Source organism: Sus scrofa, unplaced genomic scaffold (genome assembly GCF_000003025.6).
Source record: "Sus scrofa isolate TJ Tabasco breed Duroc unplaced genomic scaffold, Sscrofa11.1 Contig292, whole genome shotgun sequence".
Lineage (NCBI taxonomy): Eukaryota > Metazoa > Chordata > Mammalia > Artiodactyla > Suidae > Sus > Sus scrofa.
Window position 1 is genome coordinate 14,432 of NW_018085168.1, and position 65,763 is coordinate 80,194.

General features: G+C 42.6%; 1 long non-coding RNA gene across 1 annotated transcript; it reads right to left on the reverse strand.

The window, feature by feature from the left end:
• Positions 1-11,592: 11,592 nt before the first annotated feature.
• On the reverse strand, positions 11,593-59,791 carry LOC110258686. The gene is made up of 3 exons (XR_002341221.1): positions 59,623-59,791; positions 57,340-57,420; positions 11,593-11,892 (listed from the first exon to the last, which is right to left on the reverse strand). It is a non-coding gene; the product is annotated as an uncharacterized LOC110258686 (long non-coding RNA).
• Between the last annotated feature and the right edge of the window lie 5,972 nt (positions 59,792-65,763).

Genomic DNA, 65,763 nt, shown 5'->3' on the forward strand with positions numbered 1-65,763 from the left:
ACCCCCAAGGATATTCTCCTTTGCAGTGATTCATACAGGAAGGGGATTTCTGGGAAGCGTAATTCAGCCAAGCCGAGCTGACATACTGCAAAGCCAACTCAGAGAAGGACATGGCTGAGGCTTCTATACCTAAATTTCAGTAGCGGCATCTTCAAATGCCCATAAAATTTCCCATGAATGAGACTGCATTTCCTAGTCTCCCACACAAATAGATGTGGCTTTTTGGTTCAGTTGTGACCAAGGAATAGAAGCAACGTATTACTCCTGGTTGATAGCTTTTGGAAATGAAGAGGGATGGGATTCTTCCTCTTTCTCTTCTTGTGTTCTGCTTTCTGGAATGAGTATGTGAGGGTTGGAGCCTCAGAAGCCATCTTAGTTCAGGAGGCATGGTGGAGGGGGGGCACAGGAAGAAGCCTGTGTTCTTTGGTGGTTCATATACCAAAGGGATGTCTGGGAAATGTAATTCAGCAGAGCCAAGGGGCCACATGACAGTGGTACATCTGCATTTTTCACTCTGATTTCTCTGCGTTCATGTAGCAGCAAGACCAGCACCTTGCCTCTTGAGATTGGAAAATTGGAACTTAGATAAACCCAAACTTCACCGAACTCTCGTCTACTCGAAAACCAAAACTGGCCTACATCTGGATGATGTTATTTTATAATGACTGCATTGGCATTAGAAAGATGCAAAGGAGGTGGCAGGACTCGCCTTCATAGGTAAAAGGATTCAAGGCAGAAAGTGGCTGGGTACGTAAAACCCTCCCCCTCGCTCTTCCCCTATTTAGATTATACCATCCTGGTTGGGAAACCTGGCCATTCTATCCTACACGCTTAGGGAATGCATGATAGGCACTCACTTTCAATCAATACACATTCCACTTCAACTGATACACATTCATGTTTAAAAAGCAGATCTTAGAAAATATATACACTCCAAAAGCAGATCTCAGAAACGGGGCTCTGTGGAATCTACCCAGTCTTTTGAGATTCCAGACAACTAACCTAATTCTTCCATCAGATCATTTAACATTTCCTTTTTGAGTACATGTTTATCTTTTACACACACACACACTGAACCTTTTTTCTTTTCCTTTTGTTACTGAGTAGCTGGAGGGCTGATAATTACTCTGTATATATTTAGCAGCAAGTATCATTACCATTGTGAATTAAAAATAAGATTAATGATTTAATTTCAATCTTGTCAGGATGACCCATTTAAAAAAAACACGGATGTGATATAATGCCATAAAAGATTTAAGCATAATTTATTGATAAAACCATTACAAGTGAAATGAGAGAGCTATTTGTCTACATAATGGTTCCTGAAATCACAGAGAGTACTTTCCCATTATTTTGCTGTAACATTTATAATTCCCTTTTAGATTTCGCATTTATTTTTTTTCTAACAACCACATGTGGTCTTTATTAAGCACCAGCCACTCTTCCAAAGGTCTTGCAAACAGTAGCTCCTTGAGGGCTCAGAATGGTCTTAAGAGGCTCGTCACTGTTATCCCTACATTCTGCCTAAGAAGACGGAGGCATGGAGCGTCTGGGGAAGCTCCCCAGTGGAACACAGCAGGTCGGTTTGGGAACTAAGATACAAACCCATAGATTCGAGACCCTGACTCTAGCCTTATAAGCACTGCCTGACAGCACTTTTCCATTGCTGAAAAACCAAGGGGAACTTGCACTGAAGACAGTGGCAAATGTCCCTTTCATATGGGAAAGTAGCCAGGTGGCAAGATTCCTGGGGTTAAAAAAAATGGAGATCCTGCTGAGTGGTATTGAGAACTATGTCTAGATACTCATGTTGCAACAGAACAAAGGGTGGGGAAAAAATGTAAATGTAATGTATACATGTAAGGGTAACTTGATCCCCTTGCTGTACAGTGGGAAAATAAAATTAAAAAAAAAAAGAAAGAAAGAAAATGCTCTCAAATATGAAAAGTCAATATTCATCACAGTCAGATCAAATATCACAGAGATCTTCCCCTAACAAGGACTTATGTCATTTAGGTGAAGAAAGTCAACTTAGGACTTCTGCTTCTGGTGGAGAAGGAGAGGTACCTTCCCAAGAGAAATCGAAAGTAAAGCAATGGTTTTCAAGACATGGGATATCACTGAACAGTAACAGTGATTCCGGAAAGATGGAGGAGAAATGAGATGAGCTGCTGTATGAAGAGGGATGCTAAATCATGGTGCCTGGAGGGGGACCCAGACAGAACCCAGCAGCCTGCCTGTTTTGAGGCAATAGATCTGAGAGTTTCTAGAGAACAAGGCAATTAGAGTTGTCAGGGTAGTTTGCAGGAGATGATGAGAGCTGTAGAGGGAATCCCCTAAAGTTGCAGCATGCCCCCCTAGGTATTTAGCAGATGAGTAATCACTGCCTGCATATGGTCTACACATGTGGGTGGGTATATCCATCCAAAGGATTACACAGAACTCTGCTCACTGCTCACAGAGGACCACAAAGAGTGCTTGGCCCCATCGTTGGGAAGGCAAACATCTAATAACACCTGGAATGTTGTAGAGTGTTGAGGAAATCATTCACTGTAGCCCCATCACTGCTCAGCATCTGCTGACCAAACCAGATCCGCCAGACGCAAAGAGATAAATCTGCTTCCAAGTAGCTCAACTACATCCCAGAAAAAGCCCAAGACTTTGACAGGGACACTTACCCAACTTCAACGTGGGAACATTCAGCATGGTCTATGTTCAAAGATTGGAGAAGGGGAAGCTTAGCAGAAGAAACTAGTCAACGTGAAATACCATTGATCCTGTACCAACAGTGGTTTGAATTTTTCAGAGATGAGCTGCTGTATGAAGAGGGATGCTGGACCAACAGTGGTTTGAATTCAAACAGTGGTTTGAATTGAATTGTACATAGGTTTTTTTTCTTTTACTTTTTTTTTTATTTGAGTTTTATTGAGGTAGAGTTGATTTACAAGGTGGTGATACTTTCTGCTGTAAAACCAAGGGACTGATCCATTCTCTTTCAGATTCTTTTCCCACATAGATGATCACAGCATATTGGGTAGAGTTCTCTGTGATAGACCACAGGTCTCCACTGGCCAGTCATTCCATAGACCTCAGTGTGAATATGCTAATGCCAAGATTTTTTTTTTTTTTGCTTTTTTAAGGGCCACACCCAGGCCAGGGGTCGAATTGGAGCTGCAGCTGCCAGCCTACATCACAGCCACAGCAAGGTGGGATCCAAGCTGTGCCTGTGACCTATACCACAGCTCATGGAAATGCCAGATCCTCAACCCACTGAGCAAGGCCAGGGATCAAACTCACATCCTCATGGATACTAGTCGGGCTTGTTTCCACTGAGCCACAATGGGAACACCCCAAGATTTTTAAAAATAAATACTGGAGTACTATATGGTCTGTGGTTGGTTGCATCTGCAGAGGCAAAACCATGGGTATTTAGGGCAAACTATAAAGTTACAGGGGGCTATTCCAAATGTAACTGTCCCTAACCCCTTAAGTTCTTCAAAGGTCAACTGCATACACAGAGAAAAAAGAGCAGAAATGAACTATAGTACCATATCAAATATCTTAATACATGGGTGATTGGAATTGCCAAAGGAGAGGAAAGAGAAGAGGACTGAAAAATAATTTGAATGAATAATGGCCAGAAATTTTCAAGACTTTAAAAAAAAAAAAGCTATAAGGCTATAGATGCAACAATCTCAACAAACTCTAAGTGTAAAAGATGAGAAAAAAATTTCCCAAGGCACATCATAATGAAATTGCTCAAAACGAATGATAGATATAAAGTTTTTACAAGTAACAGAAGAAAAGAAAATCATTTTGTATGGAGAGACAAAAATAACTTTAGATTTCTTCTCAGTAACAAACATATTTAAAGTACTTAAAAACAAACAAACAAAAGGAAAACAAAAATCATCTCATAGAGTTCTATACCCAGCAAAAATATCTTTAAATCAAGCAACGGTGAAGAAAATGCATTTTCAGATATACAAAACTTGCAAGGATTCATGACCAGCACACCAGCACTATAATGAATGTCCAAAGAATTCCTTCAGGCAGAAGGAAAATGCATTTACATTCTGCATTTAAACAAGAGTGAAGAACACTGTGGTAGCTCCTTGATAAAGCCATCTATTTGTTCTTATTTTAATACCTTTAAAAATAATTGGTTTACTAAAAAATGACAGGAGTGTAATGGGAAGTTTATAATGTACATGCAAAAGTAAAACATATGACAACAACAGTAAATGCTGTCACATACCACTGGAAAAATGAAATACACTGTCAGTCAAATTAATGCCACAAGAACAGAAAGCTACAGACCAATATTCATCATAGAGTCAGAAATTCTAAATGCATATTTAGCAAGCTGTATTTAAGCTGTGTAATAAAGATAACATATCATGATGAAGGAGGATCATTCCAAGGATGTAAGTTAACATTCAAAATCAATGTCATATTAAACAATTGAAAAAGAAAAAAGGATCACCTCACTATTTGCAAAAAAAAATTGTTGAAATTCATTATTTACTTTTAATCTAAAAGTTTGCTCAAAAAGTAAGAAACACTCTCTCCACCCAATAGGTCACCTACATAAAATATATAAAACAAAGAATATTTTTTCTTTTGTCTTTTTAGGGCCACAGCCAGGGCATATGGAAGTTCCTAGGCTAGGGTCAAATGGGAACTGCAGCTGCTGGCCTACACCACAGCCACAGCAATGCAGGGTCTGAGCCAGGTCTGAGACCTACACCACAGGTGACAGCAACACAGGATCCTTAACCCAGAGCAAGGCCAGGGATGGAACCTGTGGCCTCATGGATACTAGCTGGGTTGTTAACCCTCTGAGATACAATGCAAATAGCATTCTTAATGGTGTGTTCTTCACCCCCCAAATTTCTGAGAGAATTTGAAAAAGCCGTAAATAAATGAAAAGATTAAATGTTCATAGGTTGGAAGCCTGTCGTACTGCCAAGATGTCAGTTCTCTTCAAATCACTTTAGAGACTGAACATAATCCTAGTCAAAAGCTCAGCAGGACTTTTTTCAGGCAAAATTAATCCACTTCTTCTAAAATTCACAATTAAATGTAATGAACCTAAAATAAAGAAATTTTTTTTTAATTTGAAAAAGAAGAAACATTTGGAGTTCTCACATGAACTATAACTAACAGCATTCTTTTTCTTTTCTTTTTGTTTTGTTTGTTTGTTTGTTTGTTTTGGGGGCCACTCTATGAACTATGTTGGAGTTCCTAGGCCAGGGATCAGATCCAAGCCACAGATGTAACTTAGGCTGCAGCTATGATGACACCAGATATATGACCCACTGTGTTGGGCTGGGAATCGAACCTGTGTCCTGGTGCTGCATTGATACCATTGAACCTGTTGTGCCATAGCAGGGACTCCATGAACAGCATTCTTTTTTTTTCTTGCAGCTGTACCTAAAGCATATGGAAGTGCCTGGGCTAGGGGTTGTACTGGAGCTGCAGCTGTGACCAACACCACAGCTTGCAGCAATGCTGGATTGATCTTTAACCTACTGATCGGGCCAGGGATTGAACCCAAATCCTCACAGAGGCAATGTTTGGGTCTTAACCTGCTGAGCCACAACGGGAACTCCACACTAATAGCATTCTTTTTTTAAAATGATTTTTATTTTTTCCATTATAGCTGGTTTATAGTGTTGTCAGTTTTCTACTGTACACCTAAGTGACTGCATCACACATACGTACATACATTCTTTTTCTCACATTATCCTCCATCATAACTGACTAGATATAGTTCCCTGTGCTACAGCAGGATCTCATTGCTTATCCATTCCAAGTAATAGCATTCCTAATGGTGCATTCTTCACCCCTAAAATCAGAAATAAGCCAAGTATATCGGCTCTCAGCCCTTCTATTCACCACTGTACTAAAGATTCTAGCCAGTAAAATAGGAAAAAAAGTTTTTAAACCTCCAGATTAGAAAGAAAGAATTAAAACTGTATTTGCAGATGTTAAAATCATCTGTGTAGAAAATCTAATGGTATATATGCAGCTACTAGAACTATAATGTGCACTTAGCGTGCTTGTAAGTTAAAGAACCAGTATCTAAATTATATTTCTATATGCAATGAACACTCAAAAATTGAAATGAAGAAAACAATCCCAATTACAAGAATATCAAAAGTATGAAAACTTTGGAATAATTCTGAAAAAGATGTGCAACGCCTGTGTGCTGAAAACTACCAATAATTGCTGAAAGAATTTGAAAAAGCCCTGATTAAATGAGGTTAATATGTTCATGGGTTGGAAGACTATGTATTATCATGATGTTGATTCTCTCCAAATCAGTCTGCAGATAGATTCAACACAATTCTAGTTGAAAGCCTAGAAGGATATTTTATGGTCAGAACTGATAAACTTAGAGTTCCTATTGTGGCTCAGTGGATTAAGGACCCAGTGTTGTCTTTGTAAGGATGTGGGTTCAATCCCTGGCCTCGCTCAGTGGGTTAAGAATTCAGCATTGCTGAAAGCTGCTGTATAGGTCATGGATGTGGCTCAGATCTTGTGTTGCTGTGGCTGTGGTGTAAGCTGGCAGCTACAGCTCTTATTCAACCCCTGGCCTGGGAACTTCCATATGTCACAGGTGTGGCCTTAAAAAGAAAAGACTAAAAAAAAATTGATAAACTTATTCTAAAATTCACCCATAAACTTAATGAACCTAGAATAACCAAAAAAAATTTTTTTTTTTCAAAAAAGAACAACAAATTTAGGGGTCTCACGTGACCCGATTTCAAGACATATTCAAGCTATACAAATCAAGACTGTAGAGTTCCCTGGTGGATCAGTGGGTTAAGGACCTGGTGTTGTCGCTGCCATGACTTAGGTTGGGGCTATGGCATGAGTTTGATCCCTGGTCTGGGAACTTCTGCATGCCACGGGCATGGCCAGGAAGAAGGAAGGAAGGAAGGAAAAAAGAAGGAAAGTTATATTGGCGTTAAGATAGATGAATGGAATGGAATAAGAACTTGAGCAATACATCCATATATGTACAGCAAACTTCCCTTCACACACACACACACACACACACACATGTTAACTTGACTTTTGAGGGTTGTTAGGAAAAGTATTTGGGGCACCTGGCACCAGATGATCACTTGACTCCCACGTAGAGCACATGATCAATATTGCTTCCAGCTAAGCCTTTGTTCCTTCTCAACAAAGACTATGATGACACTGTTTCTAACTGCTGGCAAATCCCACCTGCCATCTGGGATGCTGACTAGCCCACATCTCTGTTTATCAGGGAGAAAACCAGGCTCAGGCAGTTCAGGATGATTCGAGGTTGTCCCTTCATTCCAATCCAGCCTGGAGATGACAGGCCAGAGGGCAGAAGAACACCCAAACTCAGTGGCACAGGTGGCCGAATTGGGTAAAAATAGATAGAAACAGCTAAACTGTCTAAACTTAGACTGGCACCACAGGATACTTTGATTTAACCTGTCTTGGAATCTGCTGATGTAAGAAATTTCGGCTCCAACAGCATCTTTAACAAGAATGAAACTGGGAATGCTAATCAGAGTTTATCTGTAAACATACACAACTGACAACGTGCTCTTTTATGCACTTACTGGTTTATCATACTCTGTAAAACGATTTTCTGATTTGCTAAGTCATACGCTTAAGAAGACTGACTTGCTTTTATAAATGCATTTTTTCTGATTCACCTACATGATACTCATACATTTTTTTCTTTTCTTCCTTTCTTTTTTTTTCTGGCCACACGTGAGGCATATAGAAAGTACCAGGCTAAGGTTCGAATCCGAGTTATCCATGCAGGCCTACCCCACAGTCATAGCAATGCCAGATCTGAGCCACATTTGCAACCTAGGCCACAACCCACAGCAATGCCAGATCCTTAACTCACTGCGCAAGGCCAGGGATTGAACCTGCATCCTCATGGATACTAGTTGGGTACTTAACCCAGTAAGGCACAATGAGAACTCCCAGTAATACATTTTAAAATGATGTGTGTAGATCAAATACACTTTATATCATTCTACAAAGGATATTAAGATTTATTTATAAGGAGTTCCCACTGTGGCTCAGTGGAAACAAATCTGACTAGCATCTATGAGGACGCAGGTCCCATCCCTGGACTCACTCCGTGGGTGAAGGATCCAGCGTTGCTGTGAGCTGTGGTGTAGGTCGCAGACATGGCTCAGATCTGGCCTTGCTGTGGCTGTGGTGTAGGCTGGCAGCAGCAGCTCCAATTCAACCCCTAGCCTGGGAACCTCTGTATGCCGCAGGTGCAGCCCTAAAAAGACAAAAGATCAAAAAAAAAAAAAAAAAGATTTATTTATAAAAAGAAGATATGCAATTCAATAGGTACAGACAATTTATTAATGATTTATATCCACCCGTAGTCTTTTCAGAATAAAATTGTTTCAACTTATTTGAAGAAAATTGAGAAGCCTAAAGAATAGGACAAAATAGGCCTCCTAGGTTTTTAAGGTCTAATTTTTTTTTTAAATCCTAAGATATTTTCTTTTTCCTCATAAATGTCTTTATAAAAAGAAAATATTTCAGGGTTTGATCAGTGGCTTTCCATTGGTCAGGATCTTCCTGTAATTATGCAGTCCTAATTACTGTCAACCGGAGATTTATCAGAAAGCTTTCCAGGAGTTCCCGTCGTAGTGCAGTGGTTAATGAATCCGACTAGGAACCATGAGGTTGCAGGTTCAATCCCTGGCCTTGCTCAGTGGGTTAAGGATCTGGCATTGCCGTGAACTGTGGTGTAGGTTGCAGATGCAGCTCGGATCCCTCATTGCTATGGCCCTGATGGAGGCCGGTGGCTACAGCTCCGATTAGACCCCTAGCCTGGGAATCTCCATGTGTCACGGGAGCAGCCCTAGAAAAGGCAAAAAGACAAAAAAAAAAAAAAAAAAAAAAGCTTTCAACATGCCATTGCTGGAACTATTAAAAATAAGCATTTGAACACCTTGGTTGCAAAGGAATTTTCAACAGTATTTCCTAACAATTCATTATCTATTATACCTATGGTAATAAACAATTGAGTGCTTTTAAGAGAGCATATGTTCCAGTAAAAACATACTCCAGATACCTCTTACACATGGAAAAATTCTTGCAAAATATCTGGTCTAGACATATGGGCTTCTTGGAGACAGAATGTTTTTGGCTAAAAATGTACTTCCCCAGTACAGTTCAGATGAGGTTATTACTGGATACACTAATACGTAAAAACCTGCAACAGGTGGCTGTGTGAGACGGCCTGTCCACACTCCTGAGATTGATTGGACATTAAACTCCTTGGTTTGGGGGTGCACTATAATATCAGCAAGTCTTACAATTCTCTATCAGGTTTTTGTGTGTTTTATAAAAGAGGACACTGAAGCATTTCTGTCTAAAACTTTAATGCCCACACTGTTCAATCACAGAGGAGAACATTTAACAGTCTGGGTCATGGTCATGAAAAAAAATCAAGGAAACCCTGAGCATTTTTTTTTTTTTTTGGCAACACCCACAGAAGGTGGAAGGTCCAGAGTCAGGGATCGAGCCTGCGCTGCAGTTATGACCTGCGTCACAGGTGAGGTGGCAACACTGGATCCTTAACCTGTTGTGTCTCCTGGGAACTTTTGTCCTGTTCATTTTTGCTGTGCAAATATAGAATATGGGTGTGCATATCCCCACAGAGGTCCACCAAACCTCGCAGGAGAAATGCAGTGGATGCATGGATTGGAGACTGCTTGGGTAAAGATACCTCTGAAAGATTTTATAAGAAGTCCCCAAGGCCAAGAGCAGCCCTGGATCTAAAGGGTCCCACCCATTCTGATTGTTTTCATTTAAAAAGCATGTTTTATTGCCTCAGTAGACTGCCTTGGGTAACATGGTCATTTTGACCATATTGATTCTTCTCATGAAGTCAGACAGAGAAAGACAAATACCATATGATATCACTTCTGTGTGGAATCTATACTGTGGCACAAATGAAGCTATCTACAAAGTAGAAACAGACTCACAGACAAAGAGAACAGACTTGTGGTTGTCAGGAGGACTGGGGGAGGGAGCGGGATGGACGGGGAGTTCGGGGTTACTGGATGCAAACTATGACATTGAGAATGGATAAGCAATGAGGTCCTGCTGTACAGCACAGGGAACTCTATATAATCTCTTTGGATAAACCATGATGGAAGATAATATAAAAAAGGGAATGTGTGTATGTATATATATGGAGAGAGAGAGAGAGAGAGTCACTTTGCTGACCAGAAGAAATTGCCACAGCATTATAAATCAACTACACGTTGATAAAACAATACATAAAAAAGCATGTTTTACCCTTTGCTGTACAGCTGACATGAACACAACATTGTCAGTCAACTATATGCCAATAACATTTTTTAATAATGATTTTTATTTTCTCCATTATAGCTGAGGTACACTGTTCTGTCAATTTTCCACTGCACAGCAAGGTGACCTAGTCACACGCACACATATGCATTCTTTTTTCTCACATTATCCTGCTCCATCGTAAGTGACCAGACATAGTTGCCAGTGCTACAGATATAAATAAAAAGTTAAAAGTATGGTTTATAGTGAAAAGAAAGCTCTGTGAGGGAAGTCTAGTCACACTGGATATTAGGGTTTAACAGCCAAGGCTTTGTTATGATGCTTATGTTCATTCAACTGGCACACAAAAAAAATGAATGATGTCATGGAACAGAATAGGTAGTAGGGAACAGACCGAATGCCATATAGAATTCTAGTATAGGATGAAGTTAGACCTCCAATCATGTGTGGGATGATGGATGTTTTGACGGATGGTGTTAGGACAAATGTCTGCAGGCCTTTGAAAGAAGATAAAAATGAGACTGATTTGGGGAGTTCCTGTTGTCATGCAGCAGGTTACAAACCTGACTACTGTCCATGAGGACGCAGGTTTGATCCCTGGCCCCGCTCAGTGGGTTAAGGATCTGGTGTTTCTGTGAGCTGTGGTGTATGTCACAGATGTGGCTCGGATCCCTCATTGCTGTGGCTGTGGGCTGGCAGCTGCAGCTCCAATTTGACCCCTCACCTGGGGACTTCCACATGCCGTGGGTGTGACCCTAAAAAGACAAAAAAAAAAAAAAGATTGATTTTGTACTCCAGATCCAAGAATGAATCCCTGAGGGGCCCAAAATCTAAATGTAAAGGAAATAAAGCCACATGAGAAATAGTGGGAAAGTTCTTTTATGACCTGGGTATAGGCAAATGGCTTTGGGGGGCAGAAGGGGAGGGCATGCTCATGGCATGTGGAAGTTCCCAGGCCAGGGATCCATTGAACCGATGCCAGAGCAGCAACTTGAGCCACAGCAGCCAGACAATGCCAGATCCTTAATCCTCTGAGCCACCAGGGAACTCCCAAGAGTCTGTGCTGTTCTGACAAGGGGACATAACTGAGGTGTGATTACCCTCTAAGAAGTGAAGGCCCAGTGGCACTGGATCCCCTTTACTGCAGGTTCCTTTCCCAAATTTCAAGTCAGACTTTGCATTGAGGGAGCCATCGGAAGTACGTCAGCATCATGTTCACGGAAGGATGATGGCAGTGCTGTCTCAGACGACCACCACCGTCATCAGAGCTGAATCAGTTTGTGGTCCTGTGTCTCAGTGTCACAACTGTGCCTCAGTTGTGTCTCCGCTTGTGGTCTTAACTGATCATCCCCAGAGCCTATGCCTGTCACTGTAGCCACCCTTCAGCTGGGTTCTCTCTCCCTTTTGTATGCATCGCTTGATGAAATATTGGTACATATGGTTAAACTTACCCAGGCAGGTAAGGTGACTTTTAAATGCTTGGTAGACCTCAAGGCAGGCCATGGAAGAACTGGATGGAGTGTTTGTGGGCAATACCCAGGCTTCCTAAAGAAAGAGAAAAAGAGAGACAAACTGGAATTAGAATTAGTCACACAGAAGAGGGAGAAAGGAGAGAGAGAGGAACTGGAATGGATCACATGGGAAAATTCTGTAACTATCAAATATTGCCCAGTCTATTTGGAGATGCACAAAGAATAGGGTAACTTAATTGTGTCACTTCTTTTTAAAAAATATTCTTTAGGCGTTCCCATCCTGGCTCAGTGGCAAGGAAACCAACTAGTATCCACGAGGATGAGGGTTTGGTCCCTGGCCCCGCTCAGTGGGTTAAGGATCGGGCATTGCCGTGAGCTGTGGCGTAGGTCACAGACATGGCTCGGATCTGGCATTGCTGTGGCTGTTGTGCAGGCTGGCAGCTGCAGCTCTGATTCAAGCCCTAGCCTGGGAACTTCTGTATGCTGCAGGTGCAACCCTAAAAAAGACAAAACAAAAAAACTTTTAATATTATAGTTGATTTACAATGTTCTGTCAATTTCTGCTGTACAGCAAAGTGACCCAGTCATACATATATATATACACATTCTTTTCCTCACATTGTCTTCTATCGTGTTCTATTGTAAGAGATTGGATATAGTTCCCTGTGCTGTACAGCAGGACAATTATCTCTCTGTTCAAGTATCTTCTCTCAAATATTATACTGGAAATAGCTGGCATCTCCTTTTCATGGCTTCTGCAACCATGACATTCCTCTTAGGGTATATGTTAGGGGATGGAGCAAGATTCCTTTGTGTCTTAGTTTTGTACTTTTTAGCTAAAATTCACAGGAGATGTGTTCCATTTTACATATGTGGATTTTCTCCCGAAATGCTGGGTATGCTTCGTGTTTGGACAAGCCTCATCTTTCAGAAAGAGAGAGACTGGAAGCTCAACCAATGGAACTGCCAACACCTGCTGCTGGCTGCAGGCAGGGATAGCCTTTCTCTTAGATGCTGTTGTTAGGGAAACCAGAAAACCAGAAGTGTGGGGTACAGCTTGCCAGACACTGCATCAGGTCAAGTACCACATGGAGTTCAGTAGAAATATTGCTGTCTCGGAATTTCCCAGGATTAGGATGACCTGGAGGCTTTTGCTACTTTTGCTTTTCTGCTTGGAGTGAGAATTTTCATCAACTACGTCTCAACTCCTGTCTTCTCTCCTTTTTGGAATAATTTTCTTTTTTAAAAAATTTCTATATTTATGTTTTTAAAATTAGTATAGTTGATTTATTACCGTGATGTACCAATTTCTGCTGTACAGCATAGTGATCTGCTCATATATACACACATACACACACATTCTTTTTCTCATACTATGTGCCATTGTGTTCCATCCCAAGGAACTGGATATAGTTCTGCACTGTACAGTAGCACCTCATTGCTTATCCACTCTAGATGTGAATTTTTAATCACTGTCACGAGCTAATCGGCACAGAAGGGCTCATCTAGAAACCAGGAAATGATTTGTGGATTGGACCAACAGAAAAGGCAGGCATGTGGCTCCCACAACCTCACACTCCTTTGCGCCACTCATCACCTAACCACCCACATGATTTCTAGAGCAAATTGCTAATGAATTCTCTGACCGTGTGTGTGTGTGTGTGTGTGTGTGTGTGTGTGTGTGTGTGTGTGTAATTTTCATTTAGCTACATCTTTGCAAACAGCCTAGGCATAGTTTTGCAATTACAAACTTGATTGGAAAAATATCAATAAAAGGGAAAAGACCTTCCTAGGAGAGCAGTCATTAAGTGCATGCTTAGTGCACTCTTCTTTTAAAAAATTTTTTATTTCACTTTTATTAGAGTCTAGGTGATGTGCAATGTTGTGCCAGATTCTGCTATACAGCATAATGAGCCAGTTATACATATATATACATTCCCTTTCTTATATTACCTTTCATCATAGTCTATCCAGAGACACTGGATAGAGTTCCCTGTGCTGTACGCAGGATGTCCATTCTACTGCTACATAGTAGATTATCCATTCTAGATACAATAGTTTACAGTAACTTTGTTTCCTTTGATTTTCCTTCCTGTTCTTGGGCATTTTGTGAACACAGCTTCTAGGTTTAGACCCGTTTCTCCTGTGACCATTGTAAAATGTGGGTTTTTTGTTTGTTCACTTTTGTTTGGCCGTGACCGTGGCATGTGGAAGTTCTGGGACCAGGGATCGAACCTGCGCCACAGTGGCAACCCACGTTGCTGGATCTTTAATCCTCTGAGCCACCAACGCTACTCAACAATGGAGTCTTGTTAGTGGATGATTATGCTGGGGGTGGTAGCATTTGGGGCAGGGAATCTTAATTTTCCCTCCTTGTTTCCTTATTTTCCCTAGAGGGCCATGTCTTTAAGGGGACGTTATTTTGATTATTTCCCCAAAGCAATGCTGCATCACAGGTGCTACCCCTGTCCCCCTCACTTGGAAATCTGTTCCTGCCCATTCTGTGAGCCACCAACACTCGGGCTCAATATTTGGATGCTTACAATTTTCATAATTTATATAATATTTATATAAAATCTTTATTTTTTATTTTTTTGTCTTTTTGCCTTTTCTAGGGCTTCTCCTGCGGCATATGGAGGTTCCTAGGCTAGGGGTCCAATCAGAGCTGTAGCCACCGGCCTACGCCAGAGCCACAGCAACGTGAGATCCAAATCATGTCTGCAACCTACACCACAGCTCACAGCAATGCCAGATCCTTAACCCACTGAGCAAGGGCAGGGACCGAACCCGCAACCTCATGGTTCCTAGTCGGATTCGTTAACCACTGCGCCACGACGGGAACTCCTATATAAAATCTTTATGCAGTAGCTAATGTTCATATAAAATGTAACATCTTTGTGTTGTAACTGATACGATATTCACGTAAAACAGAAGGTTTACAATTTATGATTTAATGTTTATAACTACCTTGGGGGTTTTCTTTTTTTTTTTTTTTTTTAAATTTTATTTTCCCACTGTACAGCAAGGGGGTCAGGTTATCCTTACATGTATACATTACAATTACAGTTTTTCCCCCACCCTTTCTTCTGTTGCAACATGAGTATCTAGACATAGTTCTCAATGCTATTCAGCGGGATCTCCTTGTAAATCTATTCTAGGTTGTGACTGATAACCCCAAGCTCCCAATCCCTCCCACTCCCTCCCCCTCCCATCAGGCAACCACAAGTCTCTTCTCCAAGTCCATGATTTTCTTTTCTGAGGAGATGTTCATTTGTGCTGGATATTAGATTCCAGTTATAAGTGATATCATATGGTATTTGTCTTTGTCTTTCTGGCTCATTTCACTCAGTATGAGATTCTCTAGTTCCATCCATGTTGCTGCAAATGGCATGATGTCATCCTTTTTTATGGCTGAGTAGTATTCCATCGTGTATATATACCACATCTTCCGAATCCAATCCTCTGTCGATGGACATTTGGATTGTTTCCATGTCCTGGCTATTGTGAATAGGGCTGCAATGAACATGCGGGTGCATGTGTCTCTTTTAAGTAGAGCTTTGTCCGGATAGATGCCCGAGAGTGGGATTGCAGTGTCATATGGAAGTTCTATGTATAGATTTCTAAGGTATCTCCAAACTGTTCTCCATAGTGGCTGTACCAGTTTACATTCCCACCAACAGTGCAGGAGGGTTCCCTTTTCTCCACAGCCCCTCCAGCACTTGTTATTTGTGAATTTATTAATGATGGCCATTCTGACTGGTGTGAGGTGGTATCTCATGGTCGTTTTGATTTGCATTTCTCTTATAATCAGCGATGTGGAGCATTTTTTCATGTGTTTGTTGGCCATCTGTATATCTTCTTTGGAGAAATGTCTATTCAGGTCTTTTGCCCATTTTTCCATTGATTGATTGGCTTTTTTGCTGTTGTGTTGTATAAGTTGCTTGTATATTCTAGAGATTAAGCCCTTGTCAGTTGCATCATTTGAAACTATTTTCTCCCATTCTGTAAGTTGTCTTTTTGTTTTCTTTTGGGTTTCCTTTGCTGTGCAAAAGCTTTTCAGTTTGATGAGGTCCCATGGGTTTATTTTTGCTCTAATTTCTATTGCTTTGGGAGACTGACCTGAGAAAATATTCATGATGTTGATGTCAGAGAGTGTTTTGCCTATGTTTTCTTCTAGGCGTTTGATGGTGTCCTGTCGTATATTTAAGTCTTTCAGCCATTTGGAGTTTATTTTTGTGCATGGTGTGAGGGTGTGTTCTAGTTTCATTGCTTTGCATGCAGCTGTCCAGGTTTCCCAGCAATGCTTGCTGAATAGACTTTCCTTTTCCCATTTGATGTTCTTGCCTCCCTTGTCAAAGATTAATTGACCATAGGTGTCAGGGTTAATTTCCGGATTCTCTATTCTGTTCCATTGGTCTGTCTGTCTGTTTTGATACCAGTACCACACTGTTTTGATGACTGTGGCTTTGTAGTATTTCTTGAAGTCTGGGAGAGTTATGCCTCCTGCTTGGTTTTTGTTTCTCAGGATTGCTTTGGCAATTCTGGGTCTTTTGTTGTTCCATATAAATGTTTGGATTGTTTGTTCTAGTTCTGTGAACAATGTCATGGGTAATTTGATAGGGATTGCATTGAATCTGTAGATTGCTTTGGGTAGGATGGCCATTTTCACAATATTGATTTTTCCAATCCAGGAACATGGAATATCTTTCCATTTCTTTACATCTTCTTTGATTTCTTTGATTAAGGTTTTATAGTTCTCGGCATATAGGTCCTTTACCTCTTTGGTCAGGTGTATTCCGAGGTATTTGATTTTGTGAGGTACAATTTTAAAAGGTATCGTATTTTTGTATTCCTTTTCTAATGTTTCATTGCTGGTATACAGAAATGCAACTGACTTCTGAATGTTAATCTTATATCCTGCCACTTTGCTGAATTTATTAATCAGTTCAAGGAGTTTTGGGGTTGAGTCCTTAGGGTTTTCTAGGTATAGAATCATGTCATCTGCATACAGTGACAGTTTGATCTCTTCTCTTCCTATATGGATGCCTTTGATTTCTTTTGTTTGTCTAATTGCTGTGGCTAAGACTTCCAAAACTATGTTGAAGAGCAGTGGTGAGAGTGGGCATCCCTGTCTTGTTCCAGATTTGAGTGAGAAGGCTTTCAGTTTTTCCCCATTGAGGATTATATTTGCTGTGGGTTTATCATAAATGGCTTTGATTATATTCAGGAATGTTCCCTCTATACCCACTTTGGCGAGGGTCTTGATCATGAATGGATGTTGAACTTTGTCAAATGCTTTTTCTGCATCTATTGAGATGATCATATGATTTTTGACTTTTTTTTTGTTAATGTGGTGTATGATGTTGATTGATTTGCGTATGTTGAACCATCCTTGTGAACCTGGGATGAACCCAACCTGGTCATGGTGTATAATTTTTTTGATATGTTGTTGGATTCGGTTGGCTAAGATTTTGTTGAGAATTTTTGCATCTATATTCATCAATGATATTGGGCGATAGTTTTCTTTTTTGGTGGTATCTCTGCCTGGTTTTGGAATGAGGGTGATGGTGGCCTCATAGAATGTCTTTGGGAGTATTCCTTCTTCTTCAACCTTTTGAAAGAGTTTAAGGAGGATGGGCACCAATTCCTCTTTATATGTTTGATAGAATTCACCTGTGAAGCCATCTGGTCCTGGACTTTTATTTGTAGGGAGTGATTTTATGACCTCTTCAATTTCATTTCTAGTGATCGGTCTGTTCAGTTGGTCTGTTTCTGCTTGATTCAGTTTTGGCAGGCTGTAAGATTCTAGAAAATTGTCCATTTCTTCCAGATTGTCAAACTTATTGCCATACAGTTGTTCATAGTATTCTCTTATGGTTTTTTGTATTTCTGCTGTATCCGTTGTGATTTCTCCTTTTTCATTTATAATTTTGGTGATTTGGGTTCTTTCTCTCCTCTTTTTAGTGAGTCTGGCCAGGGGTTTATCAATTTTGTTCACCTTTTCAAAGAACCAGCTCTTGGTTTTATTAATTTTCTCTATTGTTTTTTGAGTCTCTATTTTATTGATTTCTTCTTTGATCTTTATAATTTCCTTCCTTCTGCTGACTTTAGGACTTTTTTGTTCTTCTTTTTCTAATTCATTTAGGTGGAGGGTTAAGTTGTCAATTTGGGATCTTTCTTCTTTTTGAGAAAGGCCTGGATTGCTATAAATTTCCCTCTGAGCACTGTTTTCGCAGCATCCCATAGATTTTGAGAGGTTGTGTCTTCATTATCATTTGTTTCAAGGTAGTTTTTAATTTCCTTCTTGATTTCCTCATTGACCCATTGGTTTTTTAGTAGCATGTTGTTTAGTCTCCATGGAGTAGGTTTTTTCTCTTTGCTTTTCCCATGGTTGATTTCTAATTTCATGGCATTGTGGTCAGAGAAGATACTTGAGATAATTTCTATGCTCCTAAATTTATTGAGATTCGCTTTGTGTCCCAATATGTGGTCGATTCTTGAGAATGTTCCATGAGCATTTGAGAAGAATGTGTATTCTGCTTTTTTGGATGTAGTGTCCTGAAGATATCAATTAAGTCTAACTTTTCTATTGTTTCCTTTAGGATCTCTGTTGCTTTATTGGTTTTCTGTCTGGAGGATCTGTCCATTGATGTGAGGGGGGTATTTAGGTCTCCTACTATGATTGTATTCTCATCAATATCTCCCTTTATGTCTGTTAATATTTGTTGTATGTATCTGGGTGCTCCTATGTTTGGGGCATATATGTTGATGATAGTAACATCCTCTCCTTGGATGGATCCCTTAATCATTAAATAGTGTCCTTCTTTGTCTTTCTTTATGTCTTTTGTTTTAAAGTCTATTTTGTCTGATATGAGCGTTGCAACTCCTGCTTTTCTGTCATGTCTATTGGCATGAAATACTTTTCCCCAGCCTTTCACTTTCAATCTATATATATCTTTTGTCCTAAGGTGAGTTTCTTGTAGGCAGCATATTGAAGGTTTTTGCCTTTTTATCCACTCAGCCACTCTGTGTCTTTTGATTGGGGCATTCAGTCCATTGACATTTAAGGTGATAATTGATAGATGATTATTTATTGCCATTTGATCCTCGTGTTCCAGTTGATTCTATGGTTCTCCATTCTTCTTTTTTTTTTGGTTGGATGGTCTCCTGTTATTATCTGCTTTGGGGTAATTTTTTTTTCATTTTTTGCAAATGCAATATTTGGTTTTGGCTTGTGGTTGCCCTGTTTTTTAAGTATGCTAACCCCTTCCCATAATTGTGTGTTTTAGCCTGATGGTCCTGTAAGTTCAAACACTTCATTATTATATTAAAATTAAGAAGAGAGACATACATACAAACAAAAAGGATTATTTACCTCCTAACATCCCTTGCCCACATTTTATGGTTTTGATGACTCTTTTATTTTTTTCTTTTTAATTTTATTTTGTTTGAAGCATGTTCATGATTAAATCTGTATGCTGGCTTATCTGATTGCGGTTTCCTCAGTCCTAGTTCTTCCTCTTCTTCTTCTTTTTTTTTTTTTCTTTTCTTTTTTCTTCCCTTTCCTTCCTTTCTTTTTGGTTTAGAGAAGCCCTTTCAATATTTCCTTTAACCTGGGTTTTGTGTTGCTGTATTCTTTAAGTTTTTGTTTGTTGGGAAAAATTTTTATTTCCCCTTCTATTTTAAATGATATTCTTGCTGGATAAAGTATTCTAGGTTGCATATTTTTTCCTTTTAGCACTTTAAATATCTCTTGCCATTCCCTCCTGGCCTGTAGTGTTTCTGTAGAGAAATCAGCTGATATTCTTATGGGGGTTCCCTTGTAGGTAACATTCTGTTTTTCTCTTGCTGCCTTTAGGATCCTCTCTTTATCACTAACTTTTGCCATTTTTATTATGATGTGTCTTGGTGTGGGTCTGTTTGGGTTCAGTTTGTTTGGGGCCCTCTGTGCTTCTTGGATCTTGAATCCAGTATCCTTTAGATTTGGGAAGTTTCCAGCGATAATTTCTTCAAATATATTTTCCATTCCCTTATCTTTTTCTACTCCTTCTGGAATTCCTATTATGCGTAGATTGGCCCGTTTTATATTATCCCATAGGTCTCTTATATTGCTTTCCAGTTTTTTGATTCGGTTTTCTGTCTGTTGACCAGATTGAGTGATTTCCATTATTCTATCTTCCATATCACTGATTCGTTCTTCTGCATTATTCATTCTGGTTTTTACTGCCCCTAGTTCAGTTTGCATCTCTGCAAATGAATGTTCTAGTTTTTCTTGGCTCCTCCTTATATTTTCTAGCTCCTTTCTGAGGGTATCTGCATTACTGTTCATATCTTCTCTTAATTCCTTCAGTATTTTCAGTATTTCTCTTTTGAATTCCAGGTCTGTCTGACTGCAGAGATCTGTTTCATTGTTGACTGTTTTAGGTGAGTTCTCCTGTTGGTTTGACTGGGGGTGGTTTCTCAGCTTCTTCATCTTGCTTGTTGTCTTCTTTCTCCTGAGGGAGTTGTACTCTCCGTTATCGGGTAGTGTTTGCCTTGTCACTGCCGTGGAATATTTCCTGAGGGCTGTCGTTGTTGGTCAATCTTTTTTGAGGCAGTGTGGCTTTTCTGGAGTGTTGATGGAACTAACAGTGTTTCTTTGAAGCAAAGGAGGACTTCCTGAGGGCAGACAGGATTGGGAGGTCCACCCCACGATGGTAGCAGATTTCACTTGGTTCTCAGCACCCCCTGGGGTCTTGGGCAGGTAGCAGGGCCCTTGGAGACTCAAGAGGCTCCCCCCCAGGGCAGCCCGATTCAGAAAGACCGTCTGAGATCTTTTCCCGACTCGGCCAGGCTTGTTGCAGCTTTTCTGGGCTGCAGGGGGTCCTCCCTGGAGCTGGCAGTCCTATGCAGCTGGTTCACTAGGTCTCAGCACCCCTTGGGGTCTTGGGCGGGCAGCAGGGCCCTTGGAGACTCAAGAGGCTCCTCCCCAGGGCAGCCCGACTCAGAAAGCCCGTCTGAGATCTTTTCCCAAGTCGGCCAGGCTTGTTGCAGCTTTTCTGGGCTGCAGGGGGTCCTGCCTGGAGCTGGCAGTCCTATGCAGCTGGTTCACTAGGTCTCAGCACCCCTTGGGGTCTTGGGCGGGTAGCAGGGCCCTTGGAGACTCAAGAGGCTCCTCCCCAGGGCAGCCCGACTCAGAAAGCCCGTCTGAGATCTTTTCCCGACTCGGCCAGGCTTGTTGCAGCTTTTCTGGGCTGCAGGGGGTCCTCCCTGGAGCTGGCAGTCCTATGCAGCTGGTTCACTAGGTCTCAGCACCCCTTGGGGTCTTGGGCGGGCAGCAGGGCCCTTGGAGACTCAAGAGGCTCCTCCCCAGGGCAGCCCGACTCAGAAAGCCCGTCTGAGATCTTTTCCCAAGTCGGCCAGGCTTGTTGCAGCTTTTCTGGGCTGCAGGGGGTCCTGCCTGGAGCTGGCAGTCCTATGCAGCTGGTCCACTAGGTCTCAGCACCCCCTGGGGTCTTGGGCGGGTAGCAGGGCCCTTGCAGGCTCAAGAGGCTCCTCCCCAGGACAGCCTGACTCAGAAAGACCGTCTGAGATCTTTTCCCAAGTCGGCCAGGCTTGTTGCAGCTTTTCTGGGCTGCAGGGGGTCCTGCCTGGAGCTGGCAGTCCTATGCAGCTGGACCACTAGGTCTCAGCACCCCTTGGGGTCTTGGGCGGGTAGCAGGGCCCTTGGAGGCTCAAGAGGCTCCTCCCCAGGGCAGCCCGATTCAGAAAGACCGTTTGAGAACTTTTCCCAAGTCGGCCAGGCTTGTTGCAGCTTTTCTGGGCTGCAGGGGGTCCTGCCTGGAGCTGGCAGTCCTATGCAGCTGGTCCACTAGGTCTCAGCACCCCTTGGGGTCTTGGGCGGGTAGCAGGGCCCTTGGAGACTCAAGAGGCTCCTCCCCTTGGGGGTTTTCAATCCATATACAGCGTGAAAATTTTTAATGGGAGGAGAGGTAACACACATCCCACTATCAAATTCTTTGGTAGGATCCTTGGGATTTTTTTTTTTTTCATTGAAGAATTGATAGTAAAATCTCTTCCATTGTTGAAAACGGAACCTATCAGATGACACTGCTTGAATCAATAAAATTCATTTTTGATTCAAAACTGATAGAAAAGAATCTGTGAATTCAACTGGCATGAGATTAAGAGTATGCCGTTGCCTGGCTTTGGCAGGAAGAGCCAGCAATATTTTAAGAAAATCAGAGTGATGTTGGTCCCACCCATTCTTTGAGAAAAGTGTGGAAGAAACAAACGTCTTTAAAAATAAGCAAATGTGGGGAGTCCCCGTGTGGCGCAGCAGGTTAAGTGTCTGCTGTGCTGTTGTCACTGCCAAGGCTCAGGTCACTGCTGAGGAATAGGTCCAGTCTGAGCCTGGGAACTATTGCATGCGGCACATGAGTCGCCACCCCCCCCCCCAAAAAAAAGGTAAATTTGAAATGACTTCAAAGAAAGATCATTTGACTCTCAGCTATGATGGTGTAATAAAGTCTAACAGCATAACATGAGAAAAGCAGAATCAGGATATTTCAAGTAAAACATTCCAGCAATATTTGGGTTCCAGTATTTTGACAACCGCCAACGATGGCAGTTGCCTATAAACTTAGAATCAACGTTGTCATAATATGCCATTGAAATTTTGTACTTTTTTTTTTAACGAATTAGGAATGTGCGTTGCTATTATCTGAACAGAGAGCCAAATGTTCTTAACCCTATATTCTCCACACGAAGGGCAAAGACATGGCTGTGCCACAGAGACTACTGGCCTCGGAGATTCACCTACAAGCAATGGGGTCTTTGCCTTCATGACTCTGGCTCATCAAATACATGGTACTCACGTCAATGGTCCTGCCTTATCCTGTCCCCATCGTAAGTCTCACATGCGGATTCCTCCCACCCTCCTCCACCGTCCCCACACCAACAGATTTCCCTACATCTGAATCCCAGAATGCCTTCCAAGTTCCCATCCCAGGGTGTGAACTCATACAATCCACAGCCTTGGAGGTACATACATCTAGAGTGAGTATCAGACTCAGCACAGGCATTTGAAGCATCTCATTAAATAATGGGAGGTGGCTTAGTATCCCAGAAGAAAAGATAAGTTTCTATGACTGCACGCCTTAACATCATAGAGTTGAGAACTCATCAGCTGTAGCATATGACTGCATGGAGGCATCTCTCACCCACTTTCAGGCACTGTTTTATCCAGACCCCTGCTTTGCAGCATGGGGTCCAATTCTTGGCTGTATCATAGTCACTCCCTCAGGAGACTTTCAGAGCTTTCAGGAAAACAAATACGGCAGATACAGATGTTGGAGAAGCAATCAATATTAACTTGAAGATGCAAGTGCTCTTATTTTGCAAGAAGTTGTGGATATGAAAGGTCCTTGTGACTTTTCCAGGTTTCTAAAATTATTCTTTGCTGAGAAAACTCTCTCAGACCAAGGCTGGGAAAGTCATTCTTTCATACCAACTCCCTCCCTCCATGTACCACTTCAACAAAATAATAGCTATAGGTAAAGCATGTGATTAGCCTAAGGATCATGCACCACCTCAACAAAATAATATCTATAGGTAAAGTGTGTCATTAGCCTAAGGACCATGCACCACCTCAACAGAATAATATCTATAGGTAAAGGGTGTGATTAGCCTAAGAGCCATGTACCACCTCAACAGAATAATATCTATAGGTAAAGAGTGTGATTAGCCTTAGGGACGTGCACCACCTCAACAAAATAATATCTATAGCTAAAGTGTGTCATTAGCCTAAGGGACGTGCACCACCTCAACAAAATAATATCTATAGGTAAAGTGTGTCATTAGCCTAAGGGCCATGCACCACCTCAACAAAATAATATCTATAGGTAAAGAGTATGATTAGCCTAAGGGTCATGCAGCACCTGAACAAAATAATACCTGTAGGTAAAGTGTGTGATTAGCCTAGGGGAATGAGGGCCCATTACATTTGAAGATGATCTAAATGATTTGTAAGGCCTCTAGAGTTAACTGGCCATGCCCAGCTATGTTGTAGAAATAGAGGTGAATACATTATTGGAGGGGGGGAGGAGGGAATGGGGTTGCCATGTGAACCAACGGCTTGAAATCATGTCAAGTCCAGGGTTCCTGAGCCAGGAAAGAAGGCATTTTTCTCCAATTAGTAATTCATCTCAACCAGCTTGCAGATGACTGCAAAAGAGATATTTAATTCACAGACCCTCTTTGCTTGGAGCGAGAACAATTACAGGGATAGAACAGACTTCAGGCAAGTGGATAAACCTGAGGTCTTATTCCTACTTCTGTATTTCTTACTGGAATTAAAAAAAATTTTTTTTCCAGATAAACCATCTCATTTTATAACTCCATGCCCTCCCCACTTAGTTTCATCTTAACTGCCCATCTCCTTCCAACCCCTTTCCAGCCCCTGCTCTATCACCTTCCTCTGAAGTTTGGTTTTTGAACATCACCCCTCAGGGAAAACCTTGTGAACCTGCTCCAGACACAGCCAGATATGTCTCCCTTCTGATCCACACTTTGCTCTTGGTTTATGGTACACACTGTCCTGCCTTTTACTTTCAGATCTCTGTCATTCTGGTGGGGGTGTGTCTGTGTGTGCATATGAGGAATACTTCTTTATGCCAGAAGACGAGATACAAAAGGAAAGAGAAAGCAGTAAACACTGGATTGAGGACTGCAAGGTGGTAGGATGGGGAACCAGATAATAGCATGTGGGTTATGTTTAAGCTTCTGTTTCTGTGTGGTTGCCTCGGTGATGCTTATGAACACACAGAGAAATGCATGAGCCATTTCTAGACTGTTGATGAAATCCTACTGACTATTGTGTCAAGATTTAGGTTTCTGTTGTTGGCTGTACCCACAGCACGTGGAGGCTCCTGGGCCAGGGACTGAACCCATGCTACAGCAGTGACAAAGCTGGATCCTTAACCACTAGGTCATCAGGGAACTCAAGACTCATGTTTGATGTATTTTTTAGAACCAAGGTCCAAATAGAAGGTGTTACATTTAATCATTATCTTCCTGTATTTTCATTTTTCTTTTATTTTCTTTTCTATTCTTTCTGCCTGCCTGCCTTCCTACCTTCCTTGTAGTTTGTAACTCTTGGGTTTATTTTCTCATGCAAAATCTAATTATTTTGAATTGCCTAAATAGCATCCATAGTTTTTTTCTGGCCATGTAAACCAACATCAATTTACTTAGGAGTATAAAGTTGCAAAATAAAGGATTCAGCTACATCATTGATAATAAGTAATATCTTTGTAAAAGGCAATTCTTTTATATAATGTAAAAGAAGACACAGATGTGATATGTCAAGTTAAAATTTAATTTCCATATTCTTACTTAACTTTATGACCTTAAACTAATACTGTATTAATTTGTTAGTAATAAACAATCTTTAGATATTTGAACATTGCTGTGTTGACTACATGCCATTGATCAAAGCTCTTCAAGCACGTATGAGAAAATTCTTGGTTCTTGAATGAATGTGGGCTAACGCCACATTTCCTCATCTGTGAAATGGGCATACTTTTAGTATCTACTTCATAAGGATATTGCAAAGATTAAAAGAAAGAGTACAGGAAATTCTAGAGAAAAACCTGACACATAGTGGAAGCTGAAGAAAGGTCAGCTCTTATTCATGTGATTATTAAATGAATTTCTTCTGTTGTCATTTAACTGGAATTCTGGAGGGAGATACATATCTACTTTGGCTCAGGGGTTGTAGTTACATTTGGTGCCACTCTCTTGGTCTCTCTTTTCTTGATGGTCACAACATGGCAGCTGTAGCTCCAGCAATCATGTCTCCATTCCAGACAGGAAAAAGGGAAAAGGGGAGCAGAGAAGGGAAAAGCCAGCCAAGTCCATTTTGGGTCAAGGCAACCTTGTGGACACCAAAGCAAGGTTTCCCACCTGAATTCCATTGCCTGGACCCATGACATGTGACATCACTGACCTTCAAGAGATGATGTACCATGGAGCTCTCTTGCAGTGGGAGATATTGCCACTCAGAACGAAGCATGAGGACCACTCAGGTGGATGCAAAGGACAATGAACGAATGATGGGCAGGCAGCTTTTAAGAGCTCCCCACCTTCCACACCTGTCTAACCAGGCTTGCTTTATCCTGTCCAGCTCGCTTTATCAGTCTCACTGAGGGGAAATCATAGACCAACTGCATTTTGTCCTCTTCATCCCCAAAGAACATGCCTTCTACAGCAAGCAGCCATTTGGGTCACATTGGTAGAACCATAAAATTATCAACATTTTCTGAGGTTCTTAGTACCTACTGAAGTGCCAGTTTATTTTGCAACTGAGTTTTCTTGACACCCAACCTACAGTCCATGCCCCTCTGCTGTGTTCCCTTGAGGGTTTTTCCAATACGGTGGATTTATTTTTTGAACAGTCAGACACCTTCTTGACCCTCAGACTCAAAGGACTGGGGTTTTATGTGCAAAATTTCATTTTTGAGAATACCTATTCGGCTTGAGTAATCTTTCTAAGAAGAATCTCAAACTATGAAAACATATGTATATCAGGACTTCCCATCGTGGCTCAGTGGAAACAAATCTGACTGGCATCCAAGAGGATGCAGGTTTGATCCCTGGCCTTGCTCAGTAGGTTAAAGATCTGGCGTTTATGTGAGCTGTGGTATAGGTTGCAGACGTGGCTGTGGCTATGATATAGGTTGTGGCTGTGGCTGTGGCTATGGCCAGCAGCTTCAGCTCTGATTCAACGCCTAGGCTGGGAACTTCCATATGCTGCAGCTGTGGCCCTAAAACGAAAAAAAAAAAATGAAATATATGTATATCAATAAGTTCTTTGCCTAAAGTCAAGTGGAGGACACGCAAAGTTCTGCCTTGTATCACTATGAGGGACTCTGCAGAGTGTGAATTGTAGCCACCTCCAAAATATTAACTGTTTTAAATTAATTCTTCTGTCTTGGACAGAATTATGTCCTGAGTAGCGGATTTCTACTAGAAATCCAGGATTTAATAATTTAACCTATCTCCTTGTAAAATTGCTTTTACATACCACTTTTTAAATTTTAAATTTCACTTCATGTCAAAATGAGGGAGATATCCAGATAATTCAAAACTCAAAAAAGATATGAAATATGCCTTTTGATACTTCGCCCTCACACTTCGATTTTCTTCAGACAAGATTTGTATGCCTCCTTCCCGTGTTCACTTTATGCAAAGAAAAAAAATGAATATATGATGGTTTTAACCTCTTTCCAACACAAAAGTTACTTTCTTATATGCATTACTTTATACCATGTTTTTGATCGAATACATCCTGAAGACTCTTTCTATGACTGTAAATTGGTGCAACCACTATGGAAAACAGCATGGAGGCTTTTCAGAAAACAATATAGAGAAGTACCATGTGATGCAGCAGTTCCACGCTGGGCATCTACCTATCCAGACAAAACTGCAGTGCAAAAAGATACACGCACCTTGTGTTGCCTGAAGCATTTTCACAATAGCTAAGACATGGAAACAACCTAAATGTCCACTGATAGATGATTGGATTAAGAAGATGCGGTATATACATATATGCAATGTAATATTGCTCAGCCATAAAAAATAACAAAATAATACCATTTGCAGCAACATGGATGGAACTAGAGACTCTCCTACTAAGTGAATAAGTCAGAAAGAGAAAAACAAATATCATATGATATCACATATGTAGAATCTAAAATATGGCACACATGAACCTATCTACTGAATAGAAATTCACAGATATAGAGAACAGACTTGTGGTTGCCAAGAGGGAGGGGGAGGGTGTGGGATGGATGGGGAGTTTGGGGTTAGCAGATGTAAACTATGACATTTAGAATGGATAAGCAATGGGGTCCTTCCTTATACAGCACAGGGAACTCTATCCAATCTGTTGGGTTAGACCATGCAGGAAGACAGTATGAGAAAAAGAATATATGTGTGTGTGTGTGTGTGTGTGTGTGTGTGTATATATATATGTGTATATATATACATATATATATAACTGGGTCACTATGCTGTATAGTATAAATTGACACAACACTGTAAATCAACTATCCTCTAATAAATTTTTTTAAAAAGAATCTTTCTATACTTAGCAGCATTTTACCTGATAGTTTTCAAAGGTTTTCCTTCATTGAGTTCCAGTCTGCTAAAAATCATTTACCCCACATATCAATGTCCATGGCATTCCCTCTCTTGGGACTGTACTTTGCATTTCTTTCAACTAAAACAGGTTTCACTACCCTTTAAAAACCAACAGAACTCGGTTGTACATTGCCTCCTACTAGCTTCAGCCAGCTTTGCAAGAGCTAAACTTCTAAAAGCTCCATTGACCTTCCAAGCCAATCTCAAGCCTACTTGTAAGTAGTCTCAAATCTATGATGTATTCCAAACAACAAAAACCATATGAGTTCAAGGATCTTTGTATTAAAGAACCACATGCCAAAAGTTATATCTGTAACACTCAAGTTCTGACATCAACAATCTCCAGGCTCTAAGTGCCTTTGCATCAGTTTTGCCCTGGAAAAGGTGATAGGGTAACAGAAGATTGAGTTTCTTCTACCGATTCCCTATAAAACTGAAAAAGCAAAGTTCCTCTCAGAGCTATAGGGTAAGTATGGATTGTTTGGGACAGTTTAAGGAAGCAAGAAGTCATGACCGAGTTGGATAAAAGTGTGGCATTGGAGATAGATTTTCTTGTGTGTGAATTCCAGAATTCCAGAACCAGGACTCCTTCTTAGAAGTCGGAAGGTGACAAATAAAAAAGCACATTGCTCACACCTCAGGGATGAGGGATGTAGAACTCATTTCTGGAAGGTTTACTAAGAGATGCGGAGTATCCGTAGGCATAGAAAGCTCGTGATCACGTCAGAGATGAATGGTCAAGAAGAGAGAAAATAGGGAGGATGCATATATTTATATATGTTGATCTAGGACATGGTGCTGCATAGGGTGTTTGCTTCATCTAAGCAAGGGTCTTTACACAGCTGTCCACAATGAAGCACCAGATGTCCTGTGCAGGAACTCATGCTCTGTCCGTGAGATTCTCATCCAAGGTGTTTACCTCTCTTCAAGGATTGGAAGCCCCTCAGTTCCAATCACTGAACCAGCTCTGTGGCTTTGCCTGGATCCTTGGGCATCTCTGGATAAACAGGTCATCTCAAGACGTGGCCAACCTTGGAATTCTGAGCAAGTGTGGCTGGACCAAGGTTGGGGGCTGAGGGATGCCATGAGGTTACAGGAGGGAATGTGGTCTCAGCAGGTAGGGCTGCCCCAGTCATGGAATCAACCCCGAGAGCAATCATTTATTGGGCACAGGATGATGGAAATGGGTGTAAATAATTGATTGGAAGAAGCTGATAATGGAAGAAGAGGATGAATGTTGGTGTCAACACTGTGTATGAAGGAAGTTGGTATAAGGAATTTATTGGGAATCGTGTGATAGAAATTGGTATAAATACTTTTTAGGGACAGGGTGAAGGAAGTTACTAGGATTTGTATAAAGCATTTTCTTGGGAGCAGAATGAAGGCAAGGGATAGAGTTTACAGGGGATGGGATGGTGGGTGTGTTACAAATATCTATTTCTTCAAGAGCTCACCTGCTGTTTGCTTCTACAGCTAACCCTTGTTCTTAGGAGATTGTTGCCTTGTGCGTTTTGTAATTTGAGTTTGTGTGTTGATGTTAGCATGTAATTTATCTGTGGAATCCTTCTGAGGATGCATCGATCCAAGGGAGAATTACCTTCCCAGTGCCAGGTTTCCTGTGTCTGAATGACACTAATGCATTTTAAGGTAATCATGTGTTATCTTGTGTCTTCTTATTTCAAGCAACTCATGCGAGGTCTACCCCCCCAACGCTGCAACAATAGTTCTATATATAAATAGCATTTAAAGTTCTTGGAGGAGGTGTTTTTCCAGCCTGGATTTCCTATCAGGAGGGTACATCTTATTTCCTTGTTTTAGCAGGTATAGAGATTTCTTTTCTAGGGCAACATGTGACTGGCAGAAGAGGCTGTTGAGTTCTTGGCTGCAAAAAGGGATCTCAAAATCTACTCTACCCTTGGTAGACCCTTGGTAGACCAAGGTTTTGTGTACTCTCTATCCTGGAAATGGGAAGTCCCCTTGGAGAAGTGTTTGTTTGTTTGTTTAGCATCTTCTCTATCTCTTTATTTTATCTTGTTTTATTTTTTATGTAATGATTTTTTTTTCATTATAGCTGGTTTACAGTGTTCTGTCCATTTTCATGGTGACCCAGTCACACATACACGCATACATTCTTTTTTCTCACATGATCATGCTCCATCATAAGTGACTAGATATAGTTTCCAGTGCTACACAGTAGGATCTCATTGCTTAATGTTCATTGAAGCACAATTCACAATAGACAAGACATGGAAACAACCTAAATGTCCATCAACAGATGATTAAATTAAGGAGATGTGCTATATATACACACAATGGAATACTATTCAGCCATAAAAAAGAACAAAATCATGCCATTTGCAGCAACATGGATGGAACAGGAGACTCTCATACTAAGTGAAGTAAGCTGCTTATTTTTGTTTTTTGCCTTTTAGGGCTACACCTGCAGCATGTGGAAGTTCCCGGGCTAGGGGTTGATCTGGAGCACCAGAGCCCCAGTAACATGGGCTCCAAAGCAAGTCTGCAACCTACACCACAGCTCATGGCAATACTAGATCCTTAGCCAACTGAGCAAAGCCAAAGATTGAACAGACATCCTCATGGATACTAGTCGGGTTTGTAACCCACAGAGCCTCAAAGGGAATGCCCCTCTTTGAGACGGTTTAAGCCCTCTCAATACGCTTATTTCCCATCCTGTCACATTCCTCCCCCTAGCCATTAATTACTACAACTTTCTTATGATCTTCTATGTGTTTTAAAGAGTGTTTGTCACCCCTTATCCAGAATTTCAATGTACTCTCCAGTAGGCATGTTGCTTTGGCATGAACACTCTGCCATATTGGTGAAACCAATAATCCTACATGTCTAAATAAAAACAAAAACAAATGGGACCTCATTAATCTTAAAAGATTTTGCGTAGCAAAGAAAACCATAAACAAAACAAAAAGACAACCCACAGAATGGGAGAAAACATTTGCAAATTAAGTGACTGACAGGGGATTAATCTCCAAAGTGTAAAAACTACACATGCAGCTCAATATCAAAAAAAAAAAAAAAGGCAACACAATCAAAAAATGAGCAGAAGATTTAAGTAGACATTTCTCCAGAGAAGATATAGAGATATTAAAAAACCACATGTTCAAAAACCACATGTTTAGTATCACTAGTAGTTAGAGAAATGCAAACGAAAATTGCTGTGAGGTATCACCTCACACCCGCCAACATGGTCATCATAAAAAAATCTACAAATGACAGATGCTGGGAAAGGGTGTGGAAAAAAGAACCCTGTTTCCTTTCCTTGTGGGTGGGAATGTAAACTGGTGCAGCGACTATTGAAAACGGTATGGTGGTTCCTTAAAAAACTAAATATAGAAATACTTTATGATCCAGCAATCCCACTCCTGGGCATATATTTGCAGAAAACCATAATTTGAAAAGATACATGCACCCCAACGTTCATTGCAGCATTATTCATAGCCAAGACATGGAAGCAACCTAAATAGCCATCAACAGAGGAATAGAAAAAGAAGATATGGTACAGTGGGATATTACTCATCCATAAAATGAGTGAAATAATGCCATCTGCAGCAACTTGGGTGGACCAAGAAATTATCACACTAAATAAAGTCAGTCAGACAGAGAAAGACAAATAGCATATGAGATCACTAATACGTGGACCCTTAACGAAACGTGATACACAAGAACTTAAAAAACAGAAATAGACTGAAAGATTTTGCACCCAAATTCATGGTTACCAAAGGGGAAATATGGGGCAGGAGGGAGTGATTAGGAGTTTGGGATTATCATGTACACACGGCTATATATAAAATAGATCGGTAACAAGGACCTACTGTATAGCACAGGGAACTCTACTCAATACTGTGTAGTAACCTATGTGGGAAAAGAATCTGCAAAGGAACAGATAGGTGGATTTGTATAACTGAGTCACTTTGCCGTACGCCTGAAATTAACAACTTGGCAAGACAATTCTACTCCACTAAAATTTATTTTTACAAAATCCTACATCTCTTCCTTTCTGAGCATCATGTCTTACTCATCTTCTTGACTAAATGATGATGCCAGCAGCTGCTCAGGGGACTTCATTGACTGACTACACACTTTTTCTTATTTCTGTCTACTGGCAATGAGTTGTATGATTTTAATTGCACTGAAGTGTTTTATTTATATCCCAATTCCCTGCTCCAAACCTTAGTAGGCTCTTCCATTGTTTTATTATAGACCTACATTTTGGGATTTCTAGGTCTCTTCTAGTTTTTAATGTCTCTACTGAGACAGATGCATGTGGACCATTCCCCAGGGAGCAAATGGTTTTTTTCATCGGTCTGATTTAAGTAAGCTCTCTCAAAAACCCCTTTTCTAGCTCTCTTTGCCTTTGCTTATTTGATCCTTTTCTTCTATGAAAGGACTTCTCTTCCTCTTTATTTTGGAAGTAAATCCCAATCATTCTGCAAGTCCTTCTTTGTTGATAAGAGTTATTACTAATCCTACTGTGACCCCATACGAATCATAGCTCTGACCCCAATCATTCTGTGTAGGATTTACTGGCACTGGTCTGAAGAAACAGGTAAATGCTCTGGCTTTTTGTTTTTGTTGTTCATTGTTTTATGGGCATTTACTTCATTTCCCAATTAATTTAATTTGTAACCAAGATTTAAAAGCATGATCCATTCATCCCTAAGTGCTGAGCCTAATGTTTATTGTCCTTCATCAAAGAGCCACATAAGTCACACTTTAGGAAAGGTGTATTCACGTGGAGAGCCGACTTGGGGTTGCCAAGGGGGAGGGGGAAGGGAGTAGGATGGATGGGGAGTTTGGGGTTCATAGATGCAAACTATGACATTGAGAATGGATCAGCCATGAGGTCCTGCTGTGCAGCACAGGGAACTCTATCCAGTCTCCTGGGATAGACCAGGATGGAAGATAATATTAAAAAAAAAGAAGAATGTATATTGGTGTATGACTAAGTCACTTTGCAACAGAGTAGAAATTGGCAGAAATGGTCAATCAACTATAATTTAAAAAAGAATGGTCTATTTAAAGTAGATGTGAACTAATGTTCATTTACTTTTATTATTTTCTGAGAATGGAGAACACGACACTATGTCTTCAATTCACTGGAATCCTGCCTTCGAGGACTGGGGACCACTGGGTTCAGAGGCGACCCATGACTTGCAGCACGGTGGCGGGGGTTGGGGTAAAACATTCGCCACACTCCCAAGTCTCTGATCTCCCCAAGACCATGTACTCATCCAGCTGATGCACCATGTCTCTTTTCTCGTGGTTTCCCAGCTACCCTGCACTGCCTGTGGATTTCGTCAGAGCTGGACAAACATCCACCGAGCACCCAGCTGGGATCTTTGCAGGGAGGACTCCCGACACACAAAGGGAATCCCACCCAGATGCTGGTCTTTTTGCCCCTTGGAATAGACGTTAGTTCCTCCCCTTCAGCTGGCTTTGGTTGCATAATCCACTCTCCATTCAGTAGTTTAATATATCTAGTGACTAATAAATCTGTGTGTGTGTGTGTGTGTGTGTGTGTTTGTGTGTGTGTAGGGGGGCGTCTTTTGTCCTTTTAGGGTCACACCCACAGCATAGGGAGGTTCCCAGGCCAGAGGTCAAACTGGAGCTGCAGCCGCCAGCCTATGCCACAGGCACAGCAACTCGGGATCCAACATCTGTGACCTACATACACCACAGCTCATGGCAATGCCGGGTCCTGAACCCACAGTGCAAGGCCAGGGATCAAATTCATGTCCTCATGGATACTAGTCAGGTTCATTACCACTGAGCCACAATTGGAACTCCTGTTTTTTTTGTTTTTCAAATCTTCTGAAAAATAAACTTGACTTGGCATTCCCATTTTGGCTCAGCAGTAAAGAACCCCACTAGTATCCATGAGTTTGTGGGTTCGATCCCTGGCCTCACTCAGTGGGTTGAGGATCCAGTGTTGCTGTGCGCTGTGGCGCAGGATGCAGACACGGCTTGGATCCTGTGTTGCTGTGGTGTAGGCCAGCAGCTGCAGCTCCAATTAGCCCTCTAGCCTGGGAAATATGCCACAGGTGTGGCCCTAAAAAGCAAACAACAACAACAACAAAAAAAAAAACAAAGCTTAGCTTGAATTTAAAATTTCTCTCTTTTTCCCATCAGAAGTTTGTTTTAGATGAGCCACTAAAGGATAAGTGGGTGATGGTGGTTCTGTTTTTCTGTCTCACCTTCTCTGCTATGTGGGGGCTGATTATTGTTTTGTTTTATATGGGACCTACAAGGAAGAAGAGGCTAGGTCTTTGCAAGCTCTTACTTGCTCATCACCGTCATACGCTGTTTTCTTGCTCTGTCTTTGCAATTAGCTGATTTCCAAGCTAACCTTTTCTCCTGTGGACATCTCTGGGGGTTTTCACTAACTCCCTTTCCTCATGACAAAAGGCAGGTCTCTCTTGGTAGGATGGAGGCTCTGAAATCCCAGCTCCTGTTTCTGGAGGTCAAGGGTGGGCAGAGAGGCTGGCTCTGCAGGATGGCGCCTTGAGTATCACCTGCGTTAAAAGGACCGCAAGTCAACTCGGGTGCGTGGAGCTCACGTAGGTCCTGGCACGAGGGTCCTGGTGACTCTGCCCTGGAGTTAGAGGGAAGGGAGAGAGGGCCCCCCACCTCCCTGGCAGGGCACTCGGCTGAACCTCACGGCACATTTTAAACTGCTCAGAGGACAGCCACGTCTGCCAACATCAGGGGATGAACATCAGGGCTGCAGAGGAGACGGAGGGGAGTGCTGTGAGAACAGAAACGGTCCTGATGGGAGCTTTTCTGTACCCTTGGGACAGCGCATGCGATAAAACGTAAAGACACATAGGAGGAAAACTCAGACTCATAAAGAAAACATTATCTAGGTTATTTGGTTAATAAAAATGAATGCCACGTTTGACTTTCCAGTCAAAGAGAAAAGCCCACTGGTTCATTCAGAAAAGCAAAGATTACTCTGGAACGTGATGCTGTATTTTAAAAACTGGGTTTATATATACATATATTTTTTGTCTTTTTAGGGCTGCACCCGCAGCATATGGAAGTTCTCAGGCTCTGGGTCAAATTGGAGTTGCCGCTGCCAACCTACGCCACAGCCCCAGCCTCAGCCACGTGGGATCCAAGCCTCACCTGTGACCTATACCACACCTCCTGGCAATGCTGGATCCTTAACCCACTGAGCGAGGCCAGGGATTGAACCTGCAGCGTTATAGATATTCATCGGGCTTGTAACCCACTGAGCCACAACAGGAACTCCAAGATGGTGATATTAAAAAATGACTGACCAGAGTTCCCATTGTGGCTCAGTGGTTAGCGAATCCGACTAGGAACCATGAGGTTGAGGGTTTGATCCCTGGCCTTGCTCAGTGGGTTAAAAGATCTGGCGTTGCCGTGAGCTGTGGTGTAGGTCACAGACACGGCTTGGATCCTACCTGCATTGCTGTGGCTCTGGCATAGGCTGGCAGCTACAGCTCCAATTCGACCCCTAGCCTGGGAACCTCCATATGCCACAGGAGAGGCCCAAAAAATGGCAAAAAAAAAAAAAAAAAAAAAGACTGACCACTTCATCCTTACAAAGAAACCACAGGCTACAAGGACATTGTGCTGCACCCTCAACAGACGCAGAAAATAAATACAGCATCCACGCTAAACTTCACTGCCATGTGATGCCATTCAAGAAAATGTGCAAATAAACAGAGGCCAAGGAATTCTTGCTGTTGGAGAAATCTAGAAGGGGGAGGGGCGGGCGGCTACTTTTCTATTTAAGCCTCGTTAATTCTTCAGAATGAGTTTGATGGGAACTTGGGCAGAAGATACCGTGGAATTCTTTTTTTCTGAGAAGTAATTACAGTATTCTTTTCCCTGATACTGAAAAACAGCAGAGCTACATGCTTTAAGGAATGTGAAACACAACAGTATCCACATTCTATTTTGCAACTTGCAGATTCTAGGAGTTCTCTTGCAGCTCGATGGGCTAAGGATCCAGGGTGGTCACTGTAGGAGCTCAGGTCACTGCTGTGGCACAGGTTCAGTCCCTGGCCAAGGAATTTCCATTTGTGTGGACTTGGCCAAACAATAAATAAATAAATAAACTAAAGAAGACTAATTTGGGAGGGAGGTTGGGTGGAGGGAAAAGAGGCATTAGTCAAGCTGGTGAGACCCAAAGAATAAGAAAAAATATCATAAGCAATCTACATTCCTTCAGGAAGGTGAATATAACATAATGAACAAAATTCCCTGGTTCTACATCCTAAAACAGAGCCAAGAAGATAATGCATGCTTTGACTTTTATTACAAGAAGTTATTAACTCCATGCCATTTCTCAGAATATATTTGGTGTAGAGTTTGCCAGCTTTTTTCCTTTTTTTTTTTTTTTTTGGCTGAGCCCACAGTATGTTCCTGAGTCAGGGATTGAACGCGTGCCGCAGCAGCGACCTGAGCCACTGGGGTAAGGGTGTTGGATCCTTAACTGCTAGGCCACCCGGGAACTCCAAAAGGTTGCTGACTTTTATCAACAGAAATCAAAGACTATATCTGCTTCACAGCAAGACATGCTGTGCAACATCCAGATGTGGAAATATGACCATTTTGGTGGAGTGGCATGCCCTGGGGACGGCAGGAGAGCACACGGAGAAAACGTGTTGACGGCAAGGTTGCAGCCACTGTGGGATGTGAGGCAGGCAGACCTGGGAACCACAGACTTCACGAATAGCCCCGTGACAGAGAGTTGCACGGCCATTGTTTGCAGGGCACTCCTGAAGTGTCTTGTGTTGGAGCAAACCAGTTATTCGATGATGCAGGCAAAGGGCATCTCCGGAAAGGACAATCCTTCCCAACAACCCTTAGTGAATGCGAAGGAGACGGAGTTTTACGTAGTGAGTCAAAGAAAGGCGGAATGTTTAATTCATCTCAACTTGGGAATGGCAGTTAAGGTTTTCTTTCTAGGTTGGAGGAATATGTCAATGATGTGAGAATCAAGGCAAAGTTCATGAAAGAGGAGTAAAGCTTCCCTACAGGTTTTTTTTTAATAACAGATATATTGATATGTAATTGACTCACCATAAAATTCACCCTTAAAGTATACAATTTACTGGGGTTTTAAAAAAATTTTTATTAGAGTGGATTTACAGCGTTCTTTCAGTTTCTACTGTACAGCACACAGATCCAGCCATACATATATATACATTCTTCTTTTCCATAACATCTTACACCATGGTCTAACCCTTTGTTTCTTATCTTTCTTTCTTATCCACACTCTCAGCATGTGGAGGTTTCCAGGCTACGGGTCAAATTGGAGCTGTTGCCACAGCCATGGCAACACCAGATCCGAGCTGCATCTGTGAACTACACCACAGTGCACCACACCACCAGATCCTTAACCCACTGAGTGAGGGCAGGGACTGAACCTGCGCCCTTATGGGTACTAGTCAGATGTGTTTACACTGAGCCACAATGGGTACTCCTGACCCTATCTTTTTAAAGAGAGACGTAACATCATTCAGTAGGAGGTAATTTTCCTAAAACAGCTCAACATGGGTTTAGCTAAATTTTTATTTATTTGTTTATTGTATTACTATTTCTTGCTTTATTTTAGGGTCACACCTGCGGCATATGGAAGTTCCCAGACTAGGGGTTGCATCAGAGCTACAGCCGCCCGTCTACACCACAGTCACAGCAACATGGGATCCAAGCTGCATCTGTGACCTACACCACAGCTCACGGCAACGGCAATCCTTAACCCACTGAGTGAGGCCAGGGATCAAACCCGCATCGTCATGGATACAAGTCAGATTCATTTCCGCGACACCACAACAGGAACTCCCTAGCTAAATTTTTAGAAACTTAGGAGGCACAAATTCTCCAAGGAGATCACAGTATGTTATGGATTGCTTTTATATGGTTAGATAACAAACATTTAAAATAGACCTCTTATTCTCCCGTGAATATGCTAATGTACATTAATGACTAATGCTGATACTGACAGCTAACTTTATATAGTGTTCACTGGGTGTCAGGCACAAATGCTTTACATACAAAAGAGAAACTCAGTTAATTGTCAAAAGCTCTAAGAGGCAAGTACTTTTTAATCACCATGATATAGATGCGGAAAGTGAGATGCAAAAGGTAACTGAATTGCCCAAGACCTCAAATCTTAAAAATGGTGAAACATGAAGCCAGCACTCCTAATCCTTATGCTATAATGTACATACTATTTAATAGTTTCCTAATTACAATACAAAAAAGAAACACATGGAAAGAATATGTAATAACATGTATTTTTACCACATAACATAATGAAGTGATCCAAAGCTTTTGGGGGGGGGGGTAAATTGCTTGTGCCAGTGACTCAAATATCAGGAGCCGTGTTGAATTCTTCTAAAATTCTTCTGAAATTCTGAATTCTTGGTACATTTTCAAACAAACTACAATTTTTCCTCTAATTAAGTGATCCAAAGCCTTGGGTGGGTGTGTGTGTGTGTAAATTGCTTGTGCCAGTGACTCAAATATCAGGAGCCGTGTTGAATTCTTCTGAAATGGCTAACAATTCTTGGTACATTTTCAAACAAACTACAATTTTTCCTCTAATTACTTGGCAGATGTGTTCCTAGAAAATTCAGTGCCTATTATCACAGTGCAAAAGAAAAGACTCCTTGAGTTTAGATATAAAATGGAGTTAGGTTCTAGGTTCAGATAATTACAGAGAATTTTTTTATGGAAATGAACATTTGGTGGAGTATTTTGAAGTTTGTGTGGGAAATGGCACAATTCTTTATTGTTTTTTTAAAAATTATGTTTTGTTTCAATATCCTGGACACCTCGGACCTTCTTATCATTCCTGGCTGCTGCTCCACCAAAGGACAGTAGTGACACTGAATTATTATAACAGGAATAATAACACAATCCTGAAACCATCACTGATGAGCTACTGTTCCCAGGATCCATGTCTACTATTCAGTTTATTTGGTTTTCTTGACTTCTTGCACTGGCTAGAACCTCAAGTACTATGTTGAATTAAGAATGGTTGTGTTGGGAGTTCCCGTTGTGGTGCAATGGTTAACGAATCCGACTAGGAACCATGAGGTTGCGGGTTCAGTCCCTGCCCTTGCTCAGTGGGTTAACGATCTGGCGTTGCAGTGAGCTGTGGTGTAGGTTGCAGATGCGGCTCGGATCCCGCGTTGCTGTGGCTCTGGCGTAGGCCGGTGGCTACGGCTCCGATTCAACCCCTAGCCTGGGAACCTCCATATGCCGCGGGAGAGCCCAAGAAATAGCAACAACAATAACAACAAAAAGGCAAAAGACAAAAAAAAAAATGGTTGTGTTGTTCGCAGGTGCAGAGAGAAAACATTCAGTCTTTCACCGTTAAGGATGAGGTCTGTCGTAATTATTTAGGTTTTCAGGATGGCCTTGAACTCTGGAAATTCTAGGCAAAACATTGAGTGTAGGTACATTCTTCCTGGGGAGCAATCTGTAGCTTTCAGGTCCTTCTCAAATTGTAATTATCCCCATTCTTTCCCAAGCTGAGAACCACTGATCTTGAGGACGCCATGATATTGCAGACTATTTTTTTTCCCAATGCCCTTTTCACATGGGAACCATTCTTTCTGGTTGGCATGAGACACTCTCTGCAATGTTCAAAACAGCATCATTCTCAACTTAGTAGCCATCGCAGATTTTTATTTGCAGGCAGCTACGTCATTGCTCATCGCTGCTTTAAAATAAGCTAGGTAAGTGAAGTTAAGTCAGAAAGAGAAAGACAGAGACCACATGATATTGCTCATGTCTGGAATCTAATATGTGGCACAAAGGAACCTTGCCTCAGAAAAGAAAATCATGGACTTGGAGAACAGACTTGTGGTTGCCAAGGGGGAGGGGGAGGGAGTGGGATGGACTGGGAATCTGGGGTTAATAGATGCAGACGATGGCCTTTGGAATGGAGAAGCAATGAGATCCTGCTGTGTAGCTCTGGGAACTATGCCTAGTCACTTATGATGGAGCATGATGGAGGGTAATGTGAGAAAAAGAATGTATATATGTGTGTGTGACTGGGTCACTCTGCTGTCCAGTAGAAGACTGACAGAACACTGTACACCAGCGATCATGGAGAAAATAAAAATCATTTTAAAAAATAATAAAATAAGCTAGGATCGTTGGGGTCCAGGTCTGCTGTGGTTTTCCGTGGTGGTATGGGCAACGCCGAGGTGGTCTTCACAGTTACTGCTTAAACACGTGGTTACACCTGAAGGACAAGTAGTCTAATCTCTTCCTGTAATTCTTTCCAGGTGCAAAGTCATGGTCACACCCTTTGAAGGGCAGTCTGCAGGATGTGGGCAGATAATGGAATCTGTGTTGGGGCAGAAGCTCAGACTGCTGAGTCTTTCTGGCCCCTGATGATGGTGGCCAGTGGCACAGTGAAGCACCAGGACGTTATTTATTAGGCATATGCCAAACCTCTGCCAGGAAAGGAGGTTCAAGAGTGCTGCCTTTTTGTTGTCGTTGTCTGAATGTCTGGAACAATTAACTTTATCTTTAATGCTATGGTGTAACTCCATCGCTATGTATTTGTGTTTGGCCATTCTGATAGCTATTTACTGTCCACTGCATGTTCAGAGTCCTCAACTATGTGTCCAGATTTGGTAGCTGCATTCTGGGGCGGTTACTCTGTAGGGTTCCCCTGTGTTATACACGGAGTCATATGCCCGCAAAATCCATGTGTTGAAACCCTACCCCCCAGTGTAGGTGTATTCACAGACAGAGCTATTAAGGTTAAATGAGATAGTAAGAGAAAGCCCTCTTCCAGTAGCATGGGGGTCCTCAGACACAGAGGAGGTCAGGACACAGACACACACAGAGGGATGACCCCGTGAGGACACAGGAGGAGATGGCTGTCGACACGCCCAGGAGTGGGGGGCCTCTGGGAAATGAACACTGCAGACACCTGGACCTGGGACTTTGAACCTCCAGAACGGTGAGAAAATAAATGTCTATTTTTTAAACCACTAAGTTTGTGGTATTTTACTGTGGCAACCCAAGTAGGCAAATACACCATTTTATCCAGAATCAGAAGGCAAGAAATGTATTTATATATTTTATTTTTCCTTGTGGTGAGAATCCTTAGGATTACTCTCTGTTAAGAAATATGTTTTTTTGGAGTTCCTGTCATGGCACAGTGGGTTAACAAATCCGACTAGGAACCATGAGGTTGCAGGTTCGATCCCTGCCCTTGCTCAGTGGGTAAAGGATCCGGTGTTGCCGTGAGCTGTGGTGTAGTTGCAGACACGGCTCGGATCCTGCATTGCTGTGGCTCTGGCGTAGGCTGGCAGCTACAGCTCCGATTAGACCCCTAGCCTGGGAACCTCCGATTAGACCCCTAGCAGGAGTGGCCCAAGAAATGGCAAAAAAAAAAAAAAAAAAAAAAAAAAAGAAATACATTTTTTTTTTTCTAAACATAGAACTACCATATGATCAAGCAATCCCACTCATGGGCGTATAACTAGACAAAACCGTAATTCAAAAAGATCCATGCACCCCTGTGTTCACTGCAGCACTATTCACAAGAGCCAAGATATGGAAACAACCTAAATGTCCAGTGACAGATGAACAGATAAAGAAGATGTGGTACATATACACAATGGAGTATTACTCAACCATAAAAAGAACAAAATAATGCCCTTTGCAACCAGAGATTCTCATACTAAGTGAAGAAAGAGAAAGATGAACACATGAAATCACTTGTACGTGGAATCTAACATATGGTGCAAATGAACCTGTGTACAAAACAGAAACAGGCTCACAGACATAGAGACCGGACTTGTGGTTGCCAAGAGGGAGAGAGGAGGAAGGGGGATGGATGGGGAGGTTGGGGTTCGTAGATATAAACTATGACATTGAGAATGGATAAGCAATGAGGTCTTACTGTACAGCACGGGGAACTCTATCCAGTCTCTTGCGATAACACGAGGGAAGATAATATAAGAAAGGGAATGTATATATATGTATGACTGGGTCACTTTGCTCTACAGCCGAAATTGGCACAACATTGTAAATCGACCATATTTTAATAAAAAATAAAAAATATATTTAAATAATATATGGTGAGCTGAAATCGTTTATTTTTTTTTTTTATTTTTATTTTTTTGGTGGAGCTTGTGGCATGTGGAAGTTCCAGGGCCAGGGATAGGATCCATGTCACAGCAGTGGCTCGAGCCAAAGCAGTGACAACGCCACCACAGAACTCCTGAAATCCCTTTTAACAGAACGAATGTAATAAGCCCCACCAATCTGATACAATTTATTTTTCAGTCAAGACTTTAAAACAATTCATTATAAAATGTGTACGGTGGTCCACTCCTTTTTGTGTCCCCCATTTCTCTCCAAAGAGTCCTGGTAGAATGATGGAAAGTATAGGATCAAATTTCTCTTAACCTGGTCACTCCCAAATTCCCATTCCTTTCCTCCTCATTTCCTCTTTGTTTTCTAAAAAACCGTTTGTTAGCCATGTATAGAGACTCTCGAACACCTTTTCTCTGAGAGTCGCATGGCATGTGGCATTTGCGTCATGACATTCATCCCTGACTATACGATTTTCAAACGTTCCCTTCATGTTTCACAATATTAACAAAGTATTTAATCCCTGCCTGAAAATTAAATCCATATTTCTTCTCGTACAACCGAGTGGCAGCTATTGATCCAGCTCCCCAGGTGCAAGACTAACGTGATCCCTCGCTGGGCATCACCACTACGTCCTGTCAAGCGTAATACATGCTTCCCGGCTGAAAGGTAGTTGCAAGAACCAAAGTAAAAGGTTGTATAGACAGTGAGCTGTTGACACGAGGTCTGGTCTCCTCCCAGGGTGATGGAAGAAGGATAAAAGGAGTCAAATTTCAGAGCTTTGATCTTTAGTAGGATGCTCTGTATAGGCAGATTTTTTTTTTTTGGCCACACCCATGGTAGGCAGAAGTTCCTGGGCCAGGGATGGAATCTGATCCACCACGGGCACAACACTGGGTCCTTAACCCCCTGAGCCACCAGGGAACTCCTATGTATGAACACCTTGGAAAGAGAGATTCAAGTTGCCCTAGAGAGACTTTCCTCATGCAATGACTACTCAGGTCTACCCTAAAGTGTGGTGGGCTGGGAACATGAGGAGCCCTGGAAGTCAAGGTCGGGGCCAAGGTCACTATCTCAGCGACTTTGGGCAACGCCTTGGGCATCAGAGCCTGGGTTTCATGGACTTGTTTGCAAAAAGAAGTAGAGGCACCCTGCCTTTTGCCCAGTGTGAGAATAAAATAGAGAGGTAGGAATAAAAGCATAAAGTCAATTATAAAACCTTCTACAAGGATAAAGGTGAATGACTCCGTCATAATAATCATTATGAAATGGTGCTTTTTGGAGAATGGAAGTGGATCTCTTTTAGATTCTGCCTTATCCTTTCTGTGTGGGGTTCAGTGCTACTATTGTACATTTTTCATTCATTCTCATGCTGATTGCTTCAGTTATCCTCTACAACTGTTAACAGGCGGGCAGACTTCCAAGGCCCTCCAAAGGCACGCCTTCAGGATAACCATAAATCGACAGATATTTACTGAAATAATGAGTTCTAATTATGGATGTGAAATGGATTAAAAGACAAGAAGTATCTACCCAGCAGTGGACCGGATTAGTGAAAAAAAAAATAGAGCTGTGGATACTCATTCTCATGATTTATTGCAAGGAGACATAAATCTGGGCTCTTAGGAGTTTAAACTATACATTTTGCACTTGATTTATAAAAACCTGCTCATAAATCCAGTTCAGCTTCTCATTGAGAAATCATTATTCTCAGCGTCAACGTCAACTAAGTATGAGGATTTATAAACCAGGAAAATATGTGTACAAAATGAACCCCAGGTTTTGAAATCATACCAATAAATCTTTTTTTTTTTTAAATCCTTTTTTAAAAAAACCAACAACAAATCCTTACCTTACCTTTGAGATGTAAGTGAAAGATTTAGAAGTCAGGACCTTAAATATACATGATTGCGGGACGTCTAATAAGCCATTACCTAATCTGCATTGAACACACTAGAATTTCAGAGTGGTAGCTATCAGGAATCACAGCATGAAGAGGAATTCTTTAAAAATTTTTTTTATTAAAGTATAGATGATTTACAAGGTTCCTTCAATTTCTGCTGTAGAGCAAATTAATCCATCATACATATACATACATTCTTTTTTCTTATACTTTCTTTCATCATGGTCTAGCCCAAGAGACTGGATAGAGTTCCCTGGGCTGGACAGCAGGACCCCATTGCTTATCCACTCTCAATGTCATAGTTTGCATCTACTGACCCCAAACTCCCCATCCATCCCCCTCCCTCCCCCTGCCCCTTGGCAACCACAAGTCTGTTCCCCATGTCTGCGGTCTGTTTCTGTTTTGTAGATAGGTTCATTTGTACCCTATTTTAGATTCCACATAGAATTGATATCATATATTTGTCTTTCTCTTTCTGACTTACTGCACTTAGTCTGAGTCTCTAGTTGCATCCATGTTGCTGCAAATGGCATTTATTCTTTTTTTTTCATGGCCAAGTAATTCCATTGTATATACGTACTACTTCTTCTTTAACGTCAATGGACATATGAGTTGTTTCCATTTCTTGACTATTGTCAATAGTTCTGTGATGAACATAGGGGTGCTTTTTGCATGAAAGTTTTGTTTGGATAGCTGACCAGGAGTGAGATTGCTGTATCATATGGTAGCTCTATATTTAATTTTCTGAGGGAGCATACTTTTAAGTGAATGTTTAAAGAGGTTTCTGCTTTCAGGTGTTAGCAGGGTGAGAGATGCTATTCTGATCCATGGCACTCATCCTCTTCATGGGGCCAATACAGATACCTGCCAGCTGATGGAACTGGGTACCAATAACAGTTCACACCTGGTCGCCTCTCTGGAGAATGACTCCTGGTTGAGACTAAGTTGTCCCCCACCCCCGCCCCCATAAAGTTACCCTATCCCTACCCAGCCTGTAGAACTCTTGACTTCTGGGGGTCAGCAAGGGGGGTCCTCCTTGCTCCAAACCTGAGGGGTGCAGCTAGTATTCAAGGATTCGCCCCACATGGCATCAAATCAAGGCTCTGTTTCACCAGACACAGGTGCTTTCTCACTTCTCTGCACCTTCCATGCAGATTTTTTTCCTTGGAGAATCAATGGCGTTCAAATTCCTACGTTCGGGTTCTTCATCTAGGAAACCCAAGCCAAGACTCCAGTTATCTCTAACCCTTCTTTACCACCACCATTCCAATTCCCTTGGATCCCAAACCCACACGGAAGGTAAACAAGATCCCCTCAGGAATTCTTTCCTTTCTCATGAAGTTCCTTGGTCAGAGTCTCAATGGTATCTTCTTGATTTTCCATGTGGCGACTGCTCATACAAAATTCAGAGGTGATGGGATGGGCAATTATTGTCTTAAAAGGGATATTGATGTTTCTTTGGGTTTCTGTAGCTGAAGTCTTGGTAATTCGAGCTTTATGTCTCGGTATGTTTCAGGAAGGGTGGGGATGTCTCCACCCGAAAAGGAGGCTGCAAGGAGATAAGGACTTTCTGACTTCGAGAGCCGCAGGTCCCCATCACAACTTGGAACCGTCGTCCAGAAGTGCATTAGGAGCACAAGATGTTCTGTAAGGAACACAAAGCACTCTGGGATATGGCAAAAGCCTTTCCCATTATTGGGCCAACGATGATGAGAGTAGGAGCTGCTGCTGCTAATGTTGCTTAAATTATTCAGTACATAAAGAACGTTCCCGATAGGAGTTGCTTACACGGACCCAAGGCTCTTAGTGACTCTATCTGGTGATGAACTGAGATGCCTCCAAAACCTTTCCTGAGCAATGTCTGTATCCCTCGTGAGGGAAACAAGATCTAGAGAAGAACTTCCATCATCCTCTTGGAGCTCCAAGGTGCAAAGTCACCAATTCTACAGAGGAGATTTGGTCCCGTACATGTAATAGCAAGAAGGGGTGATGATTAATCTTCAATGCTCCATGCAACGTGGTGGATTTCTATGCCTCTTTGTAGCCTTGTGAGGCACCATCTGGCTCTTGGGGTAAAAGTAGAAACCAGGCGCCACTGCCAATAGTGCGTGATGGCTGGGAAAGGATCTCTGGACCATACTGCCTGGAATCGAATCTCTGTTTGGACCCAGCATGTCTTGCTTAGTATAGGACCTCAGGTAACTTGCATCTCTGGGTGTGTTAAAATGGGTGTAATGATACCTTCTGGTTCATGGCTGTTGTGAAGATTAAATGGCAATGCTCACAAGGGTAGCATACGTAGAAAGCTCCCCGGAATGGAACACTCTATATAATCCTGTGCAAATACATTTTTAATGAATACAGTAATATAATTATTACACAAATATTATATGCACATATATCATTATACACTATATGCAATGCAATCTATAATGATAATGTTTGTAACATAAAATACATTATAAAAAGATAATAAATGTGGTATGCATTATAATGTAGTATGCATTTATTATAATATAGAATTATAGTATATATAGTATGCAATATAGAAGAGATTATATCTATATTGTGTTATATATTACATATTATAAGATAGTCTATATTACAATATACAGACGGGGCAGAGAGGGAGACTTATGTACAGACATATATATGGGTTGTATGTGTATAAATGGTGCATTCAGTTAAAAACATCAGCAACAAGCCTCTAACATGCTTCTTTTTCTTTTTCTTTTTTTTCTTTTTTTGCTATTTCTTGGGCCGCTCCCACGGCATATGGAGGTTCCCAGGCTAGGGGTCCAATCGGAGCCGTAGCCACCAGCCTACGCCAGAGCCACAGCGACGCGGGATTCCAGCTGCATCTGCAATCTACACCACAGCTCTCGGCAACGCCGGATTGTTAACCCACTGAGCAAGCGCAGGGACCGAACCCGCAACCTCATGGTTCCTAGTCGGATTCGTTAACCACTGCGCCACGACGGGAACTCCAACATGCTTCTTTTTCAAAGAATGATGACCTGACAATGGCCCATAAAGGATGGCATCCATTCCCTCTCATTGACCCAGGACATCTTGTGTTCTCTTTGTCAACATCCAATTTCATCCTACTTTACACAACATGAAATAATTTCATCACCCCGCCCAGAGAAAGGAAGAGAAAGCCCAGAATGGAAAGTCTGACCATGGGGAAGAAAGAAAGAGATTTAGCAAGAATAGAATGCTACCACGGCCAAGGACATAGGTTTGGTAAATGCAGGGAAAATTGGTACCTACACTCCTGCAACTGACTCTGTGAATGAAATCAGTGCATGCGTTTTAACATATGTCCAGGATCCCCAGGGACCCGGGTACTTAGAAAAAACTTCATATTTTCAAATAGGAAGATCTTTGCTATTTGTTGCTCATTACAGTGTTTGCTGATATACCAGAAATGACATTTGAACAGAAAAAGAACACAAAATGAATGAGAGGAAAATAAAGAAATAATTAATTGGATATTTGTCATGAAACTTGAAGCTTATGAGCAACCATGTCACAGGAGGAAACCAATGGATGCAGTTTTCCTCATGTCCTAAACAGGTGGTTTTGAGAGGATAACATGAGCTGTGTGATCGTGTGGAAAGAGGCCATGCCGCTGGGGGAAGAGGGGTGAAATGGGTCTTGCAGCTGGTGCAGGGTGTGGAGGAGAGACTGGTATGGACAAACTTGCCATAGTTTCTTCCTGCCTTCTTTATGCTGAGTTTTTAAAACATAAAACTAGTGTGAAGTCCCCTGCATGCCATTTCATTTCCTTCCTTCTATTCCCACAAAACTCAGTTTGCTTTTAACAGTGTCTGGGATCACTGAATTGTCTTATCATTCTAATACATATGTGTGTGTGTGTCTATCATCTACATGTCCCGTTGTATCAACTATCTATCGTCTGTGTCTTTAACACTATCAGTCACCTATCATCTATATTTCTGCCTGGTTCTATATCTATCATCTTACTAGCTCTATCAATTATCTATCTATCTATCCTTTGTTTAACGCAGTGAATTTTATTACATTTATAGTTGTACAATGATCATCACAACCCAATTTTACAGCATCTCCATTCCCAACCTCCAGCCCATTCCCCCATCCCACAACCTATCTCCTTTGGAAACCATACATGTATCAAAGTATATAAGTCAGTATCTGTTCCGCAAAGTTCATTGTGTTCTTTTTTTTAAATTCCACTTGTAAGTATGTGATGTTGATGTTTCACTAACTTCACTTGGCATGATCATTACGAGGTCCATCCATGTTGGTGAAAATGCCGTTATTTCTTTCTTTTTAAGGGCTGAGTAATATTCCATTGTGCAGATGTACCACATCTTCTTAATCCACTCCTCTGTCAATGGGCTATCATCTTGCTACATCCATCCATCCTCTCTCCACAAGCGAACTACCCATTTTTAAAACTTAAGCAAATGGTGTCAGTCTGAAGGTCCCTTCTTTTATTCGCAATTCAACTTGAGACTTGATTCAGTTGATATTTGTAACACCAGCTTATTCATTTTAGTTATCATTAATTATCCCAGTGTGGGTGGTGTCTGATTTGTCATCATTATGAGCAAGAAACACTCTTGTCCATACTCTGCACGTGGCCTGAGCTTCTGTGGAAGAGACAGCTGGCTGGAGGGGAGAGGGCATCTTCAACTCTGCAGACGCTCTGAGGAATCTTTCCAAAGTGCTCAGTCCACATACCCTCTAATAGTGTGGGGATCCCTTTGGCTTCATGATAGCCTCGATGCTTGAGACTATCTGACAAATGTTTGCCCAGACTAAGGGAGTCTTATTGTTTTATTTTAAATGATTTTTATTTTTTCCATGATAGCTGGTTTACAGTATTCTGTCAGTTTTCTACTGGACAGCAAAGTGACCCAGTCACAACATACATGTATACATTCTTTTTCTTACATTATCCTCCATCATGCTCCATCATAAGTGACTAGGCACAGTTCCCAGGGCTATACAGCAGGATCTCATTGCTTCTCCATTCCAAAGGCAATCATCTGCATCTATTAACCCCAGATTCCCAGTCCATCCCACTCCTTGCCTCTCCCCCTTGGCAACCACAAGTCTGTTCTCCAAGTCCATGATTTTCTTTTCTGAGGAAAGGTTCCTTTGTGCCATATATTAGATTCCAGACATGAGTGATATCATGTGGTATTTGTCTTTCTCTTTCTGACTTACCTCACTTATTATGAGTCTCTCATTCCATCCATGTTGCTGCAAATGGCATCATTTTGTTCTTTTTTATGGCTGAATAGTATTCCATTGTGTATATATATCACAACTTCTTAACCCATTCATCTGTCGATGGACATTTAGGTTGTTTCCATGTTTGGCTCTTGTGAATAGTGCTGCAATGAACATATGAGTGCATGTGTCTATTTCAAGGAAAGTTTTGTCTGGATACATGCCCAAGAGTGTGATTTCTGGGTCATACAGTAGTTCTGTATTTAGTTTTCTGAGGGATCTCCATACTGTTTTCCATAGTGGTTGTACTAATTTACATTCCCATCAACATTGTAGGAGGTTTCCCTTTTCTTAAGGGAGTCTTATTGAGGTTTCAACTTGAATTTGTCTGTCCATAGTAATGGACATAAGATGTCATTGTGTAATTCATTTCCTCTTTTCTTTTTTCTTTTTCTTTTTAAGGCCACATCTGAAGCATATGCAAGTTCCCAGGCTAGGTGTCAAATTGGAGCTGCAGCTGCAGCCTATGCCACAGCCATGGCCACACCAGATCCGAGCTACATCTGTGACCTACCCTGAGGCTTGTGGCAATGCCAGATCCTTCACCCACTGAGCAAGGGCAGGAATCGAACCTGCATCTTTACGGATATTATGTCAGGTCTTTAACCCGCTGAGCCACAAGGGGAACTCCCAATTTCCTATTTTCTATGGCGTTTTTCTCCACTTCTCCTTTTTTTGATTTGTGGAAATACATGCTTGTGTATACTTGTATGCATTTTTATAAATATGTATATCATTTACATATACATATATTCTTAAAGATATGAGTATATTATAATATATTCTGGATACTAATCAAAAACACTTGAGGTGAAGCCTTGACACATTCTTGGCTTTTCTCTCTACTGACAGTACATTTTTATTTTTAGAAATAGTAATCACCTTAGTGTTCAAATTAATTGTCTTTGTTTTAAAATAACTGGGTCTTTTCCTGTTTTAAGTTCAGGCAGGAATCCTCCATCACAATGCCACTAGACTGGCTTTCGTCTCTTTCTTGCACGGCGTGCCTAATCAGGCTTTTCCTATTATGCCTCTTACATAATGAAGCAGACGGGATGGCCATTTAAGATGATAACCAGTATTAAAAGCATGTTCTGTTGTTTTTCTGGGTTGAGCACTTTGGGCTATTTTTGGAAACGACTGCCCCATAAACACCCAGATCCTCATTATCACATTACACAGATATATCAGGATGTTTTCAAAGTACTTTTAAATCATTTTTATTCGTTATTACCCTGCACCCTCGCTTTTTAATTGGAAGGCATTGCCTCTCAGTACTAAATTCCTAATGAAGTCCCCAGATGCAACCTGCCCCCACCTTTTTTTTTTTTTTTTTAATAGCAAGCCGACACCATTTGAAGGAGGAATACATGCTTTTTAATGGTGTTGTTCATGTTGGTACAACTAGGAACCAATCCCTGGATCTCAGAAACATAAATTCCACCCAAGCTTGTTCTAGAGCTTTCTAAATGGGGGTTATTGCCTTTGACAAGTCTAGGTCTTGTGAAGCAAGCTTTAAAAAAAAACTCCCTTTGCTGAGCCTGAGGATGCTGTGGTGGAGTATAATGCAACACTACACGCTAGAGGATAGGACAGTCACAGAAAGACACACTGGTCTGGATCCACTTAGACAAGGAGCTGAGAAGACTCAAAACCAGAGAGGGAGAGAGCAGACTGGTGGGTACCAGGGATGTGGGGAGGGGAAAAAGGGGAGTTAGGGTTTCACAGGCATGCAGTTTCAGCTTTGGGACATGCGCATTCCAGAGAGCAGTGGTTGGGATGGTGGCTCAACAGGGTGGATGAACTTAGTACCGTTGAACCGTACAGTTAAAAAGTTACAATGGACATTTTTCAGTGAGGCTTATTTTCACCCCGACTGAAATGTGTTTCACTCCCTTTACAGCTGATCAACGCAGCGTCATCGTCCACAAGACAGTGTAGGTGAGCAAAGGAAGAAATGATACAGTCTATAGGCATAATTTCCATTGGCCGTTCCAGCATCTTTGTGCTTTCTGCTGCTTGTTTGGATGGAAAACACACATGAAAGCAGGTCCCCATGCCAAGCTCTTTCCTAGGAGTGTTTTTCCTACCAAAATATATTCCACATGCAACATGGTGGACACTTATGGTGTGCCACATGAGCTTTCGATGTATTTCTATATCATAATGTGATGGCTACTGTAGCCATTGTTGGCATCTCTATCATGCTACATACTTACTTTTTTTCAAGATATTTTCTTGCTGTACGGCACAGGGAGCTGTGTCCAGTCTCTTGGGTTAGAAGATGATGGAAAATGGAAAAAAAAAAAAAACAACAAAAAAAGAATGTGTGTGGGTGGCTGGATCACTTTGCTGTACAGCAGAAATTGAAGGAACATTGTGAATCAATTATGACTAAAAAAAGGCAGTTCGTGTGGACCTTCCTACACTGTAGGTGGGAATGTAAATTGGTCCAGCCACCATGGAGAACAGTATGAAGCTTTCATCTTTAAAAAACTAAAAATAGAGATATTATATGATCCAGCAACCCCACTCCCAGGCACTTATACAGAGAAAACCATAATTTGAAAAGATATGTGCACCCCAGTGTTCATGGCAACACTATTTATAACAGTCAAGACATGGAAGCCACCTAAGTGTCCATCAGCAGGGGAATAGATAAAGAATATGTTGTATGAACATACAATGGAGTACTACACAGCCATAAAAAGGAATGACATGACGCCCTTTGCCACAACATGGATGGATCTAGAGATTATTATACTAAGTGAAGGAAGTCAAAGACGAAATCGTATGACCTCACTTGTATGTAGTCTAAAAAAAATGATACAAATGAACTTGTACGTAGTCTAAAAAATGATACAAATGTTATTTACAAAACAGAAACAGACTCACAGACTTTGAAAACAAACTTACAGTTGGTTGCCAAAGGGGAAAGGTTGAGGGGTAGGATGGCTTGGGGATTTGAGGTTGGCATATGGACACTACTGTATAGGAAAAAGATGATCACCAGGGACCTGCTGTATAACACTGGGAATTCTATTCCATGTTCTGTGATAACCTACATGGGAATGGACATAGGTATACATATAACTGAATCACCTTGCTGTACAGCAGAAATTAACACTGTAAATCAACGCTGCTTCATTAAAATTAAAAACAGTACTTTCTGTGGCATAGTTATAGAGCGGTGCTTCAAGAAGCATAGACCAGGTAACGTGAAGACAGTCATTTGGGAGTTACTTCCTAAAAGGACAAGTTGGAGGAAAGAAAGGCACTGTAGCAATGTTCACAGCTGGCCAGCATCGTAGAGCTTTTCCACTCCACTTTCAGATTCCTGGCTGCTGAGTAGAGGGGAAAACAGGTTAATAACCACAAGAAGATTGTTGATCAGCAAAGAAGCTGAAGAGCTGGATCTCCTGACCTCAGGTTTACAACCTGCTCCACCTTCATCCTCAAGAAGCCAGTCACGCCTCTTCTGCCACGATATTGATCGATTTCTTGTATCTTTGATGAGATGACATTGGACATCACATCCATTATTTTTGTCCATAACATCAATGACGAGATTGAGCAGGACAAGTGTTCCCTAGCCTACTTTTTTTTTCTTTGATACACAATACTTAATTTGACGATGCTGATGGTCTCACACAGAAGGATGATTTTGGCAAGATGAGTTTGGGCTTGCTTTGCATGGGGCTTCCAAAAACTGCACGCAAGTGTCTGTGATACAAAAGGCACCTGTTCAGGGAGTTCCCCTTGTGGCGCAGGGGAAATGAATCCAGTTAGTATCCATGAGAATGTGGGTTCGATCCTGACCTTGCTCAGTGGGTTAAGGATCCAGCATTGCCGTGAGCTGTGGGGTAGGTTGCAGATGTGGCTGAGATCCCAAGTGGCCGTGGCTGTGGCTGTGGTGGGGGCTGGCAGCTGCAGCTCCAACTTGACCCCCAGCCTGGGGACTTCCATATGCCACGGGTACAACCCTAAGGAGCAAAACAACAACAATAAACAAACAAAAAAAAAAACTACCACAAAAACAAAATGTGCCTGTTCAACAATTGCTAAAATCTGCTGCTCGGCAGATGATCAAATGCAAGTTCATGATGGGAACCTGGCCACACGTTCTTTGCCTGGAAAAGTCCTTCTGAAGATCACATGGTATTGCGTACTGCCTGCTGTTTTTCCCTTTAAGTCCTGTTGTGTCCAGGACAATGTCCAAAAGACAGTGTACAGAGCTGCTCTGCCATCATGCATGTGCCAGCTGATCCCACACACCACATTCCTTTTATGAACATCTCAGAGCAAAGATGATTCTGTTCCCAGCAACTTCAATCCAACGGGTGCCTCCCTCAAAACTCCCAATGGAAGAGCATGCAGATTGGTAGCTGGGAAGCAGGGAAATGCAGTTGAATCAAACAAGGTCATGCATGTGAAACTATTCCATAAGCTGGAACCCGTGGACTTCCGTGACACTGAGGAGTAATGCTGTGACTACTATTAAAATCTCTACTTGAGAATAAAATAATGGCATTTGCAGCAACATGGATGCACTTGGAGATTCTCATGCCAAGTAGAGTAAGTCTGAGAGAGATGACTATATGAAACCACTGCTCTGTGGAATTTAAAATACGGCACAGGTGAACCTCTCTGCAGAACAGAAACAGACTCACAGAGGTAAAGAACAGACTTGTGGCTGCCAAGGGGGAGGGGGAGGAAGTGGGATGGACGGGGAGTGTGGGGTGAGTACATGCAAACCATGACACAGAGAATGGATAAGCAATGAGGTCCTGCTGTCCAGCACAGGGAACTCTATCCAGTCTCTTGGGAGAGACCAGGATGGAAGATAATATAAGAAACGGAATGGATCACTTTGCTGTACAGCAGAAATGGACTCAACACTGTAAATCAACTATACCCTAATAGAAAATAAAGTTAAAAAAAAGTATTGCCCTCAGACCACCCCCTCCCCAACCCCAGGAGTGGGATGAATATTACACCCAGGTCACATATTATTTTGAGCATTTATACAGGAGGGCCAGTATCGGTGAATGATTACAAAGGCAGCCTCCAGATACATGAATGTGCTTTTTCTTTAGAGTCTATACACTTGGTGACAGAAAGAATTTCACTTGTGTTCTGCTCCAGAGGTAATTTCTCTCTTAAATCATTCCTAGTGAAGCGTTTTCGTTACACAGGAGTCAGTCATTTGGAGGAAACAATAATACCATTTACACAATTCTTATTAAGGTATCACCCTAATAAGTTTCTAAGAAAGATGATGGGTTAGGGGAAGGCGATTTCTAATTGCTCAGAAGCTCTTGAACTCCTGTGGGCTGCAAAGCATTGCTGCGTGTTCCACAAAGGGGCTCATGGAGACATTTCCTTCTGCTCTGGGTGCTCCAATTTTCAAACATTCTCCTATGTCTGTTGCTAAAACATCTTCTCTAGCCCAACCCTGTCATCCCCAGAAAGAGCGCCCGCAGGCAGTCACAAGAGGAATTAAAGAAGAAACCCCCGTCCAGAGAAGGCACATATGTTTGGCAAATGGCATCCATAGCGTCCAGGTAATGCATTTGGCCAGGCTGATGTGAAATCTGTGTGAACACAGTGTGAACACAGCCGACAGGAAGGTCCAACATCGAGGACATCCTTGTTTCCTCATTTGCCGAGAACTGGCTGTTTCGCTGAATGTGAAACAGCCCTGGATCTGAACGAATCGTTTCTCCAGTGGTTATTTCCTCAGCGCATATGCTACATTGTAACACTGTGCTCTAAATAAATGTAACACACGATCTTAGGGCGCCAAGGTGTAACAGGAAGAAGGAAGCATCTATAGGAGAAGACCAAATTCTCTTCATCTGTTCCTATCCATGCCCTACATGTGTTTTCCCACGTATAAAGGGGATGTTGGAAAGATGGGATCGTGGCTCTAAACATTTAACTTCGTCCCTTTGCTGTACAGCAGAAACTGGCCCAATATTGCAAATCAACTAGACTTTCATAAACAAAAATAAAGTTAAATAATTGCTTTGTTTAAGCTTGGGCAAGTGTCTTCAGAATAAAAGGCAGGGATGGATATGGAATACACTGACGGATAGGAAAGCCTTCGTGGTAGAATGATGGGAACTGAATGGGGTCTGAAACAGAAAGAAAAGGGTGTTGGGAAGTGTGGTCCCAGCTCAGTTCAGTCCAAACCACCCAGGCAGAGACTGGATGCTGGGATGGATAATTTGATGGGTCAACATGAGGGGACCACAGGTGCCCAGGTACCTGGCTAAACGTTCACTCTAGGTGTGTCTGGGGGAGGTATTTCCAGAAGAGACGAGCATGGGAATCAGGGGGCCCTCCCCAGCATGGGAGGGCGTCACCCCCTCCCCATCCTTGAGAGCTGAGGAGAAGCAAAGGCAGAGGAATGATAAATGTTCTCTCTGCCCAAGTGGACCAACTGCCACAATGGTCTTCTCCTACCCTCACTCTGGGCGTTACACCATCCACGTTGCTGGGTCTCAGGCTTTGCAACTCACTCATCTCTGGCTTGTGTCTATCCAGAGGACTGTCTTTTACCCAGAGGTGTCTGGTATAATTACTTCCAGGACCGTCACCCCACTTTTCATCCCTACAGCGCCTCCCTATATTTTCTCCCTCACCTTGTGAACTCTCAGGGCACTCCCATCCCACAAAAGAAGGAATCCCATCCCACAATGAAAGCTACCTGCCCCCCTCAAGGCTCGAGAAGTCTGTCGTCCACTCAAGTCTTTGAAACGCTATTAAAAATAACAGCTCAGGGTTTTCCATATAATACCCAAGGCAGGACTTGTGGAAGGCTTTGCAGACAGTAGGGGATATGAAAAAGCAGAACCACAGACCCTGCCCAGCAAGAACCTCCAACAAGGTATGCACGAGAGCTTGTCAACTGGATTTGATTCATGGAGTGATGGGAAAGACATATCCCCCAGTGTTCACAGCAGCACTATTCACAATCGCCAAGACATGGAAACAACCTAAATGTCCATCGACAGAGGAATGGATAAGGTGATGTGGTCCATATGCACAATGGAAAATGACTCAGCCATAGAATAGAATGAAATCATGCAATCAGGCCATTTGCATCAACACACCTGAACCTAGAAATGATCATACTGAGTGAACTGAGAAAGAGAAGACAAATACCATATGATATCACTTATATGTGGCATCGAAGGTACGACACAGATAAACTTACTCGTAAAACAGAAACAGACTCACAAGCAAGGAGCGCAGACTTGTGGTTGCCCAGGGGGATGGACTGGGAGTTTGGGATTAGCAGGTGCAAACTACTGTGTATAGGACGGATACATAACAGGGTCCTACTGAAGAGCACAGGGAGCTATACTCAATATCCGGTGGTAAAGTGTAATGAAAAGAATACAGACATGCATGCATGCACAGGGAGCTATGTTCAATATCCTGTGATAAAGTGCAATGAAAAGAATACAGACATGCATGTAACTGAATCACTTTGCTGTACAGCAGAAATGAACACAACATTGTAAATCAACCATAATTTAAAAAGAAAAACAATCACCCATCAGCAGAACCTATGAGTCTCATCCCCGGTATAAAGATGTCTCTAAATTGCATCGTTTCTATGTATGTACGGCGGGCTTCTTAAGACCCAAACACCCCAACGCTCAAGGGCACAGGCCAGGAAGGGCAGAAGGACACCCCTGCATGTCCACTGTGTTTGATGGGCTTGCTCTTCAATCCAGCCTGTATCCTCATGTCTTGCTAGTCCTGCAGGTTGAGAGGGCCATTTTCATGGGAGGCTGGGGAGCTGAAGGAGGGAAAGATCCCTGCCTGGATGTACGGTCTCCTGAGAATTACAGAGTGTGTGTCTGTCAGTGTATGTCACACGTGCAAGGTGCACACAGCCACAGGGGTCCACTTAGAGTTCCACAGATGTGGCCTCGCCTCCCTGCCTAGTCTGCTCGGCACCTGTGTCTCCACCTGTTGGGAGCAGCTCCCACTCACCTGTGCCCTTGTCTTAGGCTTGTCGGCTGGTCCACCAGGCTTGTGCTCAGATGCACCTGCTCCATGGATGCTGAGATGGGGCTGAGAAGTGTCATAGAAACAGATATAAGTCAACAGAAAAGATTTATATATTTTATTTTGTCACCTCCCTTGAAACGTTCTTAGTCTGCTCTTTCCCGCTCATTTTCATTGTTGTCGTGGTGACTCTCTTTCGACTAACATTCCCTTTGGGGAAGAGACAGTTCCCCTACATACACACACACACACACACATACACGCAGGAATCAGGCACAACCCAGGGCAATGTCCACCATGATTTTATTTATACTCACTGGTCCTCATTTCAAAAGTCCCTTTTACCAACCTTTCTCATCAATAAACAGCGTGCAATGCAGCCAACTTTTTATCCTCTCTATATTTATCTACATATTTTATTTTTAACAATTTTTAATCTTAATGATGACTAATGAGCCTGTTAAGATACGAGTGGATATGGAGTCCCTTTCTGGCACAGCAGGTTAAGGATCCAGCATTGTCACCGCAAAAACTTGGATTGCAGCTGTGGTGTGGTTTGATCCCTGGCCTGGAATTTCCGCATGCCACAGGCAGCCGCCCCTGGCCCCCCCAAAAAGGATATGATGGTGTGTAATTGAACATAAAGGTTGAAATATTTCCATTCTAGATCCCGACCCCACCCCCAGGATATTCTAGATATATCAGTTATTTCGTAAGGCTTCTTGTACATTCTATTTTCCAAGGCATTGTCCAGATGCCTATAGAAAACAGAGATAGTACCTGAGCAGAAACATTTTATTTTTTTCTAGGGCTGCACCTGTGGCATATGGAAGGTCCCAGGCTAGGAGGTGAATCGAAGCTGTAGCTGCTAGCCTACACCACAGCCACAGCAACGCGGGATGCAAGCCACATCTTCGACCTACACCGCAACTCACGGTAACACCGGATCCTTAACCCACGGAGCGAGGCCAGGGATCGAATGTGCATCTTCATGGATACTAGTCGGGTTTGTTAACCACAGAGCCACAACGGGAACTCCCAGGAACATTTAAAAAAATGTACTTTGGCATCTCACTAAATACACAGAGATTGAGTCCAATCTAAAAATAATGTGGTGGTAGTTTTCCTTTCTGTCCCTTTGTGACTTCCATTGCTTTATAATTTTGAAGCCATTCTCACCAGTAACAAAAGGAGGAATTTTTTTGGTGCCATTGTTCGCTTTGCTTAAAACACCCTTTTATTCATTTAGTGTCTAAATAATTATGCAGGGCTCCGATGTGGAGGGCAGGGCATCTATCCAAAACAAGGCAACTGTTGGCCCCTCTTTGCCACCAGGGGCCTTTCTTTGCTTATCTAATCTTTTGGCACCAGTTAGCAGGACAGACCCTCTGAATGACTCCAGGCTTTCTGGAAAAACTGCCTCGCCACAGCCCAATTTCACTAGACCCCAGGCTGATGGGAGACCACAGGGGTCACCTGGGCTTCACGTGTGGGGGCCAAGCTCTCCTGATGCACAGGTGTGTGGAAAGATGCCCCAAAGCGGGGGTGTCACTCAAGCCTGAAATCAAGGCAGCTGGGGAAAATTAACTGGTCACTTGACATTTAGGAGATGATCTGGAGTATTGATCGGTCAACCAGCCTCGTAGAGAGACAGGTATTGATCCCGCAGGTGCTGATTGATTTTTCACCTGTCTTTCTCTTAAGACAAACAAACAAAAACAAACTCGGCATCGAAATAACTTTGTCTCGTATGCAAATGATACACGCGTGAAAGACTGCCAGAGTGAAATGCTACGCGGGAATTCCAATCCTTTGCATTTGTCGGATTGTTTCTTTGCTTTCTGTTTTTGCCTTTTTCTTTTGCGGGCTGCACCTGCGGCTATGAAAGTTCCAGGCTAGGGGTTGCATTGGAGCTGCAGCTGGGGTCTACAGCACAGTCATGGATGGCAACGCTGGATCCCAGCAGCATCTGTAAGTGTAACCTGTGCTGCTGCTTGCGGCAATGCTGGAGCCTTAACCGCGGAGCAGCCAGGGATGGAACGCACATCCTCAAAGAGATAATGTCAAGTCCTTAACCAGCTGAGCCACAACGGAAACTCCCTGCTTTATGTTTCTGAGGAGGAGGATCTGTGTTCAGGGCTGCAACTTCCCTCTCCTGGCAGGTTTGGGTTACATGGGGCAGGTGCTCACATAATTATCAATGGAACCCCCGGGCTGTCACATTCATGGCTCTGCCATACATTCCTAACAAGTAATACTTCTTCTCACCTTTCTCTGCTGACCACGGAATTCTTCTGTTGGATTCTGCCCTAATACGAGTCTCCAGGGACTAGAGCAGGTGCTTTCCAGAAGAAGGCAGTGGTGGGTGTTTCCAGAGGCTGGGTGGAGTGTCCTAATGCCGGTGTGGTTTCAGTGTGGAGGATGCAGCTTTCCTGAGGCGGACTTATGGATCTCACGCCCCAGAGCACATCTGCCTCCTGGGTCCCTGGCTCAGAACTGGGGCAGCCCCGTTGCCCTGGAAACCCAGCTGGCGTCTGGACATCACAATGGGGTGTAGTGCTGTTCCAGAGATCCTGTCCTGCTGGCGGGAGGAGGGCTGATGAGCACCAAACATTTCCAAGCTTCTCCACGAAGGAGGGGCAGGTGAACTGGTATGTGCCAGTGCAGATGTGGTGAGATTTAAGACTCCAGGAGGAAGCAGGGGTGACGGGTGCCCAGCAGGGTGGCAGTGGTATGCTGTAATCAGAACTGTGGAACACTGCCCGTGTCAGCTCAAGAAGGCTCAGGGGTGAAAGGGGTGAGAGATGAATAGTTCATGAGTCTATCTGGGGACCCAATGTTTCATCCAGCTTCAGGGAGGGGAGAAGGGCATTCCAAGGATTCTAGGGGCATTCTTGGCCAGGAAAAGGAGGCAATAAGAACCCTAAAAGCTGCAGGCACCCAACCCTGCATCTTTTTACAAACCCTAACAAACCTCAGTGGCGTCCAGTGGGTGAAGGGCTCTGAGGTTGCCCCTTATCTACTTCTTCTGAGGCCTGGGCTGATCACCACACAGCTCATTATCTCTAAAAGACAAAGGAATTCCACATTCAAGATTAATCAAACTCTTTTTTTTTTTTTTTTTTGGCGCGCTTCCGCATGCGGAGTTCCCCCTGGCCACATCGTGACCCAGCCATAGCGTGGCCGTCCTTACCCCCCTGAGCACCAGGACTCCTCAACCCTTTTTCTCATTCATTCACTCTATATACAGATGAACCTATTCGGAAGTTCAGAGCATTTCACAGCCTGTAGGCAAAGCACATACCTTGGCTTGGGATCCCTACCCATGGGCGGGGGTGGGAGGCGTGGCTTACGCAGCCCCTGAGTAAATCCCCAGAGAGGCAGCGCATCTTCCGTGGATGCGCAGAAAGAGAAGACGCACTCGCTCTAGGCACGAGTCGCCTGTGCTTCAAAGATCACGTTTGGCCAAAGTGATTTGTTGCGCTGCCTGGCGTTTGAAGGATCCTGAATAGCTTCGTTTTATGGGGGAGGAGAGAGGGCAGCTTTCCTGGTCTCCCTGTTAAGCAGAGCGATCCTCAGGCTTTTAGATTTCTTACGGCCTCCTTTCTCCCCCAGCCAAGAATGGCCTCTGGAATCCTTTGAACGCCCTGCCAGTTGCAAAGGGCCTCATTTTCATGGATGCACTTCAATGAGCCATTCACGGCTTTCCCACAGCCCAGAATGCCATCCGGGCGCGCCTGCTCGGGTTTTTGTGAGCTCTCGGTGCAGGAAGAGAAGAGGCACAGGGCTCCTCTTGGCTCTGGATGGCATTCTGGGCTGGGTGTGTCATGGGTTTGAGACAGTGCCTGAAGAGACTCAAGGGAAGCCTCACCGCCTGTACCCCCCAACAGAGTCCTAACCACCTTAGAAGGAATTTTCTCTGAAAATCTCACGGATGGAGAAAGCCATTATTCCAGAGTTAGCCTGCTGGCACAGTGTGTTTACATGGAAAGGAACCGCAACTTGTAATCTCTGTCTCTTGCATTTTATGTCCCAAATTATTGATGGAGAGGGTAGGGCCTTCATTGCTAACCAAGCCCACCTAGTCAAAAAAAAAAAAAAAAAAAAAAAAAAGCAATGTCTAGACTTTCCAAAAATTATCCTATGTTCATCAACGTGGGATGGGGGGAGCTAGCATTTAAACCTTAGAGCCACCATTACTAGAAAATAGCTTATTCATTCTTTTGATATCGAATGTGCTGTGCTCAGGCTAAGAGGGAACCACTGGTAAGGGCACCCCCAGGGGACTTTGACAATGTCTGGGGACATTTTTCATTGTCTGACTGGGAAGGAGGAAGGCCAGAGATGCAGCTAACATCCTACGGTGCCAGGACAGCCCATCACAGCAAAGATGTATCAGATCCAAAGGCCAGGAGTGCTGAGCTGGAGACACCCTGAGGCTGGTGAAGGAAGTTCCTCAGTCTCTAGGAATCACTTTGACAGCTGACACTGAGAAATCGGAACTCAGTTTTTTTGTCTCTGTTGAGAAGAGCGTGATGCATGCAAAAGGAGGATCATCTAGAAATCCCTCTGTAGTTAGTGGTTGGAGATGCACAGGTACTTTTAGTGCCTACACATGGATAATATGCGGTTAGGAACTGCGTTTTCCGCCTAAATTCTCTGGACTCCCCATACTCCCCAGGCAGAGCAAGCTGGACTAAATCTATCCTGAGGCTAATGCAACTTTGTCGTTTGCTCCGTTTCTGCCACACCCCGTCTTTCTGTTATGTTTCTGTGGTTTGTGGGTACAGCTCTTCCCTGTGTTTTCTTGGTTGCTTTTTGAACTGTGTAATTTTAGCTGATACATGGATGCATTACTTATTGTAATCTTCTGAGGGCTGATACTCTCCCCTCTTCCCAAAGTATCCCTGGACTGTTAACATGTTTCTAAACTTCTTGTCTCTATATGAAGAATTCTAGCACATCGTTTTGTATCTTGTTAGTGAGAGGTAGTATGGCTCCTTTAAAGCTCATAGACTTTTTTTTTTTTTTTTCTTTTTAGGGCCGCACTGTGGCATAAAGAGGTTTCCAGGCTAGGAGTCCAATCAGGCTACAGCTACCAGCACAGCCACAGCTATGGCAGGTCCAAGCCATGTCTGGATGGCCACAGCTCAGGGCAATGCCAGATCCTTTAACCCACTGAGCGAGGCCAGGGATCGAACCCTCAACCTCGTGGTTCCTAGTCGGATTCGTTTTCCACTGCACCATGACGGGAACTCCTTATAAACGATTTTAACTTCACATATGATGCACATTGCTACCTATTCCAGAAGGAGTGGGCGCTAATTGTTTAAGGCATTGCATCATTTCCTGGCTATGCCTATCAAGGAGTAACCTGTTGACACGTCATCCAAGGCACATGAAATATGGCTGATTGCACCTGTGTCATCCTTGACTGCTCTGACTCTCCATGCACATCCTCTGTTGCACTGAGACTGGGAAACTCACAAATAAATGAAGAAACAGTTCTTTCAGAATTTTCTGCTAACGTTCTCCCCCACCAAAATGAGCTCACTCACCTGTCTTTACCCAGATGCTACATAGATTTGAGGTCCAACCCACGATCACTGGCTTTCTGGTCTTCTGAGCTCTGGGTGAGTTATATTCCCTTATGTGGCCAGAGGATCACAAAATTTCAGTTGGAAAGCCTTTTACAATTGTTCTTCTGACCGAGGAGGGCCCTATGGGGTCCTGGGCACAAAAGGCTTTCTGTGTCCCCCATTTCTTGCTCTTGGGAAATGGGGCCTCCTTCAGCCTCCATGGCTTTCCCTGAGTTTCAAGGGGCAGGTTCAGACAGGTGCTGGTCAGGAAGGGAGGAAGGAGATCTAGGAAGGAGCCATCAAAACACAATAGTGCAGCCTGGGGGCAGATCCTGGTTCCCTCTCAAGGGATACACTTATGACATAGGCATTTTTTCTTTTTTCTCTTTTTAGTCAAAGTATAGCCACCAGCCTATATCCATAGCAATGCGGGATCTGAGCTGCGCCTGTGACACCAGCTCTCCGGCAATGCCGGATCCTTAACCCACTGAGTGAGGCCAAGAATCGAACCTGTGTCCTCATGGATCCTAGTCAGATTCACTAACCACTGAGCCACAATGGGCAGTCGTGACGTTAGGCATCTTATACACCTAAGAGAAGAGTTATATCCTTATGCTTCTTGTAGACATGAGGACTTTAAAAACTGAACAGCTTGGAGCCCTTCTTGGGCTTCTCCCTGGCTTTACTGTACCCTAAACACATCACCTGTGAGCTCAAATCAGGCACCCTGAGCACAATGGCCTGTGGGTTGAAGATGACGAGCACATGATGTTTTCAGGAACTTCCTAGTTTGTTTCATCTCTGATCATTCCTTTTCCCCAGGACTGGAATTCTAGCATAACCCAGGAGACCCCACAGGATGGCCAAGATTCCTGACACCAGCTTCCATATAAGATTCCCCTAGGAAAGAAGAACGCATGTTTGCCCCAATCCTTATTCTTATTGAATTTGTTTCACCTTTTTACTATAAATTCCTAGTTCTTTCAATGGGAGGCACAGTTTTTAAGGCTTAGCACTGTGTCCCTTTGCCTGGCAACGCCATAAAAGTATTTATTTCCTCCTTTCACCCAAAACTCTCTGGTTTCGTTTAGCACTGGCAGACAGAGGCTGAGTTTCAGCAACACTTCTAGTCTTTCATTCAACGGGCGCAAGAAAACCCATCAAGACAATGTTACCCCATTGTCAAATATCAGGTTTCGTGTTGGTACCTTTCGTCCCAAGTTTATGTTCTGCTGCCCTGCTCAATGGCAGGGATGGTGTTGCATCTGTCTTCATATGCGGCTACATCGCAGTGAGCTGAGCATTTGATATGGGTGTGGATCCATCAGACACAGCGCACGTTTTTACATATGTGCTTTCTTCTTTTATGGGTGCTTCCTCGAGAAGGAAGTTACCTTACAAACCTCACGTGTTTAGAGGGATTTGGAAAGAAGTGGTGAATTTAGCCATCAAATGTCAAGTTCAAAGTGGGGATGCAAAAGAACTCTCTTTCCAACCAAGGCTTCTTTGTCTTGGCAAGCAGATTCATTTCTCCTGCTGTGGAAACCACCTTCATTTGCATCAACTTTTCCTTGTTTCCCAGAGGCAAACAGCTGGAAGCCACTGTCATCCTGAGATATACTTGCTTAAAAGCCTGCATCCCTTTTACAACCCCTCCCCAAATGATTCCCTTTCTCCCAAACCCAGCTACTTGCATTTTCCGTTCTGACCCTCATTGCTTCACTCAAAGGCATTTAGTGATGACTCATGTCCTTATTTCTAGAGCGTTGGGCTCCCTCTTGCCTAAGAGTTATCCTCTTAGATGACATGTGAGTTTTGACCCATTATCTTGTGGTCCTCATAGAGAATAGAGAATGTGTGACTCAGCTATGGTCCTTCTGGTGTCTCATTTTCTGTGTCTTATGTTTTGGTACTTGGGGCTGCTGAAAGCCTGAGAACTGGTCTGGGGGAATCGATGTTAATTCATCCAGAAATTTGAAAGTATTCTTTAGCTTCCTAAGGGACTATGGTTTCAGCTGATGCTCAGCCCAGCCTCCAGGCATCCTAGATTCCTACCTCACACACTCCAGATCTTCTCTCTCTTGAGGAGCCACAGGAAGGAGGTATGTGAATTTTCTCTTTCTGCTCATGATGGTTTGTTCAGTGGTACTCTTTCAAGAGCCTCAAAGCAGAACCAAGCTTTCAACAGCCACCCTCAGAGGGGTCACTGGGAGTTACACGACCCCCATGCACATTATTATTCTAGAAATTTAGCTTGAGGTTAGGCAATTTAAAGTGCTTTTCAGTCATGTCATCTGCTGGTACATGGATGGACCTACAGATGATCATATATATCCAAGAAAGATGAAAATTCTAAAGGGAAAAGATAGATGCATCCCCATGTTCACTGCAGCCCTAGCCAAGAACAAGAGCCAAGACGTGGAAGCAACCTAAATATCCATTGATAGACAATGGATGAATAAGATGTGGTCCATATACACAGTGGAATATTACTCAGCCATCAAAAAGAATGAATTAATGCCATTTGCAGCAACATGGATGGACCTAGACATGAACATACTAAGTGAAGTCAGTCAGACAGAGAAAGACAAATATCATATGATATCACTTACACGTGGATCTAAAAATATGATGGAGTTCTCTTGTGGCCTAGGGGTTCAAGGATCCCTGGCCCAGGAACTTCCACATGCCATGGGCACGGCCAAAAAAATAAATAAATAAATAAAGAAAAAAATATGACCCAAACGAACTTATCTCTGAAACAAAAAGAGACTCTCAGATAGAGAATAGACTTGGGGTTGCCAACGGGGAGGTGGGGGGGAGGGATGAT